Source organism: Triticum aestivum, chromosome 5A, assembly GCF_018294505.1.
Source record: "Triticum aestivum cultivar Chinese Spring chromosome 5A, IWGSC CS RefSeq v2.1, whole genome shotgun sequence".
NCBI lineage: Eukaryota > Viridiplantae > Streptophyta > Magnoliopsida > Poales > Poaceae > Triticum > Triticum aestivum.
The window spans coordinates 393208478-393278308 of record NC_057806.1 but is presented as its reverse complement, the minus strand read 5'-3'; the positions used below and the strand labels follow the sequence as shown (position 1 = coordinate 393278308).

Genomic DNA, 69831 nt, shown 5'->3' with positions numbered 1-69831 from the left:
GATGTGCCTTCGATTACGAAGGGTGTGGTTCTTGTAAAGCTTCCCAACAAATCTGATGCGGCATGTCTTAATCATCATGTTTATGAGTGGAAAGACCACTCTGTTAGGTTCTCCAAGGTTGACAAGATGGTGATGGTGCATGTAGACATCTCACACGAAGTCCATGGCCTAGTTAGTTATGCGGGGTTCATCCCGTAGGTCGGTGGCAAAAAATAGTCTACAGAGTTTAGTTAGTGCAACTTTGCTTGTCTATAGTAAGTACTATTGTTCAGTACTTGATTTGTGTTTGTGAACCCTGTATTGTTTATTAGTACTGCCGCTTTTGGTGTGTGGTCAGTCCTGAGAACGGTCTATGTTAATGTCTGTCCACTCAATTCAGTCTGTATATTTTGAAGTATCCATATCATATTTTTTGTGAGGACGGTCTATCAATTATGGTTACACTCCAATATCTGTATGCATTGCAGGGTTTATCGCACCCACCAGGATTTCCAGCCCCATGGATGTTCGGTCCATACGATTTGTCACGACCTTTGGACTGTCCTGCTTGTGGGAGTAGGCGGGGCCCCTGCATGCCACGCGTAGTTGGATGATCAATCTTCTGTTTAGTACTTCAACATAGTGATTTCCTGGTAAGGATTCACTTGTGTCACATCAAGTAAATCTTATTGATTTACTGTCTAAATCTTATTGATTTAATGTCATGTTTTCTTTCTTTTCCTGCAATTTTACGATGCAGGTTTTGCCATGTGACATTCATCACATAATAAACCGTTTGGTTTGCTCTACGATGGCTATTTTTGCAGGTTTCACTTATGTCGTGTCAGTAACGAAGGCACTGTCCATCACTTATATTACTGGAAAAAATTGGACCAGTCTGTTGTCTGAGTACAAGATGAATCCCTATGATGAACTGCAGTTTGGTTTAACAAAAACGCCACAATTAGTCCTTCTCGCATTTAAAAGAAATGAAGAAAAAACTAGATCACGGTCATGGATCCTAGTCAAGTTAGAAAGCTGATCATAGCAGACCAGACACGATCGCCGCTGTCTCGCACAGATCGAGCACCGACAGTTGCTCTAGCACTGATAGCGGCAACAGCTCAGTCTGATCCAGCTAAGGATTGGGCACCGACCGCGTCAGCGGATCAGTCTGATCTACCGGAGGATCGGGCATCAACACCGGCACCTGCTCCGACACCGGCACCAGCTCTACAAGGAGCACCATCTCCGGTAGCAGCAGCGGCTTCGGCACCTGCACCAACACTTGCACTTGCATATGCTCCGGCCCGTGCAGTTGCACCGGCAACAGACTGGGCTCCATTTCACACTTCATATACCAAAGTCCTTACAAAAACCGACATGTCCACCTTCTTGGTAAGCATTGGCCGCCCAAGTGCTTCGTTCTTTTTTCTTTCCATGTTGTTTCACATGATTCACTGTGTTGATCTAACTGTTTGGGTATGTCTTCTTGTTTGCAAACAGATAATTCCTAGAGCAACGAGGGAGTCGTTCGACAATCCGGGCGACTGTGGCCAAGTTTCTCTTACCATGCGCGGCCTTGGTGTGAATGAACCTGCTCAATATATCGTAAGTACAAAGGATGGTCGCATGATGATTGATGCTAAAGGATGGTCAAGGTTCAAATCTAAATCATATCTTGCGGTAGGGGATGATGTCAAAATTGAACTTTCTCGGCAAGGAGAGCTGGTCCAAATCAACTTTGAAATTCTTCAGTAGCAGCACGCAACTGCCTAACTGATCTATCCTCTGAGAGATTTTGATGTAATAATCTGGCATGGTGAAACAAGTGTCCTGTGTGTAAGTAGTACGATAGTATTATTTATCACATGGTATATTGTTGATAGAATTGCAACTCTGATTGCTAGTTAGGAACTGTCATTCGATTTCATTCCAACAGCTGCTGTGCTTTATTCAGTTTTGTGTATTCGCCTTGTGACGGCATCTAAAACCAGCGCCGTATCGATCGCTTGCAATATGAAAAGCGCTGAGGTAGAACACATGGGCCCCCAAACATGCAGGGTCGGCCTGCGGCCCAAAGTCCAGAACCTGGTTTCGAGAAGCACTAGCTCAGTGCAGAAGTGGCATCCTCCTCTTGTTGTGGGTTGGGCGAAGATGAATGTTGATGCTGCGTTATCTCGCAATGGTGAAAAGGGAGCCCTGGCAGTTGTGAGCCGGTATCATACAGGCTTCTTCCTTGGAGCATCGGCACTGGTGTGCGAACGTGTTACTGGTCCAGAGATCCTAGAGGCAATGGCATGTTGCGAGGGGCTATCTCTGGCTCTTGACTTAAACCTGCAACAAGTTCAGATTAGCACCGATTGTTCAGCAACAGTCAAGCATATCGGAGAGGCATACTTGGGGCCCAACAAAGTTATTATGGACGAGATCAAGATGAAGAAGAATATGTTCCAAACCATGGAGATCATACATGAAAAACGTGAGTGTAATGTTGAAGCGCATGTGCTCGCAAAAGCTGCTGCTTCTTTGCCTGTGGACGCCATCTTTGGCTCACAGGAACCCCCGAAATTATTTGTATACCTATGACTGTTAATCTTCAATAAAGCAGCTTTTATCCCTAAAAAAATCTGAGTATTATATTCTCAGCTGAACCCCCATAATGCCGTGCGTTGCAGAGGGGGTATATTTCTCGGCAAGGTGAGCCTGTGATATAAAAGATTTGTATATTTCTTTACAGAGGGAGTATCTCTCTGTCAAAATATATATTTATGTGTAACTAGTTACTCATGTCTTTCTACTTCCTTTTGCTGATATGTGGGGCAACCGGCAACGGGGTCCACGTGCCATATGCACAAATTAGAGTGCACAACTTCACGGTAGACACACCCCGGTCGTAGCGCCGCAGTAATGCCCAATGAGCCGTCAAATCACAACCCCCCCCCTTTCCAGCTTTAGCAGTAAGCTGGACGGACGAAGCGGCAATATTTCACTACGCCTGAATCCCCTTCTCCCTTGTCTGCTTGTTCAGAGAAAACCCCCTCTCGGCGATTGCATAGGGTTTTCTCATGGAGAACCATGTATGAATTCTTCATCCATCCCCGATAAACCCAAGTCCCTTGGTCGCAGGTAATCCTAGGATGGCAGCCGCCGCCGTTGATGCATTTTTCTTCCTACTAAATCTAGTGTGTTTCATTTGCAGTGCCCAAAGTGCGAGTACCCTACATGTTTCTGCGCCCTCGACGAGACGCCACGCTTGTTCCTTCTCATCCTAACACAACATTTTGAAACTCGCACAGTATGTTCCTAGAATCCTCTTTTCTATCCGGGAGGGTGGGGTTTTTTTGAACATGCTGTGTTCTCATATTATTTTTCCTGCAGTGTATTATTTGCTCTGCCAGAACACATGTACTCAAGATTCTCGGCCTTGCCATAACTAAATACACTAGTTTAATGGTCACAGTGAAGACAAGCCATGGATATAAGTTCCGAGTTGGGTTCATGAACCAAGAAGATCGTTGCTTTTTTATGGCCAAACTTGGATAAACTTTCTCAAGTGTTACGGACTGAAAGTTGGCACACGAATGTTGATGGAAATAGCAGAGCCTGGTCTCATCTTCACTGCGATCTTCCACCCCGACGTCGTTCCAATTGTTCATCCATGTTAGTTTTGTATCTGGTTCTTGCTTGTTGCCTCAATTACTTCTTAATCCACCTATTCTGTCTAACTAATCACATTTTAACTTTAGAAGTAGCAACGAATCTCTCACGAAGATGCTACTTCTAACTAATATTTTCTTATAATTGGTGGCACGTGTAGGTTTTTTCAGAGTTAAGCAGTCTACTCGTTTGTTACTCTGTAATAACTCGACTGTTACTAATGGCACTGAAGTTGACTGGATCGACATCCACAAGTTCCTACACTTTATTGATCGTCTTGAGGTCCTTGTGGGGCGTTTCAATGGTGGAAGGCCACGTGGGATATGTGTGCCACTGCTGCACTCGTTGAACAAGTCCAACTGTGTCGAGAAACTTATGGTACAAGCTGTTTTCTGTTATATGTGTTGTTCATAAACTATTGCTTATACACAGTTTTACAGATGTGATCTTCTTGAAACGGGAACTGCCGAGTTCTATTGTTCCTATACAGATGCCTGACCATGGTCGGGTCAGACTTGCGCTTGGTCACAACATGATGTTTATGTCGACCTACTCAATTCCCTTTGGAGGTGAAAAGATACTTATTCATGGGACGGTCTCAAATAATGAAGGCCCGTCCATCTTGGAGAATAAGACAGAAGATTATGTTCATGCTTCTCCATGGCTCTAAAGCGAATATCCTGTTTATTGACCATGTTGCGAGATGAAGCCGCTTTCAGAAGGTTGTGGATGCGCGGGGTGGTGCCTGAGCCTTGTCCTGGGGCTTGGCGGCCTCACCCTTGGTTAACTGTAGGCAAAGTAGCACTGTTCGAGGTGTGCTTTGTACGGTTGAACCTGTATAAGTACTCATGCTACTTTCAGCTTTAGTTGTTAAGTGCCCTTGCTGGTTTTAGTTAAGGTTGTTAAGTACTCCTGCTGCTTTTACAATCTGTCGTGTTTCTTCAGTCCTGTCTTCCTCCAGCCGCCAAAACCAAACTAGCGCCGGCGGGGCCGCCTGCTTCCGCCTCCCACGGCTGGCTGCGCCTCAGCGCACGCATCGCCGCCTCACCGTCTCCTAAATCGTTAACGCCGACATCCTCCGCGCGCTTTGGTGCGCTCGCCGCGGCGCCGCCCTCTCGCGTTGTCAACATGGTCAACAAACAATAGGAATCGGCAGAAGTACGTGAAGAGGATGACAGTAGGGGCCCACCACGTCAGCGTATAGAAAAATAAAATGCTTCCCACTAGTGTTTTCCTGACATCTGGGACCCATGACATTGTGAGCGTATATAGTCAATAGACAAGAGAACATCACAAGATCGGCTGACACCTGAGACGTAGCTACTCGAGCAGTATTTTTTTTGTTTGGTATTGTTGAGACGGAGCAGGGTCTGAACTGGGCTGTGGCCCGTCTAGCCCAGGCTTATATTTTATGTTCACCATGTGACCAGCCCAGCTATTTTTTATTTGTGAAAATGATCCCAGTTTATTTTTTCTAAAGAATACCCAATCCAGGCCTACTTATTTTTCTACGCCCTGATGGGCTGCAACTCTTTCAAGACGCCTGCAAATCTTGAAAATAATATGAAATGGGTTGTAAATATAAAAACAGATGACAAATCGGCAATTACTTTATAATTTCTGAATTTTATTACATTTTCATATTCCTATTTCACTAGGCATTAATTTAATTTAAATATATCTTCAAAGTACTTTAAATCTGGCTGGACATTTCGGTATTAAAAATAGTTTGGAACCCACAGAAATATGTGAAATTGGCCCTGGCCAACCAAAAAAACGACTGTAATAAATTGCATAAGAAGTTGCCATAAGCTATATATAAATTATTCAAAAAAGGGAGTGGTCTGACTTGTGGGCCTGTTTAGTTGACGCGTATGCAAGATTTTTTTTAGTTATTATATACGTCAACAAATGATTCTAGCAGACGTAACCGTTGGATGTCAATCCAATGGCCGTCGTGTTTCTTCAATCTCTGGTCTTCTTGCTCCAGCCGCCAAAGCAGCGCCGGCGGGACCGCCTACTCCCGCCTCCCGTGGTCGGCTGTGCTGCCGCGCAGGCCTCAGCGCCCCCTACTACTCCCACCGTTGGCCAGGGCATCCCTCTACTCACCCACACCCCCTGTTATTCTGCGGCGACGGCAGCCTCACACCGCAGCCGAACCGGTGAACGCTCGTACTCCTCTCCGCGTGGGCATCCATTGCCGCGTCTTCCCTGGCTCCGTGTCGTCCCCTTCCTATGCCTCGCCGTTGTCCACCGCCGTGGTGCTCTCAACGTGGCGTGGTCAATATGGTCAACGATCGACTTCCAAAGGAAGAGTACTGTACGTGGAGAGGCTGACAGCTGGGTCCACGATAGCCGCAAGGAAGTGCCTCCTTATTACGCGGAAAATAATTATTCCTCCACCTGACAGCGGGGACCCATCGGACGGGCCACCAGTATTTTGCGAAAAAAAATTGTTTCCCCCTGACTGCTAGGATCCACCGGACGGGCCACCGTATTTCGCGAAAAAAACGTTTCCCCCGCTATCAGCTCGGACCCACCGGAAGTGCCTCCTTATTACGCACAAAAAAATGAATACTCCCCCGGCTAGCTGGGACCCACCTTGGTGGGAGGCTGACTTGTGGGCATACTAAGTTGACGGGGACGAAGGGCTTTGTCAACTTAGTCAATATGAACGATTCTAGCTCCAGTGACCGTACGATGTCCATCCAACGGCCGTAGTGCTTCTTCAACCTCTGGTCTTCTTGCTCCAGCCGCCCAAAGCAGCACCGGTCGTGTCGCATGCTCCTGCCTTCCGTGGCCGGCTGTGCTGCCGTGGAGGCCTCACCACCCCCTACTATTCCCATTGCTAGCCAGGCCCTGCGGTGATAGCAGCCTCACACCGCAGCCGAACCAGTGAACCCTTGTACTCCTCTCCGCGCGGGCTTCCACTGTCGCGTCTTCCCCGGCTCCGCGTCGTCCCCTTCCTAGGCCTCACTGTCGTCCATCGCCGTGGTGCTCTCGGTGCGGCGTGGTCAATGTGGTCAATGACCGACTTCCATTGGAAGAGTACTGTGCGTGGAGACGCTGACAGCTGGGTCCACGGCCGCAGCAAGGAAGTGCCTCCTTATTACGCGCAAAATAATTATTCCTCCACCTAACAGCGGGGACCCACCGGACGGGCCACCAGTATTTTGCGAAAAAAATCGTTTCCACCTGACTGTTGGGACCCACCGGACGGGCCACCGTATTTCACAAAAAAAATGTTCCCCCCGCTGTCAGCTCGGACCCATCGAAAGTGCCTCCTTATTATGCTAAAAAAAATGAATACTCCCCCGGCTAGCTGGGACCCACCTTGGTGGGAGGCTGACTTGTGGGCCTACTAAGTTGACGGGGATGAAGGGCTTTGTCAACTTAGTCAATATGAATGATTCTAGCTCCAGTGACCGTACGATGTCCATCCAACGGCCGTAGTGCTTCTTTAACCTCTGGTCTTCTTGCTCCAGCCACCCAAAGAAGTGCCGGTCGTGCCGCATGCTCCTGCCTCCCGTGGCCGGCTGTGCTGCCGCAGAGGCCTCACCGCCCCCTACTATTCCCACCGCTGGCCAGGCCCTGCGGCGACAGCAGCCTCACACCGCAGCCGAACCAGTGAACCCTCGTACTCCTCTCCGCGTGGTTTTCCACTCCCGTGTCTTCCCCGGCTCCGCGTCGTCCCCTTCCTAGGCCTCGCCGTCGTCCACCGCCGTGGTGCTCTTGGCGTTGCGTGGTCAATGTGGTCAATGACCGACTTTCATCGGAAGAGTACTATGCGTGGAGACACTGACAGCTGGGTCCGCGGCCGTAGCAAGGAAGTGCCTCCTTATTACGCGCAAAATAATTATTCCTCCACCTGACAGCGGGGACCCACCAGACGGGCCACCGTATTTTGCGAAAAAAACGTTTGCCCCTAACTGCTGGGACCCACCAGCTACATCTTCGCACGCAAGGAAGTGCCTGACAGTCGGGACCCACCTGGTCGAAGCATACATAGCGTTGTCATTCTGGTCGCGAACGTGTACGTACATATATACTGGTCGATGTAGAGGCACGCACGTGTCGTAGTAGAGGCGCGCACGTAGCATGTACACGTACGTATAGCGGCCACGGTGCAAGAAAGAAAATACGGCCACATATGTGTACATACGGGCGGGGTCTCGAACGCCTACTCGCGCATACATACGGCCAGGACTCGTGTACATGGCTGGGTCGGAACGGAGAAACAGCGTTGTCTCGTGTTCATGGGGAGGCAACGGAATGCGTCGTGTTCATGGGGAGGCAATGGAATGCGTCATGTTCATGGGGAGGCAACGGAATGCGTCATGTTCATCGGGAGGGCTTGGACGGAACAGGCGATGGAAACGAGGCCTGGCGTACCGCAAAACGGAGGAAACGACCTTGTGTTCGACCGGCCACGTTCTAAACGGGATCCTATTGAACGGGAGGGGTCTGGCGTACCGCAAAACGGAGGAAACGGACCTCCTACGGTCGAAACGAGGGTCCTGTTCATCAGGAGGGGTGTGGCGTACCGCAAAACGGACGAAACGGACCTCCTACGGTCGAAACAGGGGTCCTGTTCATCGGGAGGGGTGTGGCGTACCGCAAAACGGGACTCCATGGGATACTGTTCATCTCCACCGTCGACCCCCTCCAGCCTCCACAAGCTACTGTTCATCCACCGTCGACCTCCTCCAGCCTCCACCCGTGATTGTTCATCCACGGGCTCCTGTTCATCCAGCCTCCACCGCGCGCTACTCCACCGGCTACTGTTCAACCAGCCCTCTCCACGGACTCCTGTTCAACCACCCCTCCACCGTCTACTGTTCATCCTGTCCTTCACCATCTACTGTTCATCCTGCCCTTCACGGGGTGGTCCTTTTCATCCAGCCCTCCACGGGGTCCTGTTCATCCAGCCCCAATCGGCTCGATCGATCGGGGTCCTATTCATCTAGAGGCAACACCACGGGGGCCTGTTCATCCACCCCCACCGGGAACTGTTCATCCAACCCCCCCCCTGCAACGCTCACTGTTCATCCAGAGGCAGCATCGATCGGCTTCGCTTAGCAGCAGTAGCGAAGGAATCGCTCGATCGGGTTCAGTTAACAGCCATCGATCGATCGCTCGGATTCAGTAACGCGTAGCCTGCAGTGCAATCGCTCGGGTTCAGTTAGATCCCAACGCCTCGCTAGGGTTCAGTTAGAGCCAACGCCTCACACACACACGCATACGTGTATGAGAGAAACGCGCATCGCTTGGCCCCCGACCTCCCACCGTAACCGGGGACTCCCCAAAATTTTCCTCGCCCTCGCTTCTACCACGGTTTTTTCCGTCATGGACGGCCCAAAGAATGTCATGCAGCTGCGTCTCCGGCCCGCCCAGGACGAAAAGCCCATTTTCTGTCATGATTTTTTGTCATAGAAGTAGGAGCCCACCACATCTATGATGATACCAGGTTTTGCACAATTATCGTCATAGAAGTGTCATATGTATGACAAAAAAAAATCGTTCGGCCCAAAATGTCACGGATGTGTCTTTTTTGTAGTGAATAGACATACTATCGTCCTCGGGAATATCAAGAATAACAAAGTCTGTTAAAATAGTAACGTTTGCAACTACAACAGGCACATCTTCACAAATACCGACATGTATAGCAGTTGATTTATCAGCCATTTGCAAAGATATTTCATTAGGTGTCAACTTATTCAAATCAAGTCTACGATATAAAGAGAGAGGCATAACACTAACACCGGCTCCAAGATCACATAAAGCAGTTTTAACATAATTTCTTTTAATGAAGCATGGTATAGTGGGTACTCCTGGATCTCCAGGTTTCTTTGGTATTCCACCTTTAAAAGTATAATTAGCAAGCATGGTGGAAATTTCAGCTTCCGGTATCTTTCTTTTATTTGTAATAATATCTTTCATGTACTTAGCATAAGGATTTGTTTTGAGCATATCAGTTAATCGCATACGCAAAAAGATAGGTCTAATCATTTCAGCAAAGCGCTTGAAATCCTCATCATCCTTTTTCTTGGATGGTTTAGGAGGAAAAGGCATGGGTTTCTGAACACAAGGCTCTCTTTCTTTACCATGTTTCCTAGCAACAAAGTCTTTTTTATCATAACGTTGATTCTTTGATTGTGGATTATCAAGATCAACAGCAGGTTCAATTTCTATATCATTATCATTACTAGGTTGAGCATCATCAATAACATTATTATTAACATTATCACTAGTTTCAGGTTCATTACCAGATTGTGTTTCAGCATCAGAAATAGAAATATCATTTGGATTCTCAGTTGTTTCAGTAATAGGTTCACTAGAAGCATGCAAAGTCCTATCATTTTTCTTTTTCTTCTTCTTAGAAGAACTAGGTGCATCTATATTATTTCTGTGAGAATCTTGCTCAATTCTTTTAGGATGGCCTTCATGATACAAAGGTTCCTGAGTCATTCTACCACCTCTAGTCATAACTCTAACAACATTATCATTATTCTTACTATTCAATTCAATGAGCAAATCATTTTGAGTCTTAAGTACTTGTTCTACTTGAGTGGTAACCATAGAAGCATGTTTACTAATAAGTTTAAGTTCACCTTTGACATTAGCCATATAATCACCCAAGTGTCCAAGCATATTTGAATTGTATTTCAATTGTCTACCAAAATAAGCATTAAAATCTTCTTGCTTAGCCATAAATTTATCAAACTCATCTAAGCATGGGCTAGCAAACTTAGTAAATGGGATTTCAGCTTTATCATATCTATAGAGAGAATTTACCTTTACTACCTGTGTCGGGTTATCAAGACCATGAGTTTCTTCAATAGGTAAAAGATCAAGATCATATATTTCTTCAACAAGCGGTAAATTAAGACCATGTATTTCTTCAATAGGAGGTAAATTCTTAATATCTTCAGCTTTAATACCTTTTTCTTTCATAGATTTCTTTGCATCTTGCATATCTTCAGGGCTGAGAAATAGAATACCCCTCTTCTTCGGAGTTGGTTTAGGAATAGGCTCAGGAACTGGCTCCGAAGATGTCCAATTATTTTCATTTGCCAACATATTATTCAATAGAATTTCAGCTTCATCTGGTGTTCTTTCCCTGAAAACAGAACCAGCACAACTATCCAGGTAATCTCTGAAGGCATCAGTTAGTCCATTATAAAAGATATCAAGTATTTCATTTTTCTTAAGAGGATGATCAAGCAAAGCATTAAGTAATTGGAGAAGCCTCCCCCAAGCTTGCGGGAGACTCTCTTCTTTAATTTGCACAAAATTATATATATCCCTTAAAGCAGCTTGTTTCTTATGAGCAGGGAAATATTTAGCAGAGAAGTAGTAAATCATATCCTGGGGACTACGCACATAATCAGGATCAAGAGAATTAAACCATATCTTAGCATCACCCTTTAATGAGAACGCAAATATTTTAAGGATGTAAAAGTAACGAGTTCTCTCATCTTTAGTGAACAGGGTGGCTATATCATTTAATTTGGTAAGATGTGCCACAACAGTTTCAGATTCATAACCATGAAAAGGATCAGATTCAACCAAAGTAATTATATCAGGATCAACAGAGAATTCATAATCCTTATCAGTAACACAGATTGGTGAAGTAGCAAAAGCAGGGTCAGGTTTCATTCTAGCATTTAGGGATTGCTTATTCCGTTTAGCTAATAACCTTTTGAGTTCATAACTATCTTTGCAAGCTAAAATAGCTAAAGAAGCTTGTTGATCAAAAACATAACCCTCAGAAATAACAGGCAAGTCTTCATCATCAATTTCATCAGTATTATCAGATTCAATATTCTCAATCTCTCTAGCCCTAGCAATTTGTTCATCAAGAAAATCACTAAGTGGCAGAGTAGTATCAGGCATAGAAGTAGTTTCATCATAAGTATCATGCATAGCAGAAGTGGCATCATCAATAACATGCGACATATCAGAACGAATAGCAGAAGCAGGTGTAGGTGTCGCAAGCTTACTCAAAACAGAAGGTGAATCAAGTGCATAGCTAGATGACAGTTCCTTACCTCCCCTCGTAGTTGAGGGATAGATCTTGGTTTTTGGATCTCTCAAGTTCTTCATAATGATAAGCAGATATATATCCCAAGTGACTCAAAGAATAGAGCTATGCTCCCCGGCAATGGTGCCGGCAAATAGTCTTGATAACCCACAAGTATAGGGGATCGCAACAGTTTTCGAGGGTAGAGTATTCAACCCAAATTTATTGATTCGACACAAGGGGAGCCAAAGAATATTCTCAAGTATTAGCAGCTGAGTTGTCAATTCAACCATACCTGGAAACTTAATATCTGCAGCAAAGTGTTTAGTAGCAAGGTAATATGATAGTAGTGGTAACGGTAGCAAAAGGTAACAGTAGTAAAAGTAATGTTTTTGGTATTTTGTAGTGATGATAGCAATAGCAACGGAAAAGTAAATAAGCGAAAAACAATATATGGAAATCTCGTAGGCAGTGGATCAGTGATGGAGAATTATGCCGGATGCGGTTCATCATGTAACAGTCATAACCTAGGGTGACACAGAACTAGCTCCAGTTCATCAATGTAATGTAGGCATGTATTCCGAATATAGTCATACGTGCTTATGGAAAAGAATTTGCATGACATCTTTTGTCCTACCCTCCCGTGGCAGCGGGGTCCTTACAGAAACTAAGGGATATTAAGACCTCCTTTTAATAGAGAACCGGAACAAAGCATTAACATATAGTGAATACATGAACTCCTCAAACTACGGTCATCACCGGTAAGTATCCCGATTATTGTCACTTCGGGGTTAACGGATCATAACACATAATAGGTGACTATAGACTTGCAAGATAGGATCGAGAACTCTCATATATTGATGAAAACATAATAGGTTCAGATCTGAAATCATGACACTCAGGCCCTAGTGACAAGCATTAAGAATAGCAAAGTCATAGCAACATCAATCTCAGGACATAGTGGATACTAGGGATCAAATCCTAACAAAACTAACTCAATTACATGATAAATCTCATCCAACTCATCACCATTCAGCAAGCCTACGATGGAATTACTCACGCACGGCGGTGAGCATCATGAAATTGGTGATGGAGGATGGTTGATGATGATGATGATGACGACGGATTCCCCTCTCCGGAGCCCCGAACGGACTCCAGATCAGCCCTCCCGAGAGGTTTTAGGGCTTGGCGGCGGCTCCATATCGTAAAACGCGATGATTTCTTCTCTCTGATTTTTTTCTCCCCGAAACACAATATATAGAGTTGGAGTTGGAGTCGGAGAGGCACCAGGGGGCCCACGAGGTAGGGGGGCGCGCCCCCCACCCTCGTGGACAGGTGGTGGCCCCCTGGCCTTCATCTTTGGCAGGTATTTTTTATATTTTCCAAAAAGTGGCTCCGTGAAGTTTCAGGTTATTCCGAGAACATTTGTTTCTGCACATAAATAACATCATGGTAATTCTGCTGAAAACAACGTCAGTCCGGGTTAGTTCCATTCAAATCATGCAAGTTAGAGTCCAAAACAAGGGCAAAAGTGTTTAGAAAGTAGATACGATGGAGACGTATCAGGAGGCTTGCGCCTTTTCGATCTAGTGTCATTGTTATGCTCAGTCTTCTTAAGACAAAACTTCTCTAACATTGTCTGTACCCAGACCTAACTTGCTATATGTATTGTTAATATGGGTCCTCGTGACATGGATTTGTATATAAAGATTTATGTTTAATTTGTGTCGTAGAGTTAGGTTGTGATATTAACGTGGAGTCACCGTTCGTGATAGTGCATGTTGAGTGGATGATTAGTGCACGATTATAAACGGGAGCGTCACAATATGACACATTGTCGAGGTTCATCGAACGACTTTACGCACACATGAGAGTTGGCACGTTCTGCTAGGAGCCGCTACCAACTATCGACTCTGGTCTTGTCCATGTGTATGTGAACCTATAAGATCGCACACTTAAGGGGCAGCGGCTTATTTGGATTGGATATGAGTGGAAAATGGGTATGGACTTCTAGTGGGGCTCAAGTGTTGAGCCCACCTCGAAGGTCTATATAAAAGGGAGTGGGCACACCACTTAGGTTTGATCTTTGTCCTCCTTGGACAACCGCCAGCGCCGCTCCCCATGCCCCAATATCAAGCATCCGGACCTAGCAGTTCGCCGCCCGACGCTGCCCCCGTACGTGTGGATACCTTGGAGGCATCGCATCTGCGGTGCTTGGACGAATTGTTCGAGGGAACCGTAAGGGTCTGTTTGAGGGATCCGTGGGGAGTTGTTCGCGGGAGATCACCAACTCTATTTTCGCTGTGATGATTGCGCGTCTAGTGATAAACCCGATCTCGTGATCTATTTCCAGTAGTATGATCTCGCGTGCGCAGTAGAGCATTTTCATTTGGCGTTAGTGTTTGTGTACCTCTAGTTCCAACAGGTTGAAGTCAAGGCCGAGAGTCAATGATAAACTCGGTGTCTCAGACAGTTGCTTACTCGCAGCAATGTGATCCAAGTCCATCATGTTTCGATGCGCCATAACATTTGTCGTTGGCAATGATATTTTTACTAACTGCTAAACAAACATCTTCACCTTAGAAGAAACATCAATACTCCAAAGTTTGGTCCAACTTTTCCTTGATCATTGCACATCTGAATTCCCCTACTTGTTCTCCAGCCAAGCCTCTCTTTGAGATTTTGTGTCTACCAGCAATCTATAAGCCGATCTGGTCGAGAATCTCCCTGTCTTCTCATAATGCCAAGCCCATGTGTCGTCCTGGGTAACCATACTCAAGGGTATATTCAGGACGGCGTCTTCATCCATCAGAAGTAGGTGGGCATGAATCATAGTACTATCCCATGAGCATGTCGCATCATCAATTAGTTCACTAACCCTCTGAGGTGGATGAGAAGAAATCAGATACACCAGCCTTAACTTGAAATCCGTAGGGATACAATTATCGCCAAAATAGCTTGTCTCATTCCCAATGCCAATTCGATGATAATCCTGAGCTTAAATACATCACGACATTCACATAGGGCTCTCCAAATAGAAGCGAAGAAAAGTAACAAAGAGGAAGGACAAATAGAAAAATAGAGAGAATATTTAAAATGTTTCTAAAATATAAAATAATGTCCACAATTTTTGCAAACATTGTTAAAAACATTTACATACTTGAAAAAATACCCGTGAATTTAAAATTTTATACAATTTGTAGAATATTATTGAATTTCAAAAATTCTTCCCAAAAATTTCAGAAATGTTCTCTAATTTTAAAAGATGCTCACGAATTTAGAAAGTATTTCCAGATTTCAAAAGAACTTCCCCGAATTTCAGAAAATGGTCACAAATTTGAAAAATATTCATGAATTAAAAAATGGTCACGATTTTAAAGATTTGTCTATGGATCAATGTAGGATCGCTACATTCACTTACGGATAGGCTCAACCGCATCGCACAACCAATTCACTCACGAATGCAATTACCTCGATGCATCAGGAGGCTCCATTATTTTTTTTCTACATGTGGAGGCTCCATTCCCAAGGAGTTTAGTAGTGACTTAAGATATACAGAGTATTTTTTTGCGGGGAAACTTAAGATATTTGTCCCGATTAGGAGGTTGACCTATATATAATTTTATTTCTTTAGGAAAAGGATCTATAGCCCAATTCTTTTACAAGATTCTCCCAGATTTTGGGGAGCAACTAGTTAACGAGCGCTCCTTCCGGAGTTTCGCAACGATCGGCGCCACTTGACGCGCTCTCAGCCATTCGCCACGTATCGCGCTCTGGACACTCCCTTCGGATTTTATTTTTTTAATTTGTTCGCACGCATTTTTGGCTTTTTAAATGGTTTCTTTTGACGTTTTGATTTTCCCCCGGTCTTTCTTAGCTTTCGATAAAAAAATTCAAAAAAAAAATTTACGCGAAAAAACGCGTTTTCTTTTTTTTCGCGGAAGTCACGGTTTTTCTTCCGCGAGAGGCACGATTGTGCTTTATCGAGAGTCACGGCCGTGCCTTTCGAAAACGGAAAAAACACGTTTTCTGTTTTTTTTTTCTTTCGCGAGAGTTATGGTTTTGCTTCCGCGAGAGACACGGTTGTGCTTTCGCGAGAGTCACGGCCGTGCCTCTCGGAAAGGGAAAAACAAAACACGTTTTCTGTTTTTTTTTCTTTCATGAGAGTCACGGTTTTGCTTCCGCGAGAGGCACGGTTGTGCTTACGCGAAAGTCACGGCCGTGCCTCTCGGAAAGGGAAAAAATACGTGTTTCTGTTTTTTTTCTTTCACGAGAGTCACGGTTTTGCTGCTTTCGTGAGAGTCACGGCCGTGCCTTTCGGAAATGGAAAAAAAACACATTTTCTATTTTTTTTTCCTTTCACGAGAGTCACCGTTTTGCTTTCACAAGAGGTACGGATGTGATTTCGCGAGAGGCACGGGCGTGCCTCTTTCGAGAAGGGAAAAAAACCGTGCTCCCGGTTTGGTTTTTTCACCCGGTTTTTTCATCCGGTTTTTTTTAAAAGTTCGTCAAAACCTATCAACTTGGTATCTAGTTTTGAAGATATCGCCGCGAGGAATCCAATGATGAAAACGGTTCGAGATTTGGACGCACGGTTTAAAAGATAAAACATTTTGAATAAACGGATCTACGAAAAAAAGGAAAACTCCCAGATCGCGACAAGTGGCGCGCTGAGTACTTCTTAATTAGTGACTAGTAGAACGCCCGTGCTTTGCTACGGGCTACAATGCATGCATATAAATGAATCAAACAAATGATAAGGTCAAAGCTGAATTTAGTATATTAGGTGCACGTGCAATGTCATAAGTCAAGACCCTTGTCTTTGAAAGGTGCCTGTGCGCTGCCATAAAAAAATCCAAGGGTCTTCAAATATTCTTTTTGAACGTCGACATAATTCATCTCCATCTCTCATACTCTATGAAAACAAACACATATATAAAGACACCTTTTGTATTATCATGGGCCAAGGAAGATGATCCCTCCAGACCTCTCATGCCCTCTCAATAAAACAAGTTAAAATGTCCCTTTGTGGTCCATTTCACTTCATGATCAAGCACAAATGTGCAAATCCTTAATGTTTTTCAGTAGTTGAAGATTCTTTTTCTTTAAGTTTGACAACTTTGTTTAAATGATTATCATATCCTTTACAAGAACTGGAACCGGGAAAAAATCGTGAAGCGTTAAATAGAATTCACAAATAATAGTAACCAACGGTTGTTTCTAAAATTCAATTCCATTGCACTATATTTCTTAAAGGGAAAGACATTTAATCAAATACAGATAAAATGTCAGATAATACTATGCCATCATCTCGCAAGCTATATGGATTTGAATCAGACAGCTAAAAACTTATCAAGAAGCCTTTCATCACCTCCTTGGCCTTGAGCGACCAGATGTAGCACACTGCCAAGAGAAAGGGATTAATAAGATGTGATATTTTGGTCATGCTGTGTAATATCATATTTAGAATTTAACCATATTTCCATTCCTCTCCTAACATGGAGGAGCAAACATATAATGTATGATTATCACTTGGAATATATCTCAGCAACAAATCATCAACAAAATACACAATATATTACTCCCTCCGTCCGAAAATACTTGTCATCAAAATGGACAACAAGGGATGTATCTATAACTAAAATACATCTACCTGTAAAAAGGGCAAACTTTGAGGCACAACACAAAATTCCGACGTGTACAATATATCAACTTAAAAATGTAAACTTTGAGATGCCGCAAACACCGGATGCCCATATGTAAAAATGACAAAAGGATAAATAGGAACAAATTCTACAAGCAGGATACTCAACTATTTGGATATATCAGTACATTTTATTTGTTCATTTATGATTTGTAGATAGGCAGCTGCATGATTCAAAGATCAAGCCATTGCCATTTTCAACAACATAAATGGGGAGTGGGGGGTGGGGGGCATAATATTCACAACAACAACAACAACAACAACAACAAAGCCTTTAGTCCCAAGCAAGTTGGGGTAGGCTAGAGGTGAAACCCATAAGATCTCGCAACCAACTCATGGCTCTGGCACATGGATAGCAAGCTTCCACGCACCCCTGTCCATAGCTAGCTCTTTGTCGATATTCCAATCCTTCAGGTCTCTCTTAACGGACTCCTCCCATGTCAAAATCGGTCGACCCCGCCCTCTCTTGACATTCTCCGCACGCTTTAGCCGTCCGCTATGCACTGGAGCTTCTGGAGGCCTGCGCTGAATATGCCCAAACCATCTCAAACGATGTTGGACAAGCTTCTCCTCAATTGGTGCTACCCCAACTCTATCTCGTATATCATCATTCCGGACTCGATCCTTCCTTGTGTGGCCACACATCCATCTCAACATACGCATCTCCGCCACACCTAACTGTTGAACATGTCGCCTTTTAGTCGGCCAACACTCCGCGCCATACAACATTGCGGGTCGAACCGCCGTCCTGTAGAACTTGCCTTTTAGCTTTTGTGGCACTCTCTTGTCACAGAGAATGCCAGAAGCTTGGCGCCACTTCATCCATCCGGCTTTGATTCGATGGTTCACATCTTCATCAATACCCCCATCCTCCTGCAACATTGACCCCAAATACCGAAAGGTGTCCTTTCGAGGTACCACCTGGCCATCAAGGCTAACCTCCTCCTCCTCACAGCTAGTAGTACTGAAACCGCACATCATGTACTCGGTTTTAGTTCTACTAAGCCTAAACCCTTTCGATTCCAAGGTTTGTCTCCATAACTCTAACTTCCTATTTACCCCCGTCCGACTATCGTCAACTAGCACCACATCATCCGCAAAGAGCATACACCATGGGATATCACCATGAGGCATTCACGTCAAGAATATAACAATAGGAGGTGAAGCTGACTCTAACAATAAGGCGATGAAGTCTACTTGAAACAAGAGTACATAGTTCTTTCCTTCACTAATCGCCACAAAATTTTAGCATGTTGTCTCACCTGATTTATAAAGCATTTTCACACCTGACTCCTTGATCATGTCATTCATGAATAAAAAAATACATAAGTAACTCTCCGCTTCAGAACTGTACTTGGCAATTTGCCATTTTTTAAAATAATATGCTATTATGATGAACTACAAAAGGTGAAACAAATGTCTGTCCTTATTTTAAGAACCCTACACTTGATAAAGTATAGGAAATATCCAGATAATCATAAATTTAACTGAAGTTCAGGGATGCATAAGCAGCAGTAAGAATCAAGTGTGTTAACTTGAGGATACCCTCAAACTTTCTATAGATTAAAATCTGCAAATATTCCTTCAAGTCAAAGAAACTGTTATATTAAATTTCCTCATGGAGAGGTCACCACATTTTCTTCCATACTTGCTTTGAAAAGGCGTTTAATATGTAATCTGCATTTGACTAAATAAGTTTCTATGTTGAGCTTCCAAATCATCTCTTAAATTTAAAGCCTAGACAATCTGTGAGATACTAAGGGGTTGTTTGGATGGATAGAATATACAAAACGCAATCTCTACAAATTAGAAAAACCGTCTAACCGAATAAAATCTTGTTTGGCTGTTCCAACTAATCCATAGATATAAAAAACGTGGTTCTCAGAAACCCAGAATTTCAAGTTTATGGAAAAACGAGAATTAGTAGTTTTCCTATAAACCCGTTTTGTAAATACTGGATCCTAACGGACTCAGGCCATCCCGTTCTTTTCTGGCAGCCTGCTCCTTCCTCATCTCACGGGATCTCACCGGAGAGATACATATCCAAACAAGAAACAAGAGAAGCCAGCGTTAACTTCTCTTACTCCAAACGTGATTGCTCATAAACTGATTAGTCAAAAACAAACTAGTAAAACTGATTTTACATAAAATCGGCTAAAAACCTATTTTCTATAAACTCATGGCTAATCATCGCTATCCAAACAACCACTAAATGACTGAACTTCCCTGAACCTTGTACTCATACTACAGTAAAAAAACTGCCCACATGATAAATTCTGACATTTGCTGGTGTGGAAAGGATAACAAAAGCTGCCGCTACATACCTTGACATACGGCAGCAACGTTGTCGATGGACACGAACCAAGCCTCGCAGGTTGTTTGCTCTAGGTCCATCTCTTTTGTAAATCTCAAATTGAGTTGAATTGTTGCTCTTGGTCAATGAGAGGCGAGATCCATGGAGGGAGATTGGATATGTGGGTTAGAACTTGGTCTTGAACACGGCGTGGGGACGCTGTGAACGCAGTCAGGGCGCAGCTGGTAGAAAGTCAAGGAGGAATCATCCGCCGAGTCCTTGTCCTATAGACCAATGATTATTAGTATAAAATATTTCAACAACTCATTTTCTAGTGTTAGATATATACCACAGTAAGAAAAAAATATATGCATAGATGTGGAATAATATCCAATCTAAAAAAAAGGGCAACCTGGTGCATGTAGCTCCCGCTTGCGCAGGGTCCAGGGAAGGGTCCGACCACTTTGGGTCTATAGTACGCAGCCTTTCCCTACATTTCTGTAAGAGGCTGTTTCCAGGACTTGAACCCATGACCTCATGGTCACAAGGCAACAGCTTTACCACTGCGCCAAGACCCATATCCAATCTAAAAACTTAGTTAATTTGTAAACTATTTATATTTACAGCATGATGGGGTCGAAGTTCACGAGGTTGTTCGGCCTAAAAGGCAAGCGGTATGGACAAGCGTGGATTTCTAGCCTAGGTGTCCTTTAGGAGCTCGATGGCCGGAGGATCTCCATTAATCAATTGTCTCTAAGCGCAACCAGGTTCGCCTCATGGTCACGGTCATATGCAGATCGAGATTGATCTCAAAACTCCTCAGTCATCACCATAAGTCGCAACAGAAAGAACTCCATCGTACTTGAGGGCGCTGGGTCCTCGGTCTTCTCGGCCATGGGAGATGCCGACGGTGGGCTCCTTCCTGCCACAGCCGTCAGTGCGGCGGAAATAGGGTGTTTGTGACAACATTTATTACGTATTTAAAATAGAGAAGCATTTGAGAGTAGCTAAAAAAAGTAACAATTGCTATGGTTAATAGATTGTTATATTGGTGATATATAACTGAAGTCCTGAACCAACCCATCATATTGGTTGATGTCAAAAAAAACATAATATTGTTAGTCTGCATCTTTGTTTCATTCCAAAAAGAAAGTTCAGATGCTTGTTTTTGTGATGTCTTTGACATCTCCGCAATGATGGATTTACCTTTTATGTGGCCAAAGCACTGTCAGAGTATGCATCATCTTATAATTGCTCAAAAAGTATTGCGTGTGTTAGAAGTTTGAATTAGGATTCAATCAAAGAACCTGGTAATAGTTGAACATAAATTAGGATAAAATTGCAATAATAATGGCCATCAATAGTTGCAACAGGAAGAAGAGGAAGATGGACATCATGCAGGTTTGCAGGTTTACCAATAACAATGTTCACCAATAATTATTATCATCAACCATAGCTGTTTTCTGTTTGTAACAGGAATGTTTAGGAAATTAGAAGCACAAACTCACTTTCTAACACACATGAGCACACCTGCACATATGGTGCTTCCTTCTGGCCATTTTCTGGGTGGCTTCCTCTCATCCTCGAGGCACCAAGAATCACGCAGGATAGCGGCAAAAATCACACTCACAGGCAGCATCGCCACAAGCACACACAACAGCGGTCAGCGGCACATCACACGCGCGCGCACACACACATGCACCTGCGTCAGCAAGCACACGCAGAAACTGAGAGAGAGAGACGGAGAGAAAGTGGTGTGTGTGTGTGTGTGTGTGTGAGAGAGAGAGAGAGAGAGAGAGAGAGAGAGAGAGAGATGGAGATAGTACCAAATCCGAAGCGACATGCAGCCAATCAGCCAAAATTTCATGCCTTCTATGATAATGTATACCTGAAGCATTCCATGTCAGAATATTTTCAGTGGCCTCAGCAACAATTGGCTCAACAATTTATAGATTTACTGCTAGGAGTGTCTTAAGGGGAGACTTGGCACAAATATACCTGTTGGAGGGCACTTCCAATTGGTGGCAATACTATGTTAGCTTTCTCCTCGGATGAGTTCAGCAAATCTTTAACATTTGGTGGCAACGACGACTTGGCCGAGCCATAGTAGTATACGAGGGACGACGTGGCTGCACTGCCCAGTGAGTGAATCCTCTGCTACAACAATTGAACATCAGTCGCCACGGCACCAGCTCCGGCCACCTTATCCTGAAATCCACCGGAAACGTCCGGGACCCCACCAGCGGCCTGCTTCTTGGTGGCTGCCACCGAGGACGTGAGGCTACCAGCGACTCCCCTTATCGCCTTCCTGTAGGCCCCGAGAGCGTCGTACGCCGACAGCCTGAGCTTGTCGTAGCCTTCGGTGAGAGCGTCCTCCGCCTGGAATATCTGCTTGCTGAGCTTGTCGATGAACCTGGCCACGGACTCCTCGACGCCGGTCGCGTCGGCCGGGAATGTGGTGGGCATCTCCGCGTCCATCAGGCCTGCTGCGCGGCATCGTCGGTGACCGCACCGACCACAGCGTCCGCGGCCAGGTCGACGGCGGAGACGGGCATCAACGGCGGGTCGACCCCGGCGCGCCAGAGAGGGTCGGGCAGCTCGGCGGCCGAGGCAACCCCGGCACGATGTCGTCGGGCGCGCCGGCGTAGGGGAGAAGATGGCGGAGTCGGAGAAGAGCGAGCGGTCGGGCACCGCCTGCGTGACGAGCGGGTCGGCGGGGAAGGACCTGAGCGCGCCGGCCTCGACCCTCCGCAGCGCCCACGCGCCGGCGGTCACTGGGCAGAGGGGGGAGCATGGGGTGGGCGCGGCGGAGCAGAAGGGCAGCATGGCGGGAGGGGTGCTGGCATCAGATGGGTGTGGGGCGGCATCCCTGAGGGGTCCCCAAGCCGATGCGTGATCCGGCGCGGCGGGAGGGGCTGGCCCCGAGGAGCGGCGAGCAGGCGTGTCCATCGGTCTGGAGTAAACCCGGTCATGGACAGCCCGGCCCGACGATCCGGCCCGAGCCCGGCCCAAAAAACCCGGGCCGGGCTTGACATTCGGGCCGGGTTCGGACCTTGTTTTGCAGCCCGAAAGATAGTTCGGGCCGGGCTTGGGCTTCACTTTTCATGTATTTCGGGCCGGGCTTTCGGGCTTCAGGCCGGGCTTGCACGTGCGTACACTGAAAAATAGCGTTCGTGCCGGGCTTTCGGGCTTCGGGCTTCATTTCGGGCCGGGCTCGGGCTTGAAAACAAGGAGTATTTCGGGCTCGGGCTTGAGAAATGAAGATCGGGCTTTTACAAGCCCGGCCCGAAACCCGGCCCGGCCCGGCGTTTGCCCGGGTTTAGTCTGGAGCCTGGCCAGCGCCACGGACTCAGGGGATCGGCGTCGGCTCCTGAAGGGGATCGGCGTCGGCTCCTGAAGGGGATCGGTGTCGGATCCTGGACGTGGTCGGCGGCGGCTCCTCAACGGGATCGGCGCCGTCTCCTGAAGAAGATCGATGGCTCCCATCGAAGTAGCCAGGGATCGACGGCGGCTTGATGGGCGAGGGCGGCGGCGAAGGGATGGATCGGCGGCGGTTTGATGGGCGAGGGCGGCGGCGAAGGGATGGATCGGCGGCGGCTTGATGTGCGAGGGTGGCTCTCGCTCGAGGGCACGCAGGCTTCGCTCGTTCGTGCGTACGATTCATGGATGGAGGGCGGCGAGTGAAGCGCGGCGGCGAAGGGATGAAGGGCGGCGGCGAAGGGAGACCTCGCTCGAGGGCATAGAGGTCGCTCGTACGTGCGGGCGATAGGTTTAGGTTTTTTTTGGCTGGTTAACCTTGGTAGGTCTTTTTTCGTTGGTTAACCTTTGTAGGTCTATTTTTTGTACGTGGGTGGGTGCGGGTTGGGGCCTCAGGAGAAGGTTTTTTCGGTTTGTGGTGGATAAGTCAGAGATGGGAGGAGGTATCAAAAAAACCCAGGAAAGATGGGACTAAGAAAAATCTAGAAGCAAGACTACCAACTGCTTCATTAGGGTAGAGATTTCGCAGATTTTGAGGGAAGCCAGGGACGATGATACTCCCAACAGGCACAAGAAGAAGACGCCGGGGGCCCAAGCAAGGTCCAACAAGGTAAACCCACGATATCCTCCTCGTTTCGTCATCTCCTCCCTCACTCCGTCCCCAAAGCTCTGCTCCTCCCTCCAATGGCACTGCTCTTCCCGCCCCCGGCCCTCTCACCCAAACCCCCCTTCCCATCCACCCTCCGATCGACGCGGCCGCGGCGCGCCACCTGCATCAGCAGCGTCTCCTCCCCTCGCCCTCCCGCTTCGGCGCCCTCCCCGTCCACCTCCTCGCCGTACGAGGCGCCGGCGCTAGACGGCGGCACGGAGATAAGGAAGAATAAGAAGAGGAGGAACCTGAAGCCGAGCTTCGAGGAGCAGGCCCTCCGCCGCTGGTCCGTGAGGGCGCCCTCCCAGCGCGCCTCCTTCCCCTGGCAGCGGCAGCAGCCGCAGCCGGCTCACCGAGAAGACGAGCGCGCGGAGGATCATGAGCCCAGTAGCGCCACGCTGCGGTCCATCGTCGAGTACTTCGACTACGACTCCTCGGAGGATGGCGGCGGCGGTGTCGGAGAGGGCAAGGACAAGGGCAATGACGGCGTGGCACACGGCGAGGCGGCCCAGGACCGGGATGAAGAGTCGCGTCCCCAACCGAACTACCTGCTCGGGACCCGGCCGTTCTCCGCGCCGTGGATGCACGGGCAAGAAGGACCCACCGTCGTCGACGGGCCGCTCTCGGGTCCGGTGGGTGGAGACGAGGAAGAGGCTGTCAGGAGTGGTGTGTTCGATGATGAGCTAGATTCGGAGGATGAAGACGAAGAATGGGTGGACAACAGTGAGGTATTGGAAGAAGAGCCAATGGCAGTGAACTTAGAAGAGGAATTGTATGAGGATGAGGATCCTGCTGCGCCGACAGCAAGTTCTTCTTTTCCGCTGGACTCTATACTGGAGGACCAAAGTTCCACAGGCAGTGGGTTCGACAGGAGTATTAGGCGAAGCAGTGTAAGCTCAATTGTCAACACACTCAGGAATTCGATGGAGGAAAGTGCCACAATTGGGAGCTCCGAAGGGGAAGATTTTGTCCAGAAGCTGGGTTCTGTGCTCCTCCCATGGGAGAGGGAGGAGGGGAATGCGTTCGATGGTGACAAGCGAGGGAGGCATAGCAACACCAAGTTGGCAGAGAGGACTATACCAGAACCAGAGCTGCGGAGGCTTAGAGACGCGGCATTGAGGATGAAGGAGAGGATGAGGGTTGGTCCAGGAGGGGTTACACATGCCATTGTGGAGAACATCCACAGTAAATGGAAGGTGGACGAGGTGGTCAAGATGAGGTTTGAAGGGCCTCCGAGCCTGAACATGAAGAGAACCCATGAGATACTAGAGGTACCTGTGGCATTGGCCTTCTTCACCCCTTTGATTTGCCTTATCACTACAGCCACAGATTGAGCAAAAGCATGTGTTATTGTTTTACGATGCTTTCAGTTCAGTGAAATCTGATAGGCATTTGTGGTCTTTGTTATTGTCAATCAGGACAGGACTGGAGGAACTGTGATATGGAGGTCAGGGAGGTCGATTGTCTTATACCGAGGAATGAACTACAACCTTCGATGCGTGCAGTCATATGCCAAAATTGCGGAAGTTGATTCATCCGAAAATGCTGGCGATGCCATTGGTGTTGTACCCAGCTCTGAAGAGCATGACTTGCAAAAGCCAACTGTTGAGCATGATTTGCAAAAGCCAGTTGTTGAGCGTAATTCGCAAAAGTCAAGTGCAGAGGATGTGAAAAGATCGACATCTGTCATGAATTTCTCTCAAGAAGCTACGGAAACGTTTGATATCGATAGCTTCTTGGATCAGTTGGGACCACGCTACAAGGATTGGTCTGGTCGCAGCCCCGTCCCTGTGGATGCTGACTTGCTTCCTGGTTTAGTTCCAGGGTACAAGCCACCATTTAGGCAACTTCCTTATAGGACTAAAATTAGTTTGAAAGATAAGGAAATGACAGCTTTGCGTAGACTTGCTAGACAAACTGCTCCACATTTCGCTCTAGGTACTGGAGTTTGTGAAGTTGCTTGCTTGTAATTACTTGTACTTAAGCTTCAATTATTTCTTCACACTTTTTTACATATTTGTGGACAGGGAGAAACAGGGAACACCAAGGCTTAGCTGCTGCTATTGTTAAAGTATGGGAGAAAAGTTCTATTGTAAAGATTGCCATCAAGAGGGGGGTGCCAAACACATGCAACGATAGAATGGCGGAGGAAATCAAGGTAAATTGGACATATTTAAAGATCATTATACCACATTATCTAAATGCTTAAAATCACATGAGATTGCTTTATATGCAGATTTTCTGCTTTTGCTTACTTTTTTTTATGAGGATGCAGTATGTTACCAATTGCCCCTTATGACTGATTCGATATTTATTGCATAAATCATACTGTTTGAAACCTTGAAGAGTGAGTTGCTGAGAAAGCAATTCCATGAATGGATATATTTGTTGTTGTATCTCCTTTTCGTACTGTGCAATGTTTTATCTTCCCCTGTTGATTCTTCTGAAGTATGTTTTGAACTCTGAATATGATCATTGTGTCCCTGCTCACGTTACAGCCTATGCATGTTTTTTCATGAGAACGTGTGTCTTGAATCTTTGTAACAAAACACATGCAGAAATTGACAGGAGGAGTACTTGTTTCGAGGAACAAGGAGTATATTAATTTCTATAGGGGAAATGACTTCGTGACTCCTAAAGTAAGGAAGGTCTTGGTGGAACAGCAACAACACGCAATTACTCAGCAGGAACAGGAAGAGCTGGCCAGGCTTAAAGCATCAGCCTCAATTACTCCCATCCCCAAAGCATTAAAGAATCCTCTAGTTGCTGGCACTCTTGCAGAAACTAGAGAAGCCACATCTCGATGGGGAGATTCACTTAATGACGAGCTGAGGAAAAAGGAGAATAATCGTTTGATTTTGGCCAAACATACCTCTCTTTTGAAGAACATGAAGAGAAAACTGATTTTGGTATGTTCTTCAAAATATACATGTAGAGGGGAAGTCTATATTTTCCTATTTTCATTGTTCATTTCCGAGGCAGCATTACACTTTCTCTCTCCATATTTAGAAAATCTAATTGCAGTCTATATATAATAAAAATTAATAACAACTCTTATGTATGTCCAGGCGAAAACAAAGGTTGCAAAAGCAGAGATGGCTTTGGCGAAAGTTCAGGAATATCTCTCTCCAGCAGAGCTTCCAACGGATCTGGAAACTATTACAGACGAGGAGCGTTTCCTATTCCGCAGAATTGGCCTGAAAATGAAGGCCTTTTTGATGCTTGGTACAACCGAAACTTTTCACATAGAAGTTGCAATGTAGGAGGCATAGGGTGAACATCTCATGATTTACCTCTGTTTGTTAAAATTTCGTAGGCAGGCGGGAAGTTTTTGATGGTACTGTGCAAAACATGCACTTTCATTGGAAGCATCGAGAATTGGTCAAAATTGTTGTGAAGGGAAAGACCTTTGAACAAGTTAAACATATTGCAATCTCTCTAGAAGCTGAGAGTGGAGGTGTGCTCATTGCACTTGACAAGACAACAAAAGGATATTCAATCATTTTCTACCGTGGTAAGAACTATAAAAGGCCCCAAGTTTTAAAGCCACGGAACCTATTGACAAGGAGAAGAGCAATGGCACGGTCCATTGAGCTCCAAAGACGAGAGGTAACTCAACCGTAAACTCTGATCCTCCTCTTTTTGTACAATTTGTACCTACCTTTTATATATCGGATGGCTGAACATTTTCAGGCATTAAACCATCATATCTCAGTTCTGCGACACAAGATCTGGAAGTTGAAATCACAGCTTGTAAGGCAATTTATATCTGATTTCATCGAATCTAATTTTTCCATGTTAACACTTCTTGATGATGCGCTACACCTTTGTTATCATCATCAGGTACAGATGAGGGCTGCTGGGAGAAAACAGGATGCAGAGTTACTCCAAACAGTTGAGGACGATTTGTCTTCAGATGATGATAATATACAGGTAAATCATTCATGACCAGGCTGGCTTAGCAAAATACTTGATTAGAGAATCGTTTCCTGCAAGCTAGAGTGATTCCTTTCAAGCACTCTCTACAATGGCAATGTACATGTGTCCTTGCATATCGTCTCAGTATCACAGACACTTCACTTTTTTTTGAAAGTACTATCTTAGATGCTAATATTAGTCTCGTGCTCCTTCCGTCCGAAAAAGCTTGTCCCTCAAATGGATGTATCTAGCACCAACACTAACTTGGTGCTAGATACATCCATTTGAGGGACAACCTTTTTCGGACGGAGGGAGTATGATTTTAGTAAGTTGCTTGGGCGATTGCCTCTAAAAACCAAGAGGCTGATAGGTAGCTTCTGCTGTCGCAGGATGAAGGGGATGAAGCTTACCTGCAAACTTACGGCAGCGACGATGAGGACGATGCGGACGATGATTCCAATGAATATCTCTGAGTTGTGGCAGTTTTAACCGATGAAGCTCCAGGCCAGTGTTCTTCCCTCGCGTGGCCAATTGGTAAGTCGACACATGCCTGTGTGGTTTCGAGTTCGGCATTGCTACATCACACCGATAGCATGTATGTAGCCTTCCACTGAAGATGTTGCCAGTATGTGGTTCATATGGTTCCTTACCACCAATGAGGATGTAACTTCAGTGGCATCATTTTGCATTTGCCACGGGCACCTCCATGCCCCTTGTCAAAATGTAGACTCAAACAAGGTTTGCTCTAACATATGGCCAAGCTGGTGTTTCGTTCGACCGTGTACTTTGGTTCATGTTTTATCTGTAAAGCGGGGTAAGAGCTGTTCCGAGAGACCATAAAAATATCTTAGAATCTTTTACATTGTATAATGTAGTGCAAGCAAATTGTAAGGAAACCTATCTATGGATTGCAACGAATAAAACGACAGATCAAAAATCTCACGCGGGGTTTTATTTTTTTGAAGGAATAAAATCCTCCAGAAAACATACATCAACTCAATGTACCACAAAGTCTTACGTTTCTCACGTTTGAAAGGCGCGCTCTACTGAAAGTAGCTTTTTTTTTTAGAATCTCTACTGAAAGTAGCCTGAACAATGGCCGTGTTATCCATCTCTTTGGCACAAAATACGTCTCGTGCTGGGCTGGGCTGGGCTGGGCTGAGCTTTAGTGCTTTACCATTTCAGCCCCTCTGCTTCCCTCGCTTTGTGAGTGAGTTTCCCTCCCCTCCCCTCTTCTCCCCGTCTCGAATTTTGAATTCCCGTCGAGTTTCTCCGATCCCCCACTCCGCCTGTCCGCCATGGACCCGGAGCCGCAGCGGTGGGCGGCGACGTACACCACGCAGCTGAGGCAGAAGCGCAAGGCCTACCACGACGGGGTCCTCCTCCTCCGCCCGGACTCCCGCCGCCTCGTCCTCCTCGACGACGCCGGCGTCACCATCGACGCCAGGTCCCTCCGCGCCGGCGAGTCCGTGTCCGAGGGCGCCTCCGTCGAGTTCCCGTGCCACCTCGTCGACGTCGGCGAGGCCCAGCACGTCCCCACCGCCGCCCGCCCCGGAAGGCCCTCCGAGCCCGCCGCTCCCAGAGCCGCCTACCGCGGCGGCGCCAGGGCGCGTCACGGCGTGGCCAACACCTGCGCTCCCCGCGCGTTCGTGAACCCACCCACGACCGGCGCCGGCAAAACTGAAGCCACGGGCTCTGGCTGTGCCAGGCCCGCCGGTTCGACGTCCCAAGGTTTGCGCGCCACCTGTTCTACGTATGTCCTGTGGAGGCTGAACAAGCTGGCTCTGCCCTGCCCCGAGGGCTGAATGAGTAGGATGCGCTTTTGTTTGCAGAGTGGAGCGCGATGTACACCACCCAGGTTTCGCAGAAGGCTAAGAGGTATCACGACGGCTTCGTGAAGCTCGTTCAATCTGGGTTGTATTCCAAGCAGGTAGGATGCAATGCGCATCTCTGATAAGTGTTTTCCATTCGTATATCGAAGGCCGGAGATGCTAGTTAGTAACCATAGGCTGATTGGCATGCGATCAGTTTATTTCGGGTGATAAAATGTCTTGAATCATCGTGTGAATTAAAATGTTTCAGATCGTTTTGCTGGATGAAGAGGGCCAAGTACTGGGGACCAGGCACCTCAAGTCAGGGGAGTGTGTGGGAAGCGGCAAGAAATGCAGTTTTCCTGGCTATCTGATTGAGATCGGCGAGGCCACAAATCTAACAAAGGTTGGTTTCGTACATCTAGTATAGATAGACTTGTGTGCCAAATATGCTGGTGTGCCTCCTGAGACTTTCTGATTTCTTGTTGCGACTTATAGAAAAATCCTAGAGAACATTTTCTGTGCTGTCATTGAAAGGATGTGTTTCTGCATTGATAAATATGAAGGTGGAGAACCTAAATCTTCAGAAGAACACATGGTGCAGACAAGACCAAAGGGAGTGGAGAATGCGAATAGCAAAATGGGAATTGGAACAACAAGTTCCCTGAAATTCATCAGTCCACAGAAGTTCCATTGTAGGTGGACTTGAAGTTACAAATCCTTCCAGCATATCATAGTGAGAACCTCATTTGTCTCAGCAATTTTGGAGCTTTTGACAAGAGTAAATCAGAAGCCACTTCTAGTTCTAACAAGCCAGAGCTTGGAAAGAGTGAAGTTGCAGCTGCTGGCAGCACAGGGAGCCTTATGGGTTCAGCAGACTCAAGTTTCAAAGGTTAATGTGTAGCCTCCCGTATAAACGATGCTTGTGCTTTGAACATGTAATGTATTATTTTTATTATATATTGAGGCTTATATAGAATGTGCATCCTTTTGTAGAAGTGGAATGGAGTGTCTTATACACTGCCCAACTAATTCAAAAGGCAAAGAAGTTTCATGATGGCGTTATAAGGCTTGTCCAAGCTGGTCCAAATGTAAAGCAGGTTAGCAACCAACGCTCAGTTCTTAATGGACATGCTAATTTGAGGTTGGTGTTTTATGATAGCTTTAACAGAGGAGATGCTGTTGGATTATATCAAATCAAATGCTGTGATGACTGTACAAAGGTGTTTTTAGCTGTATTAACTGTATTTGCAGATTCTTTTACTGGATGAAGAAGGTGGAGTGCTTGGCACCAGATATTTCAATCCAGGTGAATCTATTGAATGTGGAAAGAGATGTCAGTTTCCTAATCATATTATCGAAGTCACTGAGCTCAGAAATAAAATGAAAGGTTAGTTTCGTTCGTGCTTAAGGACAGTCATTTTTGTATCCAGTTTTCCACTTATAATTCTGCATCTGCAAATAGGTGAGTTCTACTTGTAGAAACATATTTTTTTGTTCTGTAACATGTGAGATTTCTTATTAGTTTGCTAATTTGTATGCAGATGTAGAACACACACATGCTGCTGGGGAGGCTTCAAGTCACACAGTGCCTAAGAATGGAGAGAATATGCGTGAAAAGGATGACAAAAGTAAATCTCCAAAGTTTGTTAGTCCATTCAAGCTCCATGGTATGTGATCACAAGGTTACACAAACATTGGACGTGTCTTCCTGCTTACCACAATTCTATTTGCAATCATTCATCTGTCTCCACAATTAGCAGATCATCGGAAGACTAAAACAAGAAGCACTACCGACTCTAACAAGCCACAGGTCGGAAAATCAGCATGTAGTAACGTGGGCGATCCACTTAACTATCATGGTAGCTGAGCTTAACTTAATAATCAGTTTGTTCTATTTTCTGCTGCATGTATATCTTAATGTAGTAAAGCCGCTGTTTGTTTCCAGTATTTACGGATCTTCAGAGGGGTAAACCAGATTGCACGGTTGGTTACAGAAGAACAGACCTGGGGTCAACATCTAGCGACATCGACAATCAACATAAATTCAATGGTACCTGGGCTTAATTTTACACACTATTTCTAATATTTTTGCAGTTGCTTATATACTTTTATGTAGTGAGACACTGAGACTGCTGGTGGTTTCCAGATTTTGCAGATAACCAGAGGGGCACATCAGAACTATCTACCAGCAAATCAACATTTAATGACCTGGGAAAATCAACATTTGGTGGAATGGATGATCCACATAAATTTGATGGTACTTGGGATTAATTTTACGCACTGTTACTATTTCTGCAGCTTCTTGTATACTTTTATGTAGTGAGAGTGAGACTCCTGGTGGTTTCCAGATTTTGCAGGCACCCAGAGGGGTACATCAGGATTTTCTACCAGTTATAACCGGCCAGAAGTTGGCAAATCAACATTTAATGACCTGGGAAAATCAACATTTGGTGGCATGGATGATCCGCATAAATTTGATGGTACTTGGGATTAATTTTACACACCATTACTATTTCTGCAGCTTCTTGTACACTTTTATGTAGTGAGAATGAGACTGCTGATGGGTTCCAGATTTTGCAGATATCCAGAGGGGTAAATCAGGATTTCCTACCAGCTATAACCGGCCAGAAGTTGACAAATCAATTCTTAATAGAATGGATGATCCACTAAAATTTTGTGGTACTTGGACTTGATGCTCATACTTTCATCCTAGCTCTACTACTGGCTGGTGTTTGAATGCAAAAAATAACCATGTTTATCCACAATTTGCAGGTCTTCGGGATGGCAAATCAGTGTGTCCCACTAGTTTTGTCAGGAGAGAGGTTGGAAAATCAAAATTTGGCAACGCTGATGATTCTTTACGGACTGGTTTGTAAACCTTTACTGAACTGCTAGCTTAAATATCTTTGCATAGTTCCTTCCAGACAAGACAAATAGGAAGAAAAATAGATTAGTTTGTTATGCACCTGTGGTGAATGCCACAAGGACAGTGGACTTTTGAGAGGCAATTTACTGCTATTCCTTGGACTAGCCAAGAATCATGGATACACAACTCAAATATGACAATCCGATCAGTTGTTATACAAAGAGTGAACATATTTTAACATGTAAAACAGTAACTGGTTACCATTCATGAAACAGATTACAGCTGGCATTGTGTAATATTCCGTACATAACATGTAACGCCAAAGTTAATGGTGAACAAGTAGGGTTTGTTATTCGAGACTAATGCTCAGCTAAGGCGGGTTCGAGTAACTCCACAGTACCAACTCCGAATTAGTTTGATATAGGTGTCAATTAACAGTTCAGGATGTTTGATTGCTTGCACCGTGAACTCGTGAAGTGTTCAGTTACATAGCACCGTGAAGCAACTGTTGCAGAGTCGTGATGTATGGAAAATGGTTCTTCCTTATTTCCTTTAATTCGCTTGATAGGTAAATAGTAAATCTAGATACATGATTCTGTAAACATTACAAGCATTAACATTTGAAACAGCCGTGGTCTATTCTTCAGTTATGCACATTTTCCTCAACTTGTTCTTGCTTATTACCAGAAGACTAATTGACAATCAAAGTTCGGAACGTCATAATTTAGAAACAAGTACTTAAAGAGTCCCCACAGTGCTGCACTAGTTATTGCAAAGTAAGATGCTCATTCTGAAGGAAATATTTTTTCCAAGGTGCCTGCTTGATCCTTGTGGTATCAACTTGGATGGCTTGCACAACTACTCCAATTCATGTTTATTGATGTGTTTGCACAACTACTCCAATTCATGTATATTCATGTGCTTTTATATTAATAACAATAACGTCATTTTGATCTATAGCTTCCCAAATACTATCTATCATGAAGCCCCCAGCTGGATTGTCTCACTTTGCTACCCAGCTTCGTACATCTGTGCAATCTTGCTTGAAGCTGGATACTGCACATGCAAAGAACTCAGCAATCACTCATAATAGGAATGAATTATCAGGGAATGCTTATCCAACTTACAATCATCAGGCCATCATGTAAGATGTTAATGCTTTGTTTCATGTTTAAATTCTAGAATATTGCCTTATAGTGAGGCTCCAACATGGCAAATAGAATAACAAGTGAATATTGACACTAATGATGTTTCTGTAGGAAACCACCAGCTTTTGATGCTTCGGACTTGGAATTGATAGATCTCCCAGGATCTGAGATGTGCAATGCAAACGAGCAGAAACTAGAATCATCAGGCAATCTTAACACTGTAAACTGTAATGGTACAGGTAAGTTGCTTCAGTGAACTTATTCACACCGAGACCAGCTTATACATCTTACCAAGCGTCCGTGCCAGTGCCACGCGAGACTAAACGACAAATGCTGCCATACTGGTCTGTACTTGACAGGTTCTGCGCCAATTCCGAATGACACTAGCATGCCAAACGTGCGAGAAGACAAAAGTGGAAGTGCAGATCAGGTTTGCACCCTATGCTGTCAAAATTTTCCCTGGGGCCTTGTTCGGTTCCTTCAGATTTGAAGGGGTTTGGAGGGGATTGAGAGGGATTAAATCTCCTACAAGTCAAAATCCACCTCAATCCCCTTGTGGGAGGGATTAACCGAACAAGTCCTGAGGAGGAAAGTTTTAACACTGAATTTGAGGAAGCTACTGCTTCAGCTTACTGTCAAAATATTGTGCGCCCACAGCCGGAGTTTCATTATCATCAGATGAGGCTATGGAAGTTCTAGTTTTAGTGTTACGTCATAAAAAAAATCTTGCACATACTATGTTATGTTAGTCGTCTGACTTGTGCCATTGTGCGTCTGCAGCTCGGTGCAAAAAACACAGCAGAGGACCCTAAATATGATGGCCCTTCTCGTACGTGTAGAGATCCCACGATCCAGGATTTGATAGATGACTGCCCTTCTTTTGATCTTGGCTTCTAATGGAAGTGGAAGGTACAGCTCTATTTTGTACTCGTGCTGCATAATCTTTACTCCTACAAAGATGTCTACCTCTCTCCTATCTTCGTCAGCAATTTGTATGCTGCCCCTGACCCAGCTCCTCCTTATTGATAGAGCCTACTATATGATTTTATTATTTATAATAACTTAGGGACAACTTGCTAGTCACATTAGATAACATAATCTGGGATATTTGCTTCGCATATTGCACATAGTGAAGCATGTCTGAACTTGACCCATCTCGAAGCGCATGCTTTACTTGCACAAAACTCGTATTTTGGGCATGTTTGACATGCCGCGTTTTGAAGCCACAAATCAGGATGAAAGTAAAAAAAATCTTGAAATATCTTCCGTGGCAAACGCAGCTTCTGTGAAGACATGAACCGGTCACCATCGACCATCCATGACTTGGTAGAATCATACTGACCTACGTAACAAAAACCCACGCCTTTCACAACAGCACAGTAGAAGTTTCTCCTTGCCCCTTTCGTCTCGCCGGCAGCTGATCACTGCAGCACGTGGTGGTGAATTGGATTCACGCGCCTACGTCCCACTCGTGGACCAACAGCTGCTGGATCTATCTATGTACTGTCGTTAGGTAAAACCACCGGCTGCTACATGCCCAATAGAGCACCAATACATACGAGGCAACTTCCAGGCCTAACCCGTGTACACTCGTTCGCTTCTCTGCTGCCGCCTACCAGTTGGGAAGCTGTGCACAGCTTTTGCACGTTGTCTAAAAGCCTTGCACGTAACAGGAAAACGCACAGCCTGTGGCAACTGGCAAGCCAGAGATTGCTCTGTACAGTCCATTCGAAATGTACGCTTGGACGGCTTCAGAAACGAAAATATCTGTGCAGAAACTGTTGACTCGTGTGGTTTCCTTTGCTTGCTTGCTGAGCTTTGCTTTGCATTGTATGCAGGGTGCCGTGCATGGCTTGGGCGGACTGTGTCACGAAACGATCAGATCTCTTGATTGCTGGCGAGAGATCAGGCAAAAGCAGCAGTTTTTCTCAAGAAATTAGGCGCGTTGAGCGGGTGAAGGAATGATCCTACGTGTGGGTGGTCACTGTACAGTTTTTTACTCTTGTCTTGCGTCCTTGTTTATGTTAGCGAGTGATTGCTTTACCTTTTGAGTTATACTACTAATATATAGCATGGCCTTTCCGTTGCTTTACCTTTTGTTTTATAAATATAAAGCATGGCCTCTTTGTTGATAAAATCAGAGACTGAAACATGTATTTGCAAAAAAAAAAACATGTATTTGCAGTGAAAAGTCATGGATGCTGTTTATAGAATCGAAATCTCATGGAGACTTTTTTATATTGTTGGCAGTTTTGTGGAAATCAACGTTGTTGAGACTCGTTTCAAAACAGAAAGTCCATACGGGTTCCTTTGATTTGCAACGTTTCTAAGACATGAGAATAGGAAGAATACAAAAATGACACGTGTTCTTAAATTCTAGCCTTTGTTGCGAATTATAAAAAGCATTTTGGATATTTTAATGTGGACTGCATACGGATTGAAATGAGTGAACAAACACACTAAAACACATCTATACACCTGATTCAGAAAAAAGTTGCAGCATCTTATAATTTGGAACATATGGAGTATATGATTATTAGGAAACTATAGGATTAGCATAAAATAGTGTATGACCCACCCCAACAAAAGCAAATAATTTTGTAACAGAATGTGTTAAGTGGATGGATTTTCTTCTTCAAAATAGAGTGCAAACAAATCTTCTTAAAGAAAAAGGTCCTAAGATTTGAATCATGTGGACGAAATGACGTGCACAGACTAAACTCATGATAAACTGTATGTGAAATTCATTTGAACCAAGGACCTATAATTGTCACAGCAAAATGTTAAAGAGGTCTATTGAAAAAAGAAAGAAAAAAGTTAAAAAGAGGCCTACTTTTACTGCTCGAATACATACATTCATTTAGTACGTAAATAATGTTTGAAGCAATGAGTAGTGGTATTGTTTTTGGTGGCGGAGTGAGTCACACATCTGGCTCAAGTGGAAGGTGATGTGGCGGCATCAGCGGGGCACACACGTCCCCACACACACCGCCCCCTACTGCCTACCCATCACACCACTCCAAGCAGAAAACAGCAGCAAAATATAATAATACAAGTTACTATTAAAAAAGAAAACCAAAGGGAGACGAGGAGAGAGAAACCTATGGATAGGATTCCACAGATTCCCATCGAGATCGAGATCGAGGTCGAGGTCGAGGAGGCCGCGAGACGGCACGGATCCCCCCCTCGCTCGCCCCCAGAAACGGAAAACCGGGGAATAAAATCGTAGTCAAAGACGGACGGGGAGGACGAGCAGCAGAGCAGCAGCGGAAATCCAGCCTTCGTCGGAAGCACGGCGCGGCGCTGTCAGTCGGCCAGCCAAGGTAAGTAACAAAAAATGACGAGAAAATTTCTTTCTTTTAAATTTCATTTCACCAGTAGTAACAATAATAAGTAACTAAAAATATCTGTCTTTGCGTCTGATTGTTCCCCTTGCTTTGCTTTCAAGTCATTCTCCGGGGGCAGCAGACAGACAAGCAACGCAACGCAACGCAAGGGACGCAAGAGAGAGTGCTCCGATCCCATCCCCTGCCTGCCCGCGGTCTCCGCGAGCTCTTCTCCCCCCTTCTCCATTTATTAGGGGCAGGTTCACTTCTTGATCCACTCGTCTCACCTAATAGTACTAGCTCGTAGCCGGCCGCACGGATCAGCGCCTTCCTCTTCGCCGCTCAAGCTTCCGGCACCCGGCTCAGAATCTTCACTTCGTCCCGGCTCCACTTCTTGCCGATCCAGGTCAAGAACCCTCGCCTGAAATTTTTCTTGCTCCATGATTGCCCATGGCGTCATGCCATCATTCGATGGAGTCGAGGTTTGGGGTTAAAGTTAAAAAGATGTGTCAATCCGAGCTGTTCCCCGGGCCAGATCCGGTCGCCATGATTCCTCTGCTTCCTTGATAGGCGTCGGGGTCGGGGGTCTGTCGGCGGTACTCGCGTAATCTTTTACTACTACTATATACTTACCTTCCAAAGTCACACTACCACTGGAATTAGTAGCGACGGTTACTTTCTTCTTGGCGATGGATGGAAATAGTAATGGTTGCTTCCTTTGGGCCTTTGGGGAAGCAGCATAGGATACATGGTACTAGTATCATTTACAGCGTAGCACTGTCCTACTCCTATATCTGGCGTCCAAATTAATTTCGACACGAAGCAGTTCACTGGGGACGTTTGTGAATTGTTTACATCATAAGCTTGAGTTTATCCAATAATTTCGGGAATGTTTGTGAGTTATGCATGTTATAGAAGGTTTTGGTGATGCTATTTCCGCTTTATGCGACATGTGTGTATGAGCTAATGCTGATGGTCAACTTCCTGATGTGCAGGCAGCTTCTTGACATGCGACACTGATGGCGGCGGCAGAAGCGAGAGCTGCTTGGCAACGGGCCGCAAACCGCTGCTTATTTCAGGAGGATGCAAAGAGAGCTCCAAAACTGGCCTGCTGTCCACCGACAATGCAACAGCATGAAGCAAACAGCGGGAACCCCACCAGTCCGCGAGACTGCCACATCCCGAATTTCATGCATTTGAACTGGAACCCGATGAACTCCAATCAGCCAATAGATGCCTGGTTTCTTCAGCTGCAGCCCAATTTCGGGTGCCACAAGGTGCTTTCTGGCGAGCATCTGAATTACATGGGCGGAGAAGCCAATGCCAAGAAAGTGGACAGTTTCTCGCCTGTCTCTACTCTTGACGACATCAACACGAAGAAGAGCGAGTGCCCTTCTGAGCCACCGTGGATGATTTCGACGGCTTTTATGAAGCAAACATCTGAAGCACCTTGCGAAGGGTGCCCTCAAACGAGTCTCAAGTGCAGAGGAAATTCCAATAACTTCCTTCACGAGGATAAAGAGGTTATGGACTTCAAAACTTTTGATCCTTTGTTTCCGAAGAAACCGAAGAAGGCATGCTATGAGATGGATCCACCTTGGGAACAAGACAGGAAGTCTCAGCCCTGGTGGCAAGTAGCTGACGAGGAAGGATTGGCTTCGCTTGTTGCAGAAAGAGCAATGCAGCACATTGAGAACAATGATCTGCCAAAACCCACTCAGATAGTGCGTATTCATGGGGCAAAATTGAACGGCCATGAAAACAAGGATGGCTGTGGGAATTCATCTTCTTCTTCTGGTAAAGAGTCGCAGCCTCAACTTCACGACACTATGATGTGCAGCTATAGCCTCTCAAGCACCAATGAGATGAATTCATCTGACGGTGGAGGCTGGCAACAGACTCGCAAAAATGATGCGCATGGGTATGTGTGGTTTCATTTGTCTTGTTTCATAACCATCAAAACTACAACTAGGAGCCCTCCTTTGTAGATTTGCACGCCACACGTACTTTCTTTTCGTTTATTATGTAGTTTTTCACTACAAGGAATCTTTTATAGCCCCATTATCTGCATATTACATCCAACCCTAGTTAGGCTGAAATTAAAGGAACAGGCTGTTTAATTAGCTCCAGTCTGTATATATGTAGTGAATCTCTGTCAGTCCTTTGTGCGTTCTCATAATCAAAATTGCAAGCCAGTTAAACTTGTTTTCGGTAATTTTGCGACAAGAACAAAAAACTTATTTTGGATAAAAGGTAAATGCACCCGGGTAAAAGTTGGCTGAATTTAATTTTAATGTAATATGGCATCATGTCCACTGATGTCCATTTTATGCCTCTTTTGTAGTATATTGTTATTATGTTATTCCTGGAAATACCTCAGGTGCCCTTTCCTTCATCCAAGCTTCTTCCAGATTTCTGTGCATTTATTTATATCATTACATTACATTTGAAATGCAGGGGCACGCAGGATTCATATAGTAGTGGTGATCATACACCAGGCAGCAAGCCCACATATCAGAATCAGAAAGACGCCGAGAGGGCCCAGCTACTGGACGCTCTTCGCCATTCGCAGACACGGGCTAGGGAAGCCGAGGTGGCTGCCAAGAATGCTCATGATGAGAAAGACCATGTCGTCAAGCTACTGTTTCGTCAGGCCTCGCACCTCTTTGCGTGTAAGCAGTGGCTGAAAATGCTGCAGCTGGAGAACATATGCCTCCAGCTCAGGCTGAAAGAGCATCAGATAGCAGCCATGTTCCCGGAGCTTCCCTGGACGGTGATGAAGGATGAGAAGGCCGAGCCAGAAGGGGAGCGAAAAGGCAGGGCAAAGAAGAAAGGCAGGAGGCAGAACAAGGAAGGTGGCTTCTGCAAGGCCATCATGTTTGCAGTTGGCGTAGGCATCGTCGGCGCGGGATTGCTCCTTGGCTGGACCTTTGGGTGGCTGCTGCCCAGGTTGTAAGTTCTTCTACCTAGCGTGCAGTTCGACGAATAGGTGGTAGGTAAAGAAAGCTCCAGATATCTGCTTTGTGGAGTAGGAGGATGAAATGATGGAATTCTTAGAACCACTCATATTTGGAAGCCTTGCTGGTGATATCTCTGCGCGGTCCACGCCACGCCTTTCGTGTATATATAGGAAGGGTTTTAGTGTACATATTTGCCAGAAATGGGTATTTCTGGCACACCTGTTGGTTCCATGGGTGATGGGTTGAAGGTGTAAATAGTGTGCCTGAGTGGTGGTGGAACTTCAAAATCAGTCGACTTGAACGGTGTGTAAGCCTGTACTGTAAGTATGTCTGTTTAGACAATGTGTACTGTAAGCATATGTAACTTTGTTGTCTTCTTGATGTAAGAGGAGTTGTATTAGTCGCTGGTTGGTAGCGACTACATGTAAACCTGGGCAGCAAGCCTATAACTTGGTTCTTTGTTTAATGTATGTAAGCGAAGTTGTATTACTCAGCTTGGTGTTGACCAACTGAGCACAATTTGGTGGCAATTTTATCTTTTTGTTGTTCTTGTTGATAGTTTAAAGTTACCGAGAGTTATTTTAATCTCAGAAAACAAAGTCCATCAAGCAGTAGGGTTGCAGGAGTGACTCTTTCTAGCTAAATTCAAAAGTTAAAACGTGCAAAACAGATTGAGATGGGTTGTATCAAAAGCTCCAGGAGAATATCTATAACAAGGACATTTACAAAGAATCTATCCTTGTCAGGAAATCATTCCGCAGACTGAACTGAAACTAGTATTACAACAGTGAGGGGGGAAAGAAATACAGTTTCGCACTCCACTGACTAATGTGGGAGTGGCAAACGGAAATTGCGCAGAGACGCTTCATCAACACTCGGTAACTGATTACCTATCCAGACCACGGCAACGAAACGCGCAGAGATGGCTCCCGAATCCAGAGATGACATCCACCAGACCCCCATGCCCAGCAACAGCTGCCATCTGTAACGGCATGGGTAGCAAGCAAGTGAGAACAGGATTTCCAGCCCCAGATATTGGGAGATGATGCAGACCCAAGAAGTGGTCTCGACTGAGCACCAAAAGGGACATGGATACATACCCCGGACGAATGCATGGAGACGGAAAATGCCGATGGAGGAGCGCACTTTATTTGCGAAACAACAACCCCGTTGATCGTGAAACGGGAGAGCGCAGGTTCAGCGCCAACCGCTAAAATCTGAGTGGACATGGATGAAAAGGAAAAATGCCGAAACAGTTAGCATGCTATTGGAAGCAAAAGAGTTGAGATAAACCATGCATGTCACTTTATTGTTTATATTACTCAACTCCCTTTTTCACATAAATAGTCTGGTAAATCTCCAATAAAATTTAAGGTGAAAACAATGGGGTATTTCTTGGAAGAAGAATACAGACTATTTTATCTCTATTTGAAGTGTCGTCCTTATATTCTCATTTCAATTCTCTCATCCAGCAACATTGCAAACTATAATTTGCCAGCCACAGACTAAAGAGCATTAAAGACAAGTCGCCATTTTATTGCATACTTTCTGCACTTGTGTGTGCTGGATCTCGAGAGGAGATCCACTAACATTTTTTCTGACCTGCAAAGTTTGTATTATGCAACTGCTTGAGAGCTACTTGGTCTTGGTTTGGCAGTCAACCAAATCTCAAATGCTTGGAAAAGGCTACTGGTGTCTTCAGTGATAAATCTCGAAGTCTTTTGTGATAAATCATACACCAGTGGGGATTGTTGTTCGCCTTAACCATATCAGATGCATGGAAATGATTGAAGTAATTGGATATGTGGGTGTCTAGTTTGTTATAGCCATAGTGCTTGCTAAACTCACTAAAGACAAGCATATGTCTCCAGTATTATTGCCTGTCCACTTTTAAGCCAATGATGAGCCGCTTCTAATGATGGGCATTGAGTAACCTTGGAAGTTCACCATACACTGATCATTTCCTGCCGATCTATAAACTAGTGACGAGCTATTTTCTATTAATGAGCATTAGATAACCTGACCAGTTTACAAGGCATTACTATAGTGGATGTTTCTTATCCATCTTCAAACTAAATAGTATGAGTTATTTCTAACGATGAGCATCGAGCAACCTTACCATTTTTTTTTGAGGGAAGCAACCTTACCAGTTTACTGGACACTAGTTTAGTGGCCATATGTATCATGAGTTACACTGAGTCATTGACCAATTTATTGAACAAAAGGGAAGGTCCATTGACCAGTTTTACTAAACGTGTTCTCGGTTAAGTTTTGGTGTTATGGGTTTTAGTTACTGTCCTATTTATATTTTGAATCGGTGAAAAAAGGGAAGAAGTGTTCGTCTATAAAACTCATAGGTATGAGCATTATAAAAACTGCTTTATTTTGAAGTTTTATTCCAACCTAGCTAGCTAACTAAAGGTCTTACTTGGGCAGGGAGGAAACAAATGAAAATGTACAGATCAGCACTTACTTGATTTTTGTCAAACAACAGATCTTGAACAGGAGCACCACAATCTGCGTTAAAGATGCACTCATTTGAAAGAAGACTCCAAACTGATATACCACTAGAAGTACCACAAGCCTGGGAATAGTACAGCCCAAAAAAAATTAAGATACATAGCATATATCAAAAAACTTGGCTAAAACTAACAAACACTTAGTATCTATATGAGCCAGATGTGCCCAATACCAGCCAACTTTCACTCGCATCAATGGCAATGCAGCCGACCCACGAGCCCTCAAATTTCTTGTTCTGTACTGGACGTATCGTCTGCGTACACTTCCCACTTCTGCAATCTGGAGTGTCCACAAAGAGCATGAATAAGCATGATAAAAGAATAAAAGCCTACCAAAATTGAACTCATACGATAAATTTTGTTAGCATGTTGCATCAGTCTTATGGCCAGAGAAGTAAAACTAATAGGAGCAGAGATTGCTATAGCATGTTGCGTGTTTTTTCTTTGAACAAACTAGAGAGGCAGATATTGCTTTCAATACCACTAGGAACTGGAAGAGCACAGATAAGCCATATTTAAACAAAAAACAAATACAAAAACTTTCTCGAATTGAGAGGATTGCTCACCCCAGATACGGGCTGTTCCATCCTCTGATCCAGTTACCACCTAAAAAAAGCGCAAGTTTGTCCATTAATAGCTCAGGTTTTCATAAGACAATGTTACAGTACTAAAATAATGAGCTACCTGGTGGTTCGCTTCACGAACTGCGATACTATGCAAATAGTCAGTATGCCCCTTAAAGGTCATTTTACACTTGCCACTTTCCTGAGACAAGCAGACATGAGCGAAACTATTCTCAGACACCTCCTCAAGCAGTCACATAGAACATTAATACTATGGATATGGAAGCTTGTGACTTAAATGATTCTTAGGCAGAAGCATATTTCATTTTAATTAATTCAGAACTTCTATATGTCATATTTTACCTCAAGAAAATACATACCACATCCCAGCAATAAGCACATGCATCACCCGCTGCCGCAAAAAGAGATCCATCCTGTTTGAAAGAAGCGTAGTGGAGAAAATCAATATCCAACAGAACCAAATAAGGAATCAAGCATTCTACGAGAAGAATGAGAACAGACTGCACATAAGAGGCTGGTGTGCTGATTGCTTTCTTCAAACAGTGTGAAAGTAAGCAAATATGAAGTACTGACCTGTTTGCTAATTGCAATGGCATTATTTTCTGGTATTGGAGACCGTGCACCCCAAGGGCCTCTATAAATTGACAGAAACATATATGAGAAAATGGAGGGCGAGAGAACTGGTGTATTCCTCAGGAACAAACAACTGTCAGATCTGCATGTCCAATTGTTTAGTATGGAATCTTACTCATGCTGAGGGTTAACCAAGTCAAGTATTGGTTCAACATGATCCCCTGGGGAAAAATGCAATGGTAAAATATCATGAGAAAGATCAAAATAAGTGCTCTACGTATTAATAAACAACCATTATTTTTTAGGTAGCTTAGCTAGACAGATAATTTGTTTCACTCTGCACTCATAGTAATATATTTGACTCAACTCATTGACAAACTATCATCTTTTTCATCAAGCCACAGGGATAATATCGACATAAAGCATCTGAAAAGCATTTTTAGTTTCATAGAAGTGAGCACAACTATCAAGCACTTTTACAACTGTTGATTTAGATTTCATTCATGCTCTAAATTAGTAAGGTTATATAAGATTTCATTCATTTATACTTCTTTATTCAACTGCTGTAAATCAACTATAGTATATAAGATGAGACTGAGAATATGCACAAGAAGCTGAATGTGCAAGATTGACATCTTTGCTAGTAAAAAAAATGTAGCTTTCTCTTCTTACTGAAAGTACATCTATGTAAGAACAGCTAGTTAAGCCCAATTCCAACTAATCTAGCAAACCAAGCCACGAACGAGAGCTCTTGTACATTACCTTGCAGAGAGAGTGGCAGAAGGCAGCTCTGCATCTCGTGCCATCTCCAACCCCGAATGTGGCCGTCATCCCCGCAGCTGTCACGAGCAATGGATCACATTGTAAATTTTCCTTCTTGAGAACACTCTTGGCCGACAATCCCACGGCATCAAAAGAGAGGAATTGGTGAGAAAGAAGAAGCATTTACCTGAAGAGCAGCGGCTGAATCGGATCATTGTAGAACTTGGCGTCGTAAACGGGGCCGCTGTGCGCTTGGACGATAGAGACGGGGTCGACCAGCGCGGCGGCAGCCGGCTGAATCAAATCAAGGGGAACGGGGCGTTTGTATCAAACACGGAATAGAGCAGGGATGGGGGAAGAAGGGGGAGGGGGGAAGCGAAACCTGGGGGGCGGCGTGGGCGGAGGCGGAGGAGGATATGCAGGAGGACAGCGAGAAGGAGGCGAGGGAGCCGTCGCTGGAGGCGGCGGCGAGGAGGACGTCCGGGTCGGCTTCGTCGCGCTGGTCGTAGAAGACGGCGCGGAAGAGGGTGCGGCAGGAGAGGTCGCGCTCCCGCAGGATGCCCCGCCGGTACGCCGCCTCGTCCCACTCGCGCGCGTCGAGCCCTGGCTGCGCCGTCGCCGCCGCCGCCGCCATCTCCTCGCGATTCTTCGCTGCTGCTGCTTCTGCGTCCGGCAGTGAGGTACAGGGGGGCACAGGTCCGGAAAACAGCGACTGGGCCTTGGATAAGCGTGCGGTGGGCTGGGCTGGGCCGGGCCTCGCATATATATGTGTTTTTTTCGAATTTAGAGGCAAACTGTCGAGAAGAGTTTGCAAGTTCAAAAAGTGAATTCTAGGAGAGTTTGCCTTTTTGTATATGATCTCTTCATATATATATATAATTACTATGCACGGGGAATGAATCTTTGGTCTTTGATTTATTTGTGCTTATGAAGATTTTGACATGGATCAAACATCAGCAACGTTTAACCCGCAAAAAAAAAACATCAGCAACGTCCATATAAAAATTTACCTTGTTCATATTTTTCAAATCCTCTTACTAAATTAGGTGGTTTATATAGAAAATTTAGAGACCTATCAGTTGAGAATAGGCTTATAACTTTTGTCTCGAGTTAAATGCTGCACAAAAGTTACCGAGTTTTAGGAAAAAAATATTCACAACTACTACAATATCAAATCTATATAATATAATGTGTCTAGGGCACATCTAGATGTGCTCTAATTATTGCACATCTAAGTGAGTGAATCAAGCATAAAGAGAAAAAGAAAAAAGAAAAAGAAAATATTCATACGAATCTCAATGTAAGATCGATGACATATGACTTAGATGTGCAATACTTATGGCACATCTAGATGTGCTTTAGCAAAATTGTATAAAAATATATCTTATTGTGTATTTAGTGTTACTAATCTTGTATTGTGGTTGTTTAAAGTTTTTTCTATAATTTTGGTCAAATTTTGTACCGTTTGAATTGAGAGAAAAAATTATAGATCTTCTTTTAGGAGACGGAGACACAAGCCTACTTGTTTTTAGGATTATGATACAATATTTGATTTCTTTTTAAGAAATTGCAAGAACAACATATCGATGCTTGCTAAGAGTCTAAGACCAGATGACCAAATCACCATATTAGTCTCGCTATCAGCAGGGTCATCACCTCCTGCTAAGAGAATACTTTGCATCCAACCAATTGTTTTTTAGGATTATCTTACGGATTATCTAACTGAAGTCTTGCACTGAAAATTTGACTTAGCTAAAAGAGAGTATCTGAGCAATTGCAAATATAGGGTATATTGATATTCTCGGTACCGCATGCCATACACTCAGTTTGATGGAATTGCTTATCCTTAGAAGATCTTCCATAGTTTCACACATAACTTTTTTTTTGTTTCACCCGGTCAATAACAACATAAGGACCCGCACAGAAAAAAAATAACATAAAGGGTTTTGGGGGATTGTGATGTTTGCGGATTTATCTCATGCAGGCAGCTTAATTTGTATGCTTGCAGACATATTTTTTTTAAGGAATCATTTGCACTGCACTTTATATTAAATTATTTTGGCTCAAATATCTTGGAGATACTATGTTTTCTCTATTATTGGATCAATCACTATTTGGTGCAAATTCATGCAACAATCAACCCTATAGAATACAGGGAAGCATGCCAATGCAATTTGGTCTTTATTCTATGATTGCACAGTAAGAATCTGGCAGATCAAAGAGGCTGAAACAATTTCATAGAAAAGACTATTTTGTATGATTTCACTCATAAGTTCCTGAACAATTTCTAGAGTTGCAAAGGAAGTCCTGTGCATGACTAGGCTTCAGAAAAATAGGCAACCAAATAGTATGAGTTATTTGTATGATTTCACAGGCAACCTAGAAATAGGCTTCAGAACAATCCTCCTATTCAGCAAAATAACCAGGCTTCAGAAAAATAGGCAACCTAGAAATAGTAAAAAAACATTACTACAAATTACCTAGAAGAGATTTGTGCAAAAGAAAGAAGAAGAGAGAAACACTTGAACTTTGCGTATGCTTCGTTCAGTTTGCAGACTTTCAGAGGACTTGTTGCTCCCTGAGACCACGAGACACGTCAGGCATGAACTGTCTATCTTCGAGTGGGCAACAGTACCACCGTATATGCTGGTAGTGTCCTCTTTCCTTTTCTTTTGCCTGTCCATCATGGTGCCAGCTTCTCGCCCCTTCCCTCAACCCTGATCCTACATGGTGTCTGCATCAGAGGGATTGGAGCAAACGGCAGGTTGCTGCTGCGTCGCGCAATGAATGTTTCCTCCTCCGAGGACAATCTCCCTCCCCCCTTCCACCATCACCACCTGCAACAGGCAGCAAATCACATCACATGGATGAACTCATGATACAAAAAGAGAGGTGTACAAAGGTATAATCCGCACCATTGAGATTGACTGTATTCATGTTATATATAGAGAGAGACATAAGAAAAATCTCCTTCGAGTAAGATACAGATGGACCTATGCATAATATGCACATGTTAACAAGACTCCAATGTTAGCAATTTGAGTAGATTTCCAATAGACAAACTTCGCAGTGCTACTGACTATCCACATTCGGCCCGAAGAAATCTTAAACACCCATTACTGATAGTATAAGTACAAGGCTCCAGACGAATAGGAGGATGGTACGAGAAAAATCTCTGGCACCGATTAAGTTTCTAGCTAATGTGTGGCTGGAGATATTACCTCGTGTGTGGGAAACACTTTCTCCAAAACTTTGCGTGCTTCTTCATCCCACTTGTCACCAAAGGCTGGTGCTACAACCCCACCATTGGCGATGTAGAAGTTCACATACGACCCAGCTAGCCTCTGCTGCCCTAATGCCACCTGCAACCATCATACATTGTCACCACACAAGAACCAGTGAGATATCGCGAGCTCCTAAGGAGTACTCACTGAAACTATCTGTTTTGTCCAACAAATACCGGCAAAGCTGAAATTCATGTAAATTTGCTTAAGTTGTAAAGGAATTTAACATCGGGTGAACTAGGGTAAGACTGCAAAGCAAAACTTAAAAATATATGTATCAAATACCCTTACCAAGCCTAGAAATGGTTGTGCTTCTTCTTCAGTCATGTACAGTGGCCCAGGGACATGAATCTTGATAATATCTAACTTCCGGCCCTTGGCATCAGTGGTATTGGACAGAACATCGAATGCGGCAGCTGAATGTTCATGCTGAGGATCAGATTTGTCATCGATCCATGATAAGAGGACAGTGGATGGTCCCGCAAAGCAGCATATGTTGTCAACATGCCCACTGATCACTTCATCCCCTGCAGAGTCAGAGGCTCAGTAGCAAGTCGGTAGCAATGTAAGCACCAAAATGATACTCCCTCTGTAAGAAAGTATAAGACGTTTTTTGGATTAGTTGGCTACAAAAAACCGTCCTACATTTTGTTACAGAGGTTGTAATTTAAGTAAATGGTACAGAAGAAAAAAATCACTTTATACACTACGAATATGGGGTGTTTTTGACTTTTAATAACATACCGAAAAGCCCTTTGGGTAACCATATGACCTTCGACACACCAAGATGAGTCTTCAGCTGGTTCTCTATCTCATCCTTACTCATATGGGGATTTCTGTTTCCATGGCATAAACACTGCTCAGTGGTGATACATGTTCCTGTGTAGAGGGGAAGGTGCCTTTGATTTATGCAATAGGATGCAAATATTAGAGAGCTCTACAAAATCTAAATCTGAGAATCAGTAGGATAAAAATTTCAAATATAAGAGAGCTCTACTAAATCCAAATTATAAGGATAAAAATTTCTAATAGCATAGGATGCAAGAATGCAGTACAGCACTTCTGCGACAAATAAAGTGGGGGAAATAGAATGGCCAGCACTTCTAATCTTTCAGAGAGCAGAAAGTGTTTTCGAAACATGGAAGAAGTTAAGTGGGTTGATCATCTCCATGCTACCTTCTCCGTCGACATGAATGCTTCCACCTTCAAGAACAAAATTGGTTTCAAACCTAGGAATCCTCTCCAATTCCAAAACCTACAAATAAAAAATAATAGTAAGCACTACCCAGAACTCAAATATTAAACAAGACAAACTAGAGTGATTAGTTGCCAAAAAATATTAAATGCTTGTGATTTGGGATTTAGTAAAAAATTACCTTCCTGGCAACAAGGTTGTCTTGAGTTATATGTTCTTCATGTCCTGTGGATCCAAACAAGAAGTGTTTGTTGAATTCAATACATGTTACCCATTAGCTGCCCAGAGCTCCAGAATTAGGTTGCAGTAACATGTAAATTGAAGCTCTAAGTGAAAAACTTTGGCATTTGAATGCACCGAAAGCATGTGTCAACTATATTCTCACATAAAAGAAAACTGTGGTAGCAGAAAAAAATGCACGGTAATATCCAAAAAGTAAGACTATAAGCCACATATTGCAACTTTACGGGTACATTAAGAACTGTGCAAATATAATGATAAAAATAAAAGTACGGTAGTTCAAAACAATGGCAGGATATACCTTTTCTCCTATTGAGCTGATGATCTTCTGGCCCAAATAAATCATTATAACCTTGATAACAGCACAAATTAGATGTTGGTACATATTTCTTGATATCACAGACTGTGAAGATGGAGGTAGTACCTCCATATGCATTGTACTGCCAATCCACCCCTGCAATTTCTCTCCTCGATCTTGCGTCGCCTTCACGCACAACAAACTGATGATAGAACAAATAGTGGGTCAACAAAGCCATTTCCAGCGAGTACAGCGATTTCCTCCATAAAACAGAGAGGGGAAATCTTACACTGGGGCCCAAATCACGCAACCAAACAAGATAGGCGCTCATCTCTACCACTCTAACGTTGGATTTATGTTCCATCAAATGGGCTACCCTCGCGTACTCCACGGGTGCAAAAAATAGAACAAAGGTAAACTTCTAGGGTGAAACCAACAAAAATTGAAGCCGATGATATTCGTATCCTGAATCTCTGACAAATGATCCCAAAAAAAAAAAGGAATCTCTGATGGATGAGTCTGCATACCTGGGCAGCGTTACAGCATACAGTGACAGGCTCAAACCTTGAGATTACATCTACAACATTTGCAAAGGCTTTTTGAGCAGGGGCAGCCGCATCTCTCCAAAATCCTTGAGCATCCTGGCATATAGCAGTACAAATATGTGAGCCTCCAGTGCAAATCCTTAACTGTCAGGCCATGCGAGAAATGTGGCAAGCATTTCTTCGGAAGAGCACAAAGGCAAACTACCACGCAATTCCACACAGGCTAAAATCAGTAGTAACATCAACATGAAGGTGAACAAATCATACTAAAAAGATGAATTACTACCACATAATTAACTACGTCCAATGTAGTCAACCATTGGTCCACTATATCTCACTAGAAGAAATTTGTTTATAAAAACTACCAACATTGTGCAGTATGGTCCGCAATCACCAATTCACCATAACAACGGTACATTTCCGAAATGTAAAGACCGCAAATCGGCAAATGAATGAAATTTTGTGAAATTTTCATCATCTAGCTAGGGTTCCGTGTTGGCCTCCTTCTTGTAAATGTTTACAGAAGTAAATAAAACTTCAAGAAAGAGCAACCAGGTCTCTCAAGAGTCAAGACTCAAGAGCACCTCAGTACTGACCGGCCACCCAATCCAGCACTGGTCGTGCGGCTCCCACTCAGCCGGCATCCGGAAGCCGAGCGCCGCCGGGGTTCCATCAAGAACCTTCCTCTTCGCCCCTGCCTTGGACGCCGCGACGGTGGCGGCGGCGGCGGCTCGGTAGCCTCGCCGGAGAAGCCGGAGCTGGGTGGGCATCGATTCTCAGCTTTGCTTTTTTTTTTGAGACAATCTCAGCTTTGCTTCCTGCGCTCAAATTGGTCAGGGTGGACATCATCATTTTTTTTAAGGGTAAACTTTGTTTTTGCCACTCTAGTTTTTGTCAACTTTACTTGAGTCACTTTAAAATTTGACATTTCACTTTTGCCACTCTAAAATTTTGACAATATATCACTTTTGCCGTTCCGTGGCAAAATCAAAAAATTTAGAGTGGCAATTGTGATACATGTCAAAAGCAAAGAGTGGCAAAAGTAAAATGAAAAATCATCGTTTTTACCATGGAATGGCAGTTGTGATGTATAATGTATTGTCAAAAGTTAAGAGTGGCAAAAGTAAGATGTCAAATTCTAGAGTGGCATAAGTGGGTCCAGGTTCATTGATTACCAATCGTCCCCTCGCGTCGTCCCCGCGGGCGACCCGAGGGAAAACCCTAGCCGCCGCCCCTCGCACTTCCCTCCGCCCCTCTCCCTCCTTGCCGCCGTCCGCAACGCCGCCGGGCGAAGCCTGGCCGGCTGGGCGGCGGCGGGGCTCCTTTCCCATCCATCTCGTTCTGGCTGGCGCGGGACAGTGGGGACGAGGGGAGCGCCGGGCTAACGTGGGGTTCGGCGGCGCGGCGGCGGGTCTCCCGGCGATGTCGATGGTGGTCTGCGAGTTGCGAGGTGGTGGCTGCGTTGGTACTGCCCGGTGGTCGCGGGTGTCGCCGGATCTGGATCGGATCCATCTGGATCCTGGCTTCGGACTCCGTCGGCCGCCGCGGGGTGAGGTTGGTCGCCACTGGCAACGTCGGACTGCTGGTTTTGGCGTCTGGAGATCTACAACGGGGTCTTCTCGATCCTCCTTTCCGGTGGGTCGAGCACCATGGATCTTCCATCTTCGCAAGGTTTTGGATCGTGGCTTGTCGCTGGATCCGGAGCAGGCGGAGGATTGGTGGCATAGGATGGGGACCGGAGGAAACTTTGGTCGGCTAGGCCGGCCCGGCATCGGCGACGTCGCTCAACGCCGCTATCCTCTGTGGAGGCGAAGCCGAGGTCTCTCCTATCCACCTCCGAACATATCCCGGACGAAAGTCCAAAATTCATTCTGGATTGGGCGGCGACGGCGACCTGCACGTCGTATCCTCCATGGAGGCGCCGTCTTGGGAGGACCAGCTGTTCGGGGGAGAGATGATGTGGATGGTGGGCTCCGAGTACCTCCAGCAGTGGCGACGGGGCGGAGGTTGCCTGGTGGTGCGGCGTTGTATCTTCCGCGTCGATGACGATGATTTTGGCGGCATGGTCCGGCTGCATATCGTTCATGGATGCGGCTGGATGGACGAGCGCAGGGCGGTGGAGCTGTCTGGTGCCATGGTGGCGTCGACGGCAGCGAGACCGGGCAAGGTGTATGCAGCAGTATAGCTCTGAAGATGGATTGGTGGCAGGTGGCTGTGGCGGCCTCATACCTGGCGGGTGGCCGGGTTGAGGAGCATGCCGGACTGGTGGGTGCCCATACCCGGCAGGCGTCCAGGTTGGGACCTCAGGTCTTAGATGTTAGGTTTGGCTGCGAGGTCTGTTTGGTATTAGGCCCAGACCATCAGCGCCCCTTCATCAGTTAGATAGGAGTAGCGACAGAGGTTGCGAAGATGGTGGCTTTGGTCTTACTGTTGTACGACTTTGTAAGATTTTGTGCTAATAATTAATAAAGTGGCCGTATGCATCGACCAGATGCAGAGGCCGGGGGTTCTCCTCCTTTTCGAAAAAAGAAAAAAAAAGTGGCATAAGCAAAGTTGGCAAAAACAAAGTTTTCCCTTTTTTAGGGTAAAAGCCTTTTATTATTCAAAATCCACAAGGTATGGGATACAAATCTGGTCATGTGGCTGGTCAAGCCCCACATGACGCCCTAAAAATAAAGACAAAGTATATTTAGCTAACTTGTGGGCTTCAACATTAGCCTCACGCCTTTCAAAATGGACATCATCAACGTGACACAAAACCTGGCCAAATGGCCTGGCCCGACTATAAAAGGGTCTGGGTAGGCCGTGCCGTGTCGGGCAAAGGCCTGACCATGCAGGTCAGCCCGACACGGCACCGCTGAGGGCCAGCCCCGAGAGAGTAAGTTGACGAGCGCTCCTTCGGGAGCCTCGTAACTATCAGTGTCACTTGGCGCGCTCTCAGCCGCCCGTCACGTGTCGCACTCTCGGCGCTTTCTTCAGATTTTGTTTTTATTTTTATTTTTCTGCACATGTTTTTGTTTTATTAAACATTTTTTCTTTTTTCGATGTTTCGGTTTTTTATCGGTCTTCCTTAGCTTCAGGTCAAAAAAATTGCGTAAAAAAAGCGTGTTTTCTTTTTTTTTCTTTCACGAGAGTCACGGTTTTGCTTCCGCGAAAGGCACGGTTATGCTTTCGCAAGAGTCACGGTTGTACCTCTCAAAAACGGAAAAAAATATTGTTTTTTTCTTCCGTGAGAGGTGCGGTTTTGATTCCGCGAGAATCACGATTATGCTTTCACGAGAGTCATGGCCGTGCCTTTCGGAAACGAAAAAACCACGTTTTCTGTTTTTTCTTTCACGAGAGGCGGGGTTTTGATTCTGCGAGAGTCACGGTTGTGCTTTCGCGAGAGTCATGGTCGTGTCTCTCAGAAACGAAAAAACACATTTTCTGTTTTTTCTTTCACGAGAGGCAGGGTTTTGCTTCCGCAAGAGGTACGGTTGTGCTTTCGCGAGAGTCACGCCCGTGCCTCTCGAAAACGGAAAAAATGTGTTTTCTGTTCTTTTTTCTTCCACGAGATGCACGATTTTGCTTCTGCGAGAGGCACGGTTGTGCTTTCGCGAGAGGCACGGCCGTGTCTCTCGAAAACGAAAAAAACGCATTTTTTTTCTTTCGCGAGAGACACGATTTTGCTTCCGTGAGAGGCATGGTTGTGCTTTCGCAAGAGGTCACGATCGTGCCTCTCGAAAACAGAAAAAAACGTGTTTTTTTGTTTTTTTCCTTCAGCAAGAGGCACGGTTTTACTTCCGCGAGAGGCACGGTTGTACTTTTGCGAGAGGCACGGACGTGCCTCTTTCGAAAATGAAAAAAAACATACTCCTAGGTTGGTTTTTTCGTACGATTTTTTTCGTGAAAAAAGTTCATCAAAACCTATCAACATAGGATCTAGTTTTGAATATCTCGACACGAGGAATTCAACGATGAAAACGGTTCAAGATTTGGACGCATGGTTTAAGAGATAAAACATTTTGAATAAACGAATCTACGAAAAAATGGAAAACTCCCTGGTTGCGACAAGTGGCGTACATGCAGCACACCACTTATCGCAACCTGGGGAGGTGGGAGTGATCTTTGTAACGAGTACTCCTCAACTAGTGATTTCAGCAACTAATAATATTGAAAGGTCCTCTTCAAAGATTACTTTAGGTGGACTGAACATGCGCCACCGTCGCGTGTCGCGTTTTGGGTGTCTTCTCGGGATTTTCTTTTTTCTTCCTGTGTGTTCGGGTTTTAGATGGTTTTTTTGGTTTTTGCCCCGTCCCCCTAGGTTTTAGACAAAACAAAAATTAAAAAAAAATTACATGAAAAAGTGAATTTTCTTTCGTGAAAGGGACAGAGTTGCTTCTTGTTGAGGCACAAATTTACTTCCGCGAGAGACACACAACTGTGTCTCTCGAAAAAGGAAAAAAACATGTTTTTTTCTTTCATGATAGGCACAAATTTTCTTCTCATAGAGACACAGGTTTGCTTCGCGAGAGACACAATAGTGACTCTCGAAAAAGAAAAAAAAAGAAAAAAACTTTTGCGAGAAACACATATTTGCTTCTCGTGAAAGGCATAGTTTGCTTCATTGTTCCTCTCAGAAAAGGAAACAAAAAAAGACTGTTTGATCGCTACCCCACCAGCTCCCCTTCGATCGATCGTTGTCAATGCTTACAACGATTTTTATTTACAAACCAGCTTACTAATTTTTCTATCTCTCCTGATTTTATGCCGGTTAGTCTAGGCGGGAAGAAAAAGGAAATAAAGTGCTTAAAAGAGGACTTGAACCCATATCTAATAAGTAGCTACTAAACCCAATAACCAACTCAACCACTTTTACATGTTGTCACAAAAATATCAAAAAGAAACTCATAGTCATGGGGGAATCTGAATCCTTCTTCCTTCTACAATGTCAACAAAAAGGTTAATTTCAACATTGATAACGTTGGCATGAGCAACATGATAAAAACTATGGCATGTGTATCCTTGTAACTTCAACATTAGCACACTGGTAACAAAAAATGGCATGATAAAGCTGGTAACTATATCGTAAGAAGGCTAGTAACTACATCATAAGAAGCACGGTAACTTTAACATGTGCAACATGGTAAGTTTGCTCAAAAGTTACCAGGGGATATATTTGAACTACTCCCCCTCTCCCAGGTGAAATTTATTATGGTGTTTGATCGTAGGTTATTAGGAGTATGGTTTTGTGGATATAGTCTGAGACGTATCAGCATCCCTTGTTTAATCCCTACTCGTCCTTGAGTAGATAGATGATAAAAATATTTGTTTGGTTGTGAATGACACTAGCATGAATTCTAATCAATTCGATGTAATTGCGTATGATCTTAAATGATGGTGATACAAAGCAATTGTCTATAGTTGATATAAAGCAAATAATATCAAAATATGCAAGTAAAATCATTATTGCTTTTCATGGATCAGAACTTTCACGTCACACTCATCAACACTATAAGGTTTAGAATGAATGTCAATTGTATCATGAAACGTGATGCTCAAGGTTGTATCGTATCAAACGTTTTATTATAACATGACCCAGAGCACCGGTCAAGTAACTAATCACATGACTCCCTTTTCAACTACATAGTACCCACACGATGTTCGAACACGAGCTTTGATATTTACACTTATCAAATGGACAAATAGGATAATGATGAGGTTTAATAAGAAGTTGAAAATAAATAAAGTCGCGTACCAACATGTCTAATCATCAGGCAATGGAGACGCCTTATAATCGATATTGGTGCAAGGAGTAGGAATTAATTGCCATGCAACGGACACACTAGATCTATGAGTGTATGAAAGCTCTCCTAATGGACTAGTGGGGTGTGCATCCAACTCACTTGCTCATAGAGACATAGAGCATTTGAAGATGCTCCTCATAGGAATATGCAAGCAAAGTTCTATTATGTGGAAAATCCCCAACTAGTATAGAAACATAAAGCATATGGAAACTCTCTATATGATAAATCAATGTGCTACATTATGAAACACATATGTATGCAAAGAAGTATAGTAGTGTGCCCCCTCTCTCTTATATTCCCTTCTCCTTTTATTGGTGGCTAATAGGTCTCAACTGTATCTATAATTTTTTATTGTTTCATATTATTATATTATCACTTTTATATACTTTTTGTAGCAATTTATATTATTTTTGGGACTAACCAGTTAATTTTGTGCCCAGTGAAAGTTTTTGTTTTGTGCTTGGTTTTGGTTTCGCAGGAAATCCATATGTAGGAAGGTCAAAACATGACGCAAATTTTTGACGATTTTCTGGACCAGAAGAAACCCTAGAAGCTTCAGGGAAGGAGAAGACGACCACCAGGGGCCCACATGGCTAGGTGGCACGCCGTATTTAGAAGAATTTTATCACCGCCACCAGTTCCTGTTTCATGAAGATCCAATCTGGAGGCCTGTTCCGGGGCTCTGCCAGAGGGGGAAGCAATTGCCGAAGCCTTCTTCATCGACCCATGTTGCCTCCATGATGATGTGTGAATAGTTCCATCAGGACCTTAGGGTCCATAGTAGTAGCTAGATGGCTCTTCTCTTTTTGGATCTTCAATACCATGTTCCCGTGAGCTTCTCACATGATCGGGATCAATTCAATGTAAGCAGTGGTGTGTTTGTTGGGACATGGTAAATTGTCACTTTATGATTAGATTATTCATTGGAATCAATTGAATTTGTTGAGGTTTTATTTGTTTTATAATTAAACAGCTTTGCATGCTCTTTGATCTATCTATCTTCTTTGGCCAAGTTCGATGGGTTTTTCTTCAGAGGGAGTGGTGTTTTGTAGTGGGTTCAATCTTGCGGTGCTCTAACCCAATGACAATAAGGGCCAAGTCACGTGATTTATTATTGCCACTAAGGGTAAAACGGCGGGGTTTTGTCATATTGATTGGCTTCTTCATGTCTACATTATGTCATCTTTCTTATTGTGATACTCTGTTTCTTGCAAACTTAATACCTTAAGATGCATGCTGGATAGTGGTTTTGGGTGGAGTATTAGTTGTAGATGCAGTTGGATCAACAGTCTATTTATCACGGATGTAATGCTTATATGATATTATATCATGAATGAGCATATTCATAAATATTGCAATCTGGTCAATTTCCCAACTGTAATTTATGTACCATGTCATTCGCCTATTTTCGAGATAGATGTCACTAGTGAACCTATGCCCCCCTAGATCTAAGATCCATTATCGAATTCTTCTACACAATTGCTACCTTCTATTTGTCGTGACCTTGCTACTATCTATCTCTATCACTTGTGTTTTACCTTGTAACTAGCAAGACAAGGGGCTTGACAACCCTCTTGCCATGTTGGGGACAAGCTTGTTTGTGTCGTGTGTGTCGATGTTGTTGACTTGTTTAGCTTGGAAGTTCCTACTAGATTGATAACCTTGGTTCTCTAACTGAGGGAAATATTTGTTGTTTGCTGCTTCAGCCTTCTCTTGGGGGAATCCCATCATCTTGCGAGAGTAAGCAGTGGCCTTCGTGGCTCTTTTCTTTTTTTGTCCCTTTTGGCTTTTTTGTTCCTCACAAGGTAGGGGCAACACTCTTAACATGATGACCAGTACAATAGTTGTACTCATAACTCAATTGATAATAAACATGATGTAAAAACATCTACTGAATTACTCTGGCAGTGTACTAGTATATGTGGTGATCTAGCATAGCAAAGACATATAAAAAATAGACAAGTCATGTAAATATCATCCTGGCTATCTTACAATCATGCTGTGATGATAATAAATATCTATAATCATGTAATGGATAATGATGGAAGTTGCATGACAATATATATTGGAATAACTATGGAAATTCTATAATAGGTAGGTATGGTGGCTATTTTGAGAAAGGATATGTGGTTTATGTGTGGGAGAACAAGAGAAAGTTCTCTCACAAGTGGTGGATGTATCAGCGAAGGATGCACCAAAACAAAATATGGATAGGTGAAGATCGCAACTCATATTCAAACACTCTACTAGTACGTCATAGTCTACATGAAGATTATCGTGAAACCAGTTACTGCTAGGGGAAGAGTTTGGTGGAGCCGAGGCCTCATTGTGCATCCCGATCCATTCTACATGAGCAGTTACTTACAAAATTCTTCAACTTAAACCCCTTACGATATTCAAATTAATTCATATAATATTATACCTCCAAGCATACTTCATTATTTTAATCACCAACATATTAACCAATGCCAACTACCAATTACTATTCAACTCTTAAAGCAAATACTCCCTCCATCCGAAAATACTTGTCATCAAAATGGATAAAAAGGGATGTATCTAGAACTAACATACATCTAGATACACCCCCCTTTATTCCTTTTGATGACTAGTATTTCTGGACGGAGGGAGTATAAGTGAAGCAAGAGAGTTCTAATCGTTTCTAATAGGACCACCACCATGCTCTAACAATATAAGTTAAGCAAAAGAGCAAATTGTATAAACAAGGACTTGGTAGCTCTCTCTAAATATGTATACCAGGATATGGTGATTGATTATGATCACACACAAAATAAAAAGGGAATAAAATGAAAACAAAAGATGCTCTAAGTATCACACATATCATCTGAACAAATAAAAACATAGGTCCAACTGAGATTAGTTGATAGTTGTTGATAAAGAAAGGTGGGATGCCTAACAGGGCACCCCAAGTTTAGATACTTGAGACTTCTTGAAATATTACCTTGGGGTGCCTTGGGAATCCCCAAGCTTGAGCTCTTGTGTCTCCTTAATTCCTCTCATATCACAGTCTCCCCTGGATCTTAAAAGTTAAAACTTCATTCACAAAAACTTGACAAAAACATGTAAGATAGGTTAGTACAAAATAAATTCAACATATTAACATTCTCTATTGTAACAAATCATCAAGTTAAAATTTAACATTGAACATTAAATGTCTACACATTTCTAATATTTCCATTCCCGCATAAAATATTAAAGAAATAATGCAACTATAACAACAATCTGTCAAAATATAATAGTCTGTAATGGACGAATAAATTTCCATCCTTCTGTAACTCCAAAAATTCTGAAATATTACCACATAACATTGAACTTATAATTTCTTACTATGTGAACATTTCAAGATTTTATCACGTTCTGACTATTTAGGAATATTTAAACAGCAACAGAAAAGTATCTGTTTTCAAACAACAACTCATAAATTTATGAACCGGGCATGGTGAAGGCTAAACTTGGCACTTTATTAAAAGCAAAGATACAAAATATGATTACTAAAGTATCATTAATCATCCCGGCAAAAAAGTATCATTAATCATGTAGACACAAAAAATGAGATAATAGATCAGAAACCAACTAGCTACTACCATGGACCCATATACCAAAGAAAACTAATGTGAAGCCCATATCCGCCCGACAAATGCACCGGATATGAGGAGTGCTAAGAAAATACGTTTGAGATGGGTTTGAGGGGTTCGGTTGGGTGGCGTGATCCAAGTGGTGTTCGACATGCCTGCCCACATGTTTAGGGAGGAAGTAGGGACTCCAGTTGTAGAAGCTCTAAGCACTATTAAAGATTCTCTCGTTGCTTGCCTTAAGGACATATTCAGGTCGGTTTAGAAGATACTCCATTCACTACTATAAGATATTCTGAATATTTCAATATGAACTATATATAGACTAAAATTAGTGAACAAACACACCAAAACGTGCCTACATACATCATATTTAGAAAAAAGTTACAACATCTTATAATAGTGAACAGAGGGAGTACATACTAAAATGCCCTAAGAAGATGCCATTGTTGCCTGCCATAAAGGCACATGTTAGGGTCAGCTCGGGGGATGCTTACTATGGAAGCCCTAGGGCAAGTCCGGTAGTTATCCCAAAATTACTCTCTTATATATGAAAGCAAGGGACTTCCTAAAACAATTAACCTCTAATTTTGTTCAATTCCAACAAGTCTCCTAAATCATATTTCCTATTTAATATTTTAAAATATCACTTAACTACCATTTAAAACCGTTATAAGTTGATCCTCTACCCAACCTTCATTGATGCCTCTCTGGCCACCATTCCCTGCACCTTGGGCGATGCCACGACAACACTGAACCACCAACGAGGATGGCGCTGACTCTCACTCTCTCTCTCTCTCTCTCCCTCTCTCTCTCTCTCTCTAGATCATACTATCGGTTTTAGTGAAAAAAAGGTAAGGAAACAAGCCATAGTGACTGCTACTTCTTGAGCTTGCGTTGGTTTTTCCCTTGAAGTGGAAAGGGTGATGCAGCAAAATAGAGATAAGTATTTCCCTCAGTTATAGAACCAAGGTATCAATCCAGTATGAGGTACAAGCAAGTCCCCAATCTATGCACCTGCACAAACAATCAAACACTTGCACCAACGTGATAAAGGGGTTGTTAATCCCTTCATGGTCAATTGCAAAGGTGAAATTGATACGTCTCCAACGTATCTATAATTTTTGATTGTTCCACACTATTATATTATCTGTTTTGGATGTTTTATATACATTAATATGCTATTTTATATATTTTTGGGACTAACCTATTAACCTAGAGTCCGGTGCCACTTCCAGTTTTTCCTTGTTTTTGAGTTTTGCAGAAAAGGAATACCAAACGGAATGAAACCTTCGCGATGATTTTTCTTGGACCAGAAGACAACTAGGAGACTTGGAGATGAAGTCGGAGGAGTGATGTCTACTACACAACCTTCTTCTTGTAGACGCTGTTGGGCCTCCAAGTGCAGAGATTTGTAGGACAGTAGCAAATTTCCCTCAAGTGGATGACCTAAGGTTTATCAATCCGTGGGAGGCGTAGGATGAAGATGGTCTCTCTCAAGCAACCCTGCAACCAAATAACAAAGAGTCTCTTGTGTCCCCAACACACCCAATACAATGGTAAATTATATAGGTGCACTAGTTCGGTGAAGAGATGGTGATACAAGTGCAATATGGATGGTAGATATAGGTTTTTGTAATCTGAAAATATAAAAAAAGCAAGGTAACTAATGATAAAAGTGAGCGTAAATGGTATTGCAATGCGTTGAAACAAGGCCTAGGGTTCATACTTTCACTAGTGCAAGTTCACTCAACAATAATAACAAAATTGGATCATATAACTATCCCTCAACATGCAACAAAGAGTCACTCCAAAGTCACTAATAGCGGAGAACAAACGAAGAGATTATGGTAGGGTATGAAACCACCTCAAAGTTATCCTTTCTGATCGATCTATTCAAGAGTCCGTAGTAAAATAACATGAAGCTATTCTTTCCGTTCAATCTATCATAGAGTTCGTACTAGAATAACACCTTAAGACACAAATCAACCAAAACCCTAATGTCACCTAGATACTCAAATGTCACCTCAAGTATCCGTGGGTATGATTATACGATATGCATCACACAGACTCAGATTCATCTATTCAACCAACACAAAGAACTTCAAAGAGTGCCCCAAAGTTTCTACCGGAGAGTCAAGACGAAAACGTGTGTCAACCCCTATGCATAAGTACACGAGGACGCAGAACTCGCAAGTTGATCACCAAAACATACATCAAGTGTATCACGTGATATCCCATTGTCACCACAGATAAGCACATGCAAGACATACATCAAGTGTTCTCAAATCCTTAAAGACTCAATCCGATAAGATAACTTCAAAGGGAAACTAAATTCGTCACAAGAGAGTAGAGGGGGGGGGACATCATAAGATCCAACTATAATAGCAAAGCTCGCGATACATCAAGATCGTACCACCTCAAGAAAACGAGAGAGAGAGAGAGAGAGAGATCAAACACATAGCTACTGGTACATACCCTCAGCCTCGAGGGAGAAGTACTCCCTCCTCATCATGGAGAGCGCAGGGATGATGAAGATGGCCACCGGAGAGGGATTCCCCCCTCCGGCAGGGTGCCAGAACGGGTCTAGATTGGTTTTCGGTGGCTACGGAGGCTTCTGGCGGCGGAACTCCTGATCTATTCTGCTCCCCGATGGTTTTAGGGTATATTGGTATATATAGGAGGAAGAAATACGTCAGGGGAGCCATGAGGGGCCCACGAGGGTGGAGGGCGCGCCCAGGGGGGTGGGCGCGCCCCCTGCCTCGTTGCTTCCCTTACGTACACCCCAAGTCTTATGGATTGCTTCCGTTCCAAAAATAACTCTACTGAAGATTTCATTCCGTTTGGACTCCGTTTGATATTCCTTTTCTGTGAAACACTGAAACAAGGGAAAAAACAGAAATTGGCACTGGGCTCTGGGTTAATAGGTTAATCCCAAAAATCATATAAAATAGCATATAAATGCATATAAAACATCCAAAGTTGATAATATAATAGCATGGAACAATCAAAAATTATAGATACGTTGGAGACGTATCAAGGAGCCACGAGGCGGCCACAAGGACAGAGGGTGCGCCCAGGGGGTAGGGCGCGCCCCCACCCTTTAGGCCCCCCGTGACCCTCCTGGCGTAATTCGTTCGCCTATATATTCCCAAATATCCTCAAACCACCCGAGGCATCCACGAAAACACTTTTCCACCGCCGCAACCTTTTGTACCCATGAGATCCCATCTAGGGACCTTTTCCGGCACCCTACCGAAGGGGGATTCAATCATGGAGGGCTTCTACATCAACTCTATTGCCCTTTCGATGAAGCGTGAGTAGTTTACCACAGACCTACGGGTCCATAGCTAGTAGCTATATGGCTTGTTCTCTCTCTTTGATTCTCAATACCATGTTCTCATCAATGTTCTTGGAGATCTATTCGATGTATGTTGGAGAACGTAGCAGAAATTCAAAATTTTCCTACGTGTCACCAAGATCTATCTATGGAGTCATCTAGCAACGAGGGAGGAGTGGATCTACATACCCTTGTAGATCGCGCGCAGAAGCGTTCAAGAGAACGGGGTTGATGGAGTCGTACTCGTCGTGATCCAAATCACCGATGATCCTAGCGCCGAACGGACGGCACCTCCGCGTTCAACACACGTACGGAGCAGCGACGTCTCCTCCTTCTTGATCCAGCAAGGGGGAAGGAGAGGTTGATGGAGATCCAGCAACACGATGGCGTGGTGGTGGAAGTAGCGGGATTCCAACAGGGCTTCGCCAAGCGCTGTGGGAGGAAGATGTGTCATGGGAGGGAGAGGGAGGCGCCAGGACTTAGGTATGGTTGCCCTCCCTTCCCCCCACTATATATAGGGCCAAGGGAGAGGGGGAGGGCGCAGCCTTGCCCCTTCCTCCAAGGAAGGGTGCGGCCAAGGGGGGAGGAGTCTATCCTCCCCAAGGCACCTCGGAGGTGCCTTCCCCCTTTAGGACTCTCCCCTCCTCTTGTCCCTTTGGCGCATGGGCCTCTTGGGGCTGGTGCCCTTGGCCCATATAGGCCAAGGCGCACCCCCTACAGCCCATGTGGCCCCCCGGGGCAGGTGGCCCCACCCGGTGGACCCCCGGGACCCTTCCGGTGGTCCCGGTACAATACCGGTGACCCGAAACTTGTCCCGATGGCCGAAATAGCACTTCCTATATATAATTCTTTACCTCCGGACCATTCCGGAACTCCTCGTGACGTCCGGGATCTCATCCGGGACTCCGAACAACTTTCGGGTTACCGCATACTAATATCTCTATAACCCTAGCGTCACCGAACCTTAAGTGTGTAGACCCTACGGGTTCGGGAGACATGCAGACATGACCGAGATGACTCTCCGGTCAATAACCAACAGCAGGATCTGGATACCCATGTTGTCTCCCACATGTTCCACGATGATCTCATCGGATGAACCACGATGTCAAGGACTTAATCAATCCCGTATACAATTCCCTTTGTCTATCGGTACGATACTTGCCCGAGATTCGATCGTCGGTATCCCGATACCTTGTTCAATCTTGTTACCGGCAAGTCTCTTTACTCGTTCCGTAACACATCATCCTGTGATCAACTCCTTGATCACATTGTGCACATTATGATGATGTCCTACCGAGTGGGCCCAGAGATACCTCTCCGTTTACACGGAGTGACAAATCCCAGTCTCGATTCATGCCAACCCAACAGACACTTTCAGAGATACCCATAGTGTACCTTTATAGCCACCCAGTTACGTTGTGACGTTTGGCACACCCAAAGTATTCCTACGGTATCCGGGAGTTGCACAATCTCATGGTCTAAGGAAATGATACTTGACATTAGAAAAGCTTTAGCATACGAACTACATGATCTTGTGCTAGGCTTAGGATTGGGTCTTGTCCATCACATCATTCTCCCAATGATGTGATCCCGTTATCAATGACATCCAATGTCCATGGTCAGGAAACCATAACCATCTATTGATCAACGAGCTAGTCAACTAGAGGCTTACTAGGGACATGGTGTTGTCTATGTATCCACACATGTATCTGAGTTTCCTATCAATACAATTCTAGCATGGATAATAAACGATTATCGTGAACAAGGAAATATAATAATAATCAATTTATTATTGCCTCTAGGGCATATTTCCAATAGTCTCCCACTTGCACTAGAGTCAATAATCCAGTTCACATCGATATGTGATTAACACTCAAGGTCACATCCCCATGTGACTAACACCCAAAGAGTTTACTGGGTTTGATCATGTTATGCTTGTGAGAGAGGTTATAGTCAACGGGTCTGAAACATTCAGATCCGTATGTACTTCGCAAATTTCTATGTCATCTTGTAGATGCAACTACTACGCTACATTTGGAGCTATTCCAAATAACTGTTCTACTATACGAATCCAGTTTACTACTCAGAATAATCTGGATTAGTGTCAAAGTTTGCATCGGCGTAACCCTTTACGACGAACTCTTTTACCACCTCCATAATCGAGAAAAGTTCCTTAGTCCACTAGTTACTAAGGATAACTTTGACCGCTGTCTTGTGATCCATTCTTGGATCACTCTTGTACCCCTTGACTGACTCATGGCAAGGCACACTTCAGGTGCGGTACACAGCATAGCATACTGTAGAGAGCCTATGATAAAAGCATAGGGGACGACCTTCGTCCTTCCTCTTTCTTCTGCCATGGTCGAGCTTTAAGTCTTAACTTCATACCTTACAACTCAGGCAAGAACTCCTTCTTTGACTGATCCATCTTGAACACCTTCAAGATCATGTCAAGGTATGTGCTCATTTGAAAGTACCATTAAGCGTTTTGATCTATCCTTATAGATCTTGATGCTCAATGTTCAAGTAGCTTAATCCAGGCTTTCCATTGAAAACACTTTCCAAATAACCCTATATGCTTTCCAGAAATTCTACGTCATTTCTGATCAACAATATGTCAACAACATATACTCATCAGAAATTCTATAGTGCTCCCACTCACTTCTTCGGAAATACAAGTTTCTCATAAACTTTGTATACACCCAAAATCTTTGATCATCTCATCAAAGCATACATTCCAACTCCGAGATGCTTACTCCAGTCCTCAGAAGGATAGCTGGAGCTTTGCATACTTATTAGCATCTTTCAGGATTGACAAAACCTTCCGGTTGTATCACATACAACCTTTCCTCAAGAAAATCGTCGAGGAAACAATGTTTTGACATCCTATCTGCAAGATTTCATAAATAATGCAGTAATCGCTAATATAATTCCAACAGACTCTTAGCATCGCTACGAGTGAGAAAGTCTCATTGTAGTCAACTCCTTGAACTTGTCGGAAAACATCTTAATGACAAGTCGAGCTTTCTTAATGGTGATACTTACCATCATTGTCCGTCTTCCTTTTAAAATCCATATGTACCTAACAGCCTTACGACCATCAAGTAGTTCTTCCAAAGTCTATACTTTGTTTTCATACATGGATCCTATCTCGGATTTTATGGCCTCGAGCCATTCATCGGAATCTGGGCCCACCATCGCTTCTCCATAGCTCGTAGGTTCATTGTTGTCTAGCAACATGACTTCCAAGACAGGATTACGTACCACTCTGAAGTAGTACGCATCCCTGTCATCCTACGAGGTTTGAGAGTGACTTGATCCGAAGTTTCATGATCACTATCATAAACTTCCACTTCAATTGGTGTAGGTGCCACAGGAACAACTTCCTATGCCCTGCCACACACTAGTTGAAGAGACGGTTCAATAACCTCATCAAGTCTCCACCATCCTCCCACTCAATTCTTTCGAGAGAAACTTTTCCTCGAGAAAGGACCCGATTCTAGAAACAATCCCTTATTGCTTTTGAATCTGAGACAGGAGGTATACCCAACTGTTTTGGGTGTCCTATGAAGATGCATTTATCCGCTTTGGGTTCGAGCTTATCAGCCTGAAACTTTTTCACATAAGCATCGCAGCCCCAAACTTTTAAGGAATGACAGCTTAGGTTTTCTCTAAACCATAGTTCATACGGTGTCATCTCATCGGAATTACGTGGTGCCCCTTTTAAAGTGAATGTGGTTGTCTCTAATGCCTAACCCATAAACTATTGTGGTAATTCGATAAGAGACATCATGGTATGCATCATATCCAATAGGGTGCAGTTATGATGTTCGGACACACCATCACATTATGGTGTTCCAGGCTGTATTAGTTGTGAAACAATTTCCACAATGTCTTAATTCTGTGCCAAACTCATAATTCAGATATTCATCTCTATGATCATATCATAGATATTTTATCCTCTTGTCATGACGATCTTTCAACTTCACCCTGAAATTACTTGAACCTTTCAATAATTCAGACTCGTGATTCATCAAGTAAATATACTCAACATCTACTCAAATTATATGTGAAGTAAGAGCATAACGATATCCACTACACGCCTCAGCACTCATTGGACTGCACACATCAAAATGTATTACTTCCAACAAGTTGCTTTCTAGTTCCATTTTACTGAAAACGAGGATTTCAGTCATCTTGCCCATGTGGTATGATTTGCATGTCTCAAGTGATTCAAGATCAAGTGAGTTCAAACGGTCCATTTGCATGGAGTTTCTTCATGCATATACACCAATAGACATGGTTCGCATGTCTCAAACTTTTCAAAAACGAGTGAGCCCAAAGATCCATCAACATGGAGCTTCTTCATGCGTTTTATACCGATATGACTTACGTGGCAGTGCCACAAGTAGGTGGTACTATCATTACTATCTTATATCTTTTGGCATGAACATGTGTATTACTATGATCGAGATTCAATAAACCATTCATTTTAGGTGCAAGACCATTGAAGGTATTATTCAAATAAACAGAGTAACCATTATTCTCCTTAAATGAATAACCGTATTGCGATAGACATAATCCAATCATGTCTATACTCAACGCAAACACCAATCTCGATGGTAGAGGGAGCGTACGATATTTGATCAACCTTGGAAATACTTCCAACACATATCGTCATCTCACCTTTTAGCTAGTCTCCGTTTATTCCGTAGCTTTTATTTCGAGTTACTAACACTTAGCAACCGAACCGGTATCTAATACCCTGGTGCTACTAGGAGTACTAGTAAAGTACACATCAACACAATGTATATCCAATATACTTCTATCGACCTTGCCAGCCTTCTCATCTACCAAGTATCTAGGGTAATTCTGCTCCAGTGGCTGTTCCCTTTATTACAGAAGCACTTAGTCTCGGGTTTGGGTTCAACCTTGGGTTTCTTCACTAGAGCAGCAGCTGAATTGCCGTTTCATGAAGTATCCCTTCGTGCCCTTGCCCTTCTTGAAACTAGTGGTTTCACCAACCATCAACAATTGATGCTCCTTCTTGATTTCTACTTTTGTGGTGTCAAACATCGCGAATATCTCAAGGATCATCATATATGTCCCTGATATATTATAGTTCATCACGAAGCTCTAGCAGCTTGGTGGTTCGGAGAAACATCACTTTCTTATCTGGAAGATCAACTCCCACTCGATTCAAATGATTGTTGTACTCAGACAATCTGAGCACAAGCTCAACAATTGAGCTTTTCTCCTTAGTTTGTAGGCTAAGAAAATCGTCGGAGGTCTTATACCTCTTGACGTGGGCACGAGCCTGAAATCCCAATTTCAGCCCTCGAAACATCTCATATGTTTCGCGATGTTTCAAAACGTCTTCGGTGCCTCAACTCTAAGCCATTTAACTGAACTATCACGTAGTTATCAAAATGTGTATGTCAGATGTTCGCAACATCCATAGACAACGTTCGAGGTTCAGCACACTGAGCGGTGCATTAAGGACATAAGCCTTCTATGAAGCAATGAGGACAAACCTCAGTTTACGGACCTAGTCCGCATAATTGCTACTATCAACTTTCAACTAAATTTTCTCTAGGAACATATCTAAACAGTAGAACTGAAGCACGAGCTACGACATAATTTGCGAAGACCTTTTGACTATGTTCAGGATAATTAAGTTCATCTTATGAACTCCCACTCAGATAGACATCCCTCTAGTCATCTAAGTGATTACATGATCCGAGTCAACTAGGCCGTGTCCGATCATCACGTGAGACGGACTAGTCAACATCGGTGAACATCTTCATGCTGATCGTATCTACCATACGACTCATGCTCGACCTTTCGGTCTTTTGTGTTCCGAGGCCATGTCTGTACACATGCTAGGCTCGTCAAGTCAACCTAAGTGTTTTGCGTGTGTAAATCTGTCTTACACCCGTTGTATGTGAACGTTAGAATCTAACACCCGATCATCACGTGGTGCTTCGAAACACGAACTGTCGCAACGGTGCACAGTTAGGGGAAACAGTTTCTTGAAATTATTATGAGGGATCATCTTATTTACTACCGTCGTTCTAAGTAAACAAGATGCAAAAACATGATAAACATCACATGCAATCAAATAGTGACATGATATGGCCAATATCATATTGCTCCTTTTGATATCCATCTTCGGGGCTCCATGATCATCATCGTCACCGGCATGACACCATGATCTCCATCGTCATGATCTCCATCATCGTGTCTTCATGAAGTTGTCTCGCCAACTATTACTTCTACTACTATAGCTAACGGTTAGCAATAAAGTAAAGTAATTACATGACGTTCATGTTGACACGCAGGTCATAAATAAATTAAGACAACTCCTATGGCTCCTGCCGGTTGTCATACTCATCGACATGCAAGTCGTGATTCCTATTACAAGAACATGATCAATCTCATACATCACATATATCATTCATCACATCCTTTTGGCCATACCACATCACATAGCATACCCTGCAAAAACAAGTTAGACGTCCTCTAATTGTTGTTTGCATGTTTTACGTGGCTGCTATGAGTTTCTAGCAAGAACGTTTCTTACCTACGCAAAGACCACAACGTGATATGCCAATTGCTATTTACCCTTCATAAGGACCCTTTTCATCGAATCCGATCTGACTAAAGTGGGAGAGACAGACACCCGCTAGCCACCTTATGCAACTAGTGCATGTTAGTCGGTGGAACCAGTCTCACGTAAGAGTACGTGTAAGGTCGGTCCGGGATGCTTCATCCCATGATGCCGCCGAATCAAGATAAGACTAGTAACGGCAAGCATATTGAATAAAATCAATGCCCACAACTACTTTGTGTTCTACTCGTGCATAGAAACTACGCATAGACCTGGCTCATGATGCCACTGTTGGAGAACGTAGCAGAAATTCAAAATTTTCCTACGTGTCACCAAGATCTATCTATGGAGTCATCTAGCAACGAGGGAGGAGTGGATCTACATACCCTTGTAGATCGCGCGCGGAAGCGTTCAAGAGAACGGGGTTGATGGAGTCGTACTCGTCGTGATCCAAATCACCGATGATCCTAGCGCCGAACGGACGGCACCTCCGCGTTCAACACACGTACGGAGCAGCGACGTCTCCTCCTTCTTGATCCAGCAAGGGGGAAGGAGAGGTTGATGGAGATACAGCAACACGATGGCGTGGTGGTGGAAGTAGCGGGATTCCAACAGGGCTTCGCCAAGCGCTGTGGGAGGAAGATGTGTCATGGGAGGGAGAGGGAGGCGCCAGGACTTAGGTATGGTT

The 69831-nt window shown here is 44.1% G+C and overlaps 5 protein-coding genes across 21 annotated transcripts; 3 read left to right on the top strand and 2 right to left on the bottom strand.

Moving 5' to 3' along the window:
• The first annotated feature begins 23813 nt into the window (after positions 1–23813).
• On the top strand, positions 23814–30144 carry LOC123103564 (CRM-domain containing factor CFM3, chloroplastic/mitochondrial). 5 transcript variants are annotated; one of them, XR_006449864.1, is made up of 12 exons: positions 23814–25056; positions 25204–25723; positions 25813–25943; positions 26344–26694; positions 26854–27010; positions 27102–27394; positions 27479–27538; positions 27629–27718; positions 28093–28237; positions 29536–29633; positions 29786–29920; positions 30081–30144. XR_006449864.1 is itself a non-coding variant. In XM_044525186.1 (9 exons), the coding sequence occupies exons 1-9, from the start codon at positions 23821–23823 to the stop codon at positions 28174–28176; spliced, it is 2922 nt and encodes a 973-aa protein (XP_044381121.1). In that variant the 5' UTR covers positions 23814–23820; the 3' UTR covers positions 28177–28478. The 5 variants fall into 5 exon arrangements, 2 of the variants coding, with proteins under 2 accessions (XP_044381121.1, XP_044381120.1); XR_006449863.1 differs by having other exon boundaries at positions 27479–27718; XR_006449862.1 differs by lacking the exon at positions 29536–29633 and having other exon boundaries at positions 27479–27718.
• LOC123103566 (uncharacterized) lies at positions 30095–35744 on the top strand. Of its 5 annotated transcripts, none has more exons than XM_044525188.1 (15): positions 30095–30406; positions 30511–30614; positions 30769–30904; positions 31059–31184; positions 31278–31376; positions 31463–31567; positions 31664–31774; positions 31866–31997; positions 32089–32196; positions 32290–32385; positions 33344–33527; positions 33643–33770; positions 33891–33961; positions 34312–34440; positions 35370–35744. In XM_044525188.1, exons 1-14 carry the CDS (start codon positions 30379–30381, stop codon positions 34426–34428), a joined length of 1545 nt encoding a protein of 514 aa, XP_044381123.1. In that variant the 5' UTR covers positions 30095–30378; the 3' UTR covers positions 34429–34440; positions 35370–35744. The 5 variants fall into 5 exon arrangements, with proteins under 5 accessions (XP_044381123.1, XP_044381124.1, XP_044381122.1 ...); XM_044525189.1 differs by having other exon boundaries at positions 31275–31376; positions 32098–32196; XM_044525187.1 differs by having other exon boundaries at positions 31275–31376.
• An 859-nt stretch (positions 35745–36603) lies between these two features.
• On the top strand, positions 36604–40310 carry LOC123103568 (uncharacterized). 6 transcript variants are annotated; one of them, XM_044525197.1, is made up of 4 exons: positions 36622–36854; positions 37000–37117; positions 37853–38778; positions 39315–40310. In XM_044525197.1, exons 3-4 carry the CDS (start codon positions 37877–37879, stop codon positions 39811–39813), a joined length of 1401 nt encoding a protein of 466 aa, XP_044381132.1. In that variant the 5' UTR covers positions 36622–36854; positions 37000–37117; positions 37853–37876; the 3' UTR covers positions 39814–40310. The 6 variants fall into 6 exon arrangements, with proteins under 6 accessions (XP_044381130.1, XP_044381132.1, XP_044381127.1 ...); XM_044525192.1 differs by having other exon boundaries at positions 36623–36854; positions 37000–37263; XM_044525198.1 differs by having other exon boundaries at positions 36630–36854; positions 36997–37117.
• A 178-nt stretch (positions 40311–40488) lies between these two features.
• LOC123103569 (THO complex subunit 6) lies at positions 40489–44952 on the bottom strand. The gene is made up of 12 exons (XM_044525199.1): positions 44638–44952; positions 44443–44549; positions 44256–44332; positions 43669–43714; positions 43494–43554; positions 43280–43333; positions 43021–43101; positions 42903–42942; positions 42510–42616; positions 42291–42401; positions 40918–41034; positions 40489–40799 (listed from the first exon to the last, which is right to left on the bottom strand). Exons 1-12 carry the CDS (start codon positions 44887–44889, stop codon positions 40704–40706), a joined length of 1149 nt encoding a protein of 382 aa, XP_044381134.1. The 5' UTR covers positions 44890–44952; the 3' UTR covers positions 40489–40703.
• Positions 44953–46488: 1536 nt separating this feature from the next.
• LOC123103563 (agmatine deiminase) lies at positions 46489–50642 on the bottom strand. 4 transcript variants are annotated; one of them, XM_044525181.1, is made up of 11 exons: positions 50414–50642; positions 49800–49913; positions 49562–49657; positions 49399–49474; positions 49276–49326; positions 48916–48959; positions 48716–48794; positions 48284–48418; positions 47831–48066; positions 47477–47617; positions 46489–47092 (listed from the first exon to the last, which is right to left on the bottom strand). In XM_044525181.1, exons 1-11 carry the CDS (start codon positions 50585–50587, stop codon positions 46979–46981), a joined length of 1260 nt encoding a protein of 419 aa, XP_044381116.1. In that variant the 5' UTR covers positions 50588–50642; the 3' UTR covers positions 46489–46978. The 4 variants fall into 4 exon arrangements, with proteins under 4 accessions (XP_044381116.1, XP_044381115.1, XP_044381119.1 ...); XM_044525180.1 differs by having other exon boundaries at positions 50402–50632; XM_044525184.1 differs by lacking the exon at positions 49562–49657.
• Between the last annotated feature and the right edge of the window lie 19189 nt (positions 50643–69831).

What these genes read in the sequence shown, in the direction of transcription:
- LOC123103564 (XM_044525185.1), top strand. Translation starts at nt 23,821, where the DNA reads ATGGCACTGCTCTTCCCGCCCCCGGCCCTCTCACCCAAACCCCCCTTC. An exon ending in GAACCCATGAGATACTAGAG is followed by an intron (nt 25,057 to 25,203) that starts GTACCTGTGGCA and finishes ATTGTCAATCAG; the next exon opens with GACAGGACTGGAGGAACTGT. An exon ending in CAGATGATGATAATATACAG is followed by an intron (nt 27,719 to 28,092) that starts GTAAATCATTCA and finishes CTGCTGTCGCAG; the next exon opens with GATGAAGGGGATGAAGCTTA.
- LOC123103566 (XM_044525187.1), top strand. Translation starts at nt 30,379, where the DNA reads ATGGGTTCAGCAGACTCAAGTTTCAAAG. An exon ending in GCTCAGAAATAAAATGAAAG is followed by an intron (nt 30,905 to 31,058) that starts GTTAGTTTCGTT and finishes ATTTGTATGCAG; the next exon opens with ATGTAGAACACACACATGCT. An exon ending in CGATCCACTTAACTATCATG is followed by an intron (nt 31,377 to 31,462) that starts GTAGCTGAGCTT and finishes GTTTGTTTCCAG; the next exon opens with TATTTACGGATCTTCAGAGG.
- LOC123103568 (XM_044525195.1), top strand. Translation starts at nt 37,877, where the DNA reads ATGGCGGCGGCAGAAGCGAGAGCTGCTTGGCAACGGGCCGCAAACCGC. An exon ending in CGCAAAAATGATGCGCATGG is followed by an intron (nt 38,779 to 39,314) that starts GTATGTGTGGTT and finishes TTTGAAATGCAG; the next exon opens with GGGCACGCAGGATTCATATA.
- LOC123103569 (XM_044525199.1), bottom strand. Translation starts at nt 44,889, where the DNA reads ATGGCGGCGGCGGCGGCGACGGCGCAGCCAGGGCTCGACGCGCGCGAG. An exon ending in TTCGTGAAGCGAACCACCAG is followed by an intron (nt 42,943 to 43,020) that starts GTAGCTCATTAT and finishes CGCTTTTTTTAG; the next exon opens with GTGGTAACTGGATCAGAGGA. An exon ending in TCTCCATGCATTCGTCCGGG is followed by an intron (nt 40,800 to 40,917) that starts GTATGTATCCAT and finishes ATGCCGTTACAG; the next exon opens with ATGGCAGCTGTTGCTGGGCA.
- LOC123103563 (XM_044525180.1), bottom strand. Translation starts at nt 50,587, where the DNA reads ATGCCCACCCAGCTCCGGCTTCTCCGGCGAGGCTACCGAGCCGCCGCC. An exon ending in GGTGGCCGGTCAGTACTGAG is followed by an intron (nt 49,914 to 50,401) that starts GTGCTCTTGAGT and finishes GCTATATGCCAG; the next exon opens with GATGCTCAAGGATTTTGGAG. An exon ending in TATGCTGTAACGCTGCCCAG is followed by an intron (nt 49,658 to 49,799) that starts GTATGCAGACTC and finishes GCACCCGTGGAG; the next exon opens with TACGCGAGGGTAGCCCATTT.